General features: G+C 41.2%; 2 protein-coding genes and 1 long non-coding RNA gene across 3 annotated transcripts; 1 reads left to right on the top strand and 2 right to left on the bottom strand.

The window, feature by feature from the left end:
* Positions 1-6,799: 6,799 nt before the first annotated feature.
* On the bottom strand, positions 6,800-8,423 carry LOC133971456 (uncharacterized). The gene is made up of 4 exons (XR_009924380.1): positions 7,913-8,423; positions 7,749-7,827; positions 7,512-7,632; positions 6,800-7,429 (listed from the first exon to the last, which is right to left on the bottom strand). It is a non-coding gene; the product is annotated as an uncharacterized LOC133971456 (long non-coding RNA).
* An 11,839-nt stretch (positions 8,424-20,262) lies between these two features.
* On the bottom strand, positions 20,263-28,971 carry tp53rk (TP53 regulating kinase). Its single transcript, XM_062408962.1, has 2 exons — positions 28,708-28,971; positions 20,263-20,864 (listed from the first exon to the last, which is right to left on the bottom strand). The coding sequence occupies exons 1-2, from the start codon at positions 28,928-28,930 to the stop codon at positions 20,377-20,379; spliced, it is 711 nt and encodes a 236-aa protein (XP_062264946.1). The 5' UTR covers positions 28,931-28,971; the 3' UTR covers positions 20,263-20,376.
* Positions 28,972-51,210: 22,239 nt separating this feature from the next.
* Positions 51,211-71,077, top strand: LOC133971138 (carbonic anhydrase-like). The gene is made up of 7 exons (XM_062408377.1): positions 51,211-51,404; positions 54,882-55,079; positions 55,728-55,846; positions 56,464-56,556; positions 56,670-56,732; positions 56,882-57,037; positions 69,544-71,077. The coding sequence occupies exons 1-7, from the start codon at positions 51,371-51,373 to the stop codon at positions 69,661-69,663; spliced, it is 783 nt and encodes a 260-aa protein (XP_062264361.1). The 5' UTR covers positions 51,211-51,370; the 3' UTR covers positions 69,664-71,077.
* Positions 71,078-72,089: the final 1,012 nt, after the last annotated feature.

Here is a 72,089-nt window from a genome sequence, read left to right as displayed (position 1 = left end):
AATGAATGTTTTTAATGGAGCTATTTCACATTAAAAGTATTGCATTATAATTTAATACATTATGTATTATGTGCAATACTTTGATTGTTTTTAAGTAATGAAATCAGGTCTGTACCTGGAGTCAGTGTTCAGTCTGGTTGGATTCAAGTTGTGTGTCAAGTTGGACCTTCTAGAGGAACATGAAACCAATACACAGATATGTAAAGTCATACATGGGCCAGGTTAAGTAATTAACAGACTTTTAAATGGTAAAAATAAAATATTAGTTCAAAGTTAATCAGAGCATAATCATTTCAGATTAGGAAATAGGTAGTGCATATAAGCCCACAACTCTGTATGACACTGTCTGTTCTAGTAAAGTTACAAGGCTATGACTTACTCATATTTAACAAAAGAATTCAGTGAAGTCTGTCTGAGATTAACGAGTTAAATACTGAAGGTGGGAGACACGGTTATTTTTCACTGTAACACGTGACAGGACATCAACACCGTGACTCTGAATAAAGAGCCTTAAAAGACGTAGTGCTCCTTTGAACAGCTGCTCTTACAATGTGTAGCAAGTGCTAAATCTCCATTAGTATAATAGTAACAAAAATCACCCTTTACATAATTGAACATATATTTTCCATGTGAACCCCTTTAACACAGTTCAATTCAGGAGCAAAATATAATTTATACAGAATTTATTAGAGCTAGTATTAGTAAACAGATCAAACAAATGCAGTACAACACATCACACATCCACAGTGTCTCTTTTGCTTATCATCACAGTCAGTCAGAAGTGTCCGTTTAACTTACGTAGCAGTTGAGAGATGCTTCGTTGGAGCTAGCAGGAGCTAGCTCATAGCCAGTGCTGCTGTTGAGAGTGGCAGAGTTCACACAGGAAAAGACACAACGGGAGAGGGGAAAAAAGCTTTGAGTGCGTCCCACACTCTAACCTGCTGAGCGAACAACGTCCACAGTGACTCCGCCGCCGTCCTCTCATCCAGACTCGCCAACCGTTCTCCGGTTCTTCGTGATACACAGCTCCGCAGCTTGTGACGACGTAACTTTTTTCAGAGTCTCATGAGGCGTTCACTTGCAGCTGTGTTAAATGCAGCTTCGTTTGTCATGGCGAGTTGAAGAAGTCTGCTGCAAAGCTATGAATAATCCGCATGATGAAAACGCACAGCAATGTTATGCCTACATTATCAATATATTGAGACCCATGTGACACAGTTTGACATGGTTTAGCAAAGTGAATGAGGAGAAATACATCCAAGTGTGAGACGTAACAAACCGAAAGCGGTCTCATGCTGCGTTCATGGTAACTCTGTTAAAATGGGTTTCATTGGTCATGGTGAGCTGATGAACTTTGATGCCACGCCATTAACAATCTGCATGATGAAAAGTCACAATAATGTTATGCCTACATTATCAATATCTTGAGACCAATTTGACACAGTTTGACATGGTTTAGTAAAGTGGCTGGAGGGAAATACATCAAAGAGTAAGATGACCAAAACAAGACATTTCCTGATGCCACCAGGGGGCGCTTTCCTTTTAAGTCATGATTTCTAGGTAGATGTCTTCCGGTCGCGACTCTTGTCTTATATGTGTAGTTTGGAGTCGATTGGACAAAATATGTCTAAGTTACAGAAGCTCGCTTATATTGGCGTTTAGTCGAACTTTGAGACCTCACCACGGTCACACGGTATGATGAAAAGTTTAAATATTGATAACTTTAGATCTTCATCTTGTTTTGTAGAGTCTCATCTAATTTTTAAGTTGATCTGATGAAAGCTCTCTGGGAAGTACATAAAAACATAACACGTACCAAAAACAAGACATTTCCTGTTGCCACCAGGGGGCGCTGTGATTGTAAGTCACAATTTCTGCACCGATGTCTTCTGGTGGCGACTCTTGTCGTATGTGTCTAGTTTGGACTCAATTGGACAAAATATGTCTGAAATATGGAAGCTTGTGTTTTGATGGCGTTTCATCAAACTTTAACGCCACACCACGGTCAGACGGTTTTGCTAAAACGTAATCCTTCAATAACTTTAGATCTCCAATTTGTTGTGATGACGATCGACAAGTACATCAAAGAAAAAATATGGAATATGACCAAAATGGCCACTAAAGTCAAACTGGCGGGCTTCCTGTTGCGTTATTCATAATGCACTGATGGACTTTTTTGTGCATCTAGTCATGATACACAATAATCTTTGTTTTTTTTGAGGATCGGTGAATGCTAAATGAGGGGCTTTTCCGTAGGTGGCGCTCTTGAGCCATTTTGCCACGCCCTTTTCAAAATACTCCAGAATACGTAATTTTACGCCGCCTTCGAATTTGCTGCAAACTCCTACAACTTTTTGAGCACATTAAAGCCCTCAAAAAGCCAATGAGTTTAAACAGAGAAAAATAATAATAATAATAATAATCATTTCAATTTCAATAGGGCCTCCCACCGATTTCGGTGCTCGGGCCCTAATAATCATTTCAATTTCAATAGGGCCTCCCACCGATTTCGGTGCTCGGGCCCTAATAATAATAATCATTTCAATTTCAATAGGGCCTCCCACCGATTTCGGTGCTCGGGCCCTAATAATAATCATTTTTTAATTTCAATAGGGCCTCCCACCGATTTCGGTGCTTGGGCCCTAATAATACAAATCCTTACAAATTCAATAGGGCCTCTCACCATTCGGTGCTCGGGCCCTAAATATGTGGACGGACACTGCACTAGTTAGCTCAGTCATACAACGCAGTGCGGTAATTCTAGTGTAGTTTTTCTAATAAACGGGTTATCTATTTTTACAATCTACAAAAAGAATGTTACACAAATAAATTGGCATTAAAGTTGGCATCTTGCTGTCTCGCCAGTCTGACGATGCAATGAACTGAACTGAACTGTGTATGACCTGAAAACTGTCAGACCCTTTAGCCAGTTATTTACTCTCCAAGAACTGAATGTATGTCTGCTTATCTCCAAAGGAAACGTATGTAAATCAGTTGTCTGTGTTTAGATTCCTCCCTCAACCTGCGCCTACAGAACCAGTCTGAATTGGTTCTGAGAGATTATTATTACATTACATTACATTTAGCTGAAGCTTTTATCCAAAGCGACTTACAATAAGTGCATTAAACCCCGAGGGTAAAGACCCAGGACGACAAGAATCAAGAAAGTACAATTTCTTTAAAATAAAGCAAAACTACAAAGTATAAAGTCTTAATTTCAAAAAGTTGTTATATATATATATATATTTTTTTTTTTTCTATTTCAAGGTATAGTCGGAAGAGGTGTGTTAGTTTTCGGCAGAAGATGTGTAAACTTTCAGATGTCCGGATGTCGATGGGGAGCTCATTTCACCATTTAGAGATAGCCTTAGTCACTAGGCGAAAAGCAGAATTAGAGTCATGGGAAATCTTATGGAAGTTACCTGATCCCCTGCAGTTATTGCCTATTTATTTATTTATAAACGTACGGTGGAGAGGGGGTCTGGCGAACAAAGGGGGAGAGCAGCGGGTGTCGCGGAGCCATGAAGCGAAGGTGTTATCTAATTACCATACTGAGCCCATAGATATATATAAAGACTAGATGTCTATGGGCTCAGTCTAAGAGTGTCATCACAGGCGGCCATCTTGCCACAGGCAAGCTTTCTGGAAGGATCTGTGGTACCTGAGGTAGGGTCAGTTATCTGCACAAACACTCTTATCTTGCGGATTCTTGACGGATTTACAAATGGTTTGGTTTCTTACAAACGTTATTAATGTGGTTATAATTATGGATGCTTGAACATGTTGAAATCGCAGCTTTTCTCTCTGAAAAACGACTTAATCGTGCAGCTTAGTTGTGTACCACGGCTAGGCACATGATTTAGCTGCGGTTTCACATGATTTCAAATCGGGTTGTTTTTTAAAAAACATCTTGCATTATGATTTCTACAAGAAATTGCTGACTTCATTGCCAGTGTACAAATCCAGCTCTTTCCCGGCTGCAACTGACCCCCACCTGTCTTTGACTCTTATCCCCACCACTCAATTCTGTGTTACATTTACACACACTACAGTATATTGCATATTGCACATCCTCATTCTGTTCTGTTTTGCATTTATATCTTGTATTTCTTTTATTTTGTTTGTTTTATGTATAGTTATTTCTTTCTTATGTGAAGTACTTATTGTGTTTTTGTAGTACTTATTGTGTTTTTAAGTTTTATGTTTTTTTGTTAAATGTATGCACCTTTTTACCAAAGAAAAATTCCAGGTAGGTGTAAACCTACTGGGCAATAAATCCTTTCTGATTCTGATTCTGAAGATGCCAGACTTTTATGCCGCCTACGGATGCTCCAATCGCCGATGTCTCGAAACGAGAACCCGTGGGATCACCTTTCACCTGTAGGATATTACAATATTATGATTTATTTTCAGGATAATCGTTAGTTACTCATTTGAAGTATGTACAGGAACAGCAGGGCTATGACATAATAGTATTGCTAGATTGTTTGGACACCTTTTTATTGTTTTTAGTGTGGTTCTTATTCTTAATTTACATACATACATACATACAAAAATGAAAATGCGGAATGAAAATGTTGACAATAATTTATATATCTGGGTACATTTCTCACTTTTTTAAGGTTTCCCAAAACCAGAGAGAGGCGGAGGACGTGGGAGGTTGCCCTAAGAAGGGACGGTTTTGCTGCTTCTGACAGGTCTGCAGTGAGCACTTCAAGAGTGAGGACATTGACAGGACGGGGCAGACTGTCCGGTTTAAAGATGGTGTTGTGCCAACCATATTCAACTTTCCAGCTCATCTTCAAAGGGTGTGTGTATCATTGACCAACAGTAATTGAAGATGTATAAGATTGATTTATCAATATAAATATATGATTAAATGTCACATTTTAGTTTTTTGTTTCTATAAGTTATATAATGTGTTGTTTATTACAACACATTTGAGACACTCAAAACTTCTTTACTGTTTATTTAGACGGTAGCATCAAGAAGCACAACCACTTTTAGAAGGGCTGATGACTATGGGGTGCCATTTGTAAAGCAGCTCACGCTGAAAATAACAGCAACATTTTGTCACATTTAGCATCAAACCATGTTTAAAAAACTGGTGTGAATTTTTGAGTCACTTTTTAGCACATTTACAACAATATTTGTCAACTTAGAGATATTTTAAATATTTACATCCAAATGTTAAATCTAAATGCTAAATGCTAAATTTAAATCTAAATCTAAATCTAAATGTTAAATCTAAATTTAAATGTTAAAGCTAAATTGAAATGTTAAATTTAAAATTAAATCTAAATGTTAAATCTAAATCTAAATGTTAAATCTGAATATAAATCTAAATGTTAAATCCAAATGATAAATCTAAATCTAAATCTAAATGTTAAATCTAAAAATTTCGGGTGAAACTAAATATTTAAACATGGTTTGATGCTAAATGTGACAAAATGCTGCTGTTATTTTCAGCGTGAGCTACTTTACAATCGGCACCCCATAGATGACAACCTGCCAATGGACTTGATGCCTGATGTTGTGAGTATTTGCATGTGTTATGTCACAAACTAATGAGAGCATCATATGGCGTGTTATATTAAATCCTTTATCTTGGTGGTACCCAGAAAGGTATATGATGGTATTAGTAGTCTAATAGCCCAATATTATTTGAGGTGGTACTCAGTGTAAAAAGTTTGAAAACCACTGGCTATCTCAATTTCTCTGTCACTCATACATTGGAATGAATAAACATACGTGAACATTAAAACTACACCCAGGGGTAGACAACTTTTACATTTTTGTCCAGAGCCACAAAAAGTATTTTTGTCTTGTAAGTGGAGGAGCCTATACAAATGTCTTAAAAGTATGCTATTGTGTTTTCTGTTGGAGAATTTGAGAACCTAAAAATGTATTCAGGCTCATGGAATTGAAAAGTGAAGATTGAATTGTTGAAAAAGTAAGTTATTCATTTCCTTATTCCTATTATTTATATATTTGTATATTTTGCCAAAACAACAGGGAGCCACTGGAGAGAGGAGATTGGAGTGCAAGCGACAGGCCACTGACCACTTGTATGCCTAACTTGAAGAAGCCTCAGCGAGAGTGAGGAAACTGCAGCGGGAGAAGAGTAATGCCTTGAGGAGAGAAAATAGGGCCAAGAACAACATGCAGGCTCTTCTGAAGGAACTTAAGGAGAAAAATCTCATCAACGAAGAGCTGAAAGACAAGCTTGAATGCTACTCAGGTCAAATAAAAATATTACATTGAATATTTTGTGTATTTTATGTTCTTTGTTGACTTCCTAGTTACTATTAAAAGGAGACCTACTGAATCACTGTTGCTAATTGATTTCAGATCTTCCGGTTCATCTACTGTCGAGGCAGGGAGTAGAGTACACCAAGGCCCAGAGAGATTTTGGCCTTACGCTCCATCTGCATGGTCCAAAGGCATATCACTACCTGAGAGATACTCTGCATATTCACCTGCCACATCCCAGTTCATTACAAAGGTATTCTTCATGATGTCTAATTTTACACTGAATAACATAAAGCACTACAGACAATATAGGGATGCTTGAGTTAGTGGTTAAATTGCTACATGGTTAAATGTCTACTTTTTAATTATGCAAGGTGGCTGAGCTCTCTTGATGCCAGACCTGGTCTCAATAAAATGATGTTGAACATGCTGGAAGCTGGAAGACCCCTGCAAGCCCTTGAAGACCCATTTCCCACATCCAGTAACCCATGACAATGTTTTTGTTATGATGGACGCTTGCCACATACTGAAGCTGACAGGCAATATGTTGCAGGTAAATGCTCTTTATTTCCTATCTTCTCTGGTTGACTGTTTTTATACATTTTGATACATTTTGTGAGTATTTACATAATTGTGCAGACTATCGTGCTTTACAGTTGATGTGTGCATGATTCTGCAGGCATACAGCCCAATTAGAAGCATAACTGGCAGTATCCGCGGAGCGGAGGTGTTATCTAATTAGCATATGACTCAGGGCGAAGCCGCTGCTGAGCCTCTCTCGATTCCCCAATAGAGGAAACAAACGCGGAAAGTCACTTGTGATCGGCTGGTAGAAGTGTTGCCATTGGTCACCCTAGGTCATTGCAGCACACATGTGGGGAACATGAACGAGGTATATGTTGAGTCAAAGCTTTATTTACATACATCACAAATATTGTACAAACACAACTAGCCTAGCCAGTGAAAAGCTAATCAGGTGAAGCTTGGGTCATATGTTCTTTGTGGGACTCTGTCCGAATCTGCCCCAGTGTGTTGACATCTGTGGTGTGTAGACGTCTGTGGTGTGTAGCTGTGAGATCCAGTGTAGTCTCTAGTCTTATTTGAAGTGTGGCACACAGGTCGGTGAGCTCCTGGCTGTGGAAGGATGGATCCATGTCATCTGTCCCGCTTCAATCAGCTGTAAACACAATTAGCACAGTTCAATGACAGCATACACCTACATATGTATCTGAAAAATGATTTAATGAATCTAACCTTACCCTCTTTCTTCTCTGCCGACTCCTGAACTCCTCAATGCTAATGCAAGGTCTGCATGGATGAACTGGAATCTCCTTCATATACTGGCTCATAGTGGGTCTTAGTAAGTCATAGTACAGGCAGCTGGAAAACAACATGAGTAACATGAGTTTGTTATTAATAAACGGAAATACTCTCGCTGCATCACCGTTTGAAGAGCCACAGCAAAATTCCTTAAAAAATCCTGAACAGATACTTACGTACAATGGCGTCGTTAGCCCGCACTGCAAAAGTGGACTTTCAGCGAGTCTCGGCATAATGTGCAGTGACTGTGTCAGGCTGTGAAAACACAATGATGAAAAAGATCAGATAAAGTAAAGCTGGAGGATGTATTTTAAACAGCACAGCACATCTTTAGTCATACCCTTGCTCCGCCGGCCATTTTCATCAGAACTGTGAAGAGACATAGAGCTTCCTACAAAAATAAAAAAAACGAGAAAAGTTAAGTTTATGAAAAAACAAACCGAAAACAAACTGTTTGATTTAATTAGTTAATACCTATTTAAACATGCACTAGCTTAGCTAAAGCACTCGATGCTTTATTCTACTTTTAGCAACTGTCGAGCTAATCCCACAGTGGTTCACACGTGTTTCAAATCTGAGAGTTAGTTTAGCAGTTAGCAATAGCTTCGCCTCACCTTAATTCAGGGACTGTGCGCCTGTCTTCTCCGCCTCGACTCCTCCACACCGGGCCCGTGGCTTTGCTTTCCCACGCACTCATCTTCTCCTCCAGGGAACCAGTGTCGTGTCGACTTCAGCAAGTTATTTATCCCGAAAACAGAGTCTCTCGCACGAAACACGATCCTCTCATGACTGCGGCAGACAGACTCTGCATTCACGAGGCTGTGATTGGACAATCCCATCAGGTGATGAAGCAAACGACTGACGTTACTTCTTCAGGCTTCACAACTGTCCTTTTCATCTTAAAGCAGCGGTTGAAACAGCTTTAAAATTAAAACTTTATATGGGATGAGTATGTCACTGAGGACCCGTTTATTCTTTCTGGTTTTAAGCAGAGGTGTAAAAAGTACTGCAATAGTGTACTCAAGTAAAAGTTTACTTTGATGACAATTTACTTAAGTACAAGTAAAAGTACCCATCTAAAAATCTACTCAAGTAAAAGTAAAAAGTAGTTAATTTAAAATGTACTTTAAGTAAAAGTTACTTAGTTACTTCCAACAACTTGATGGGGCCCGATCCTATACAGTGCAGAAATAAATAAATTATACAAATATAGGTGCAATGACATGAAACATGTCAACACAACATTTAAGAAGTTTGGGGAGGACATGTCAAGACATGAACCACATGACAGCTAAAATGCAGCTGTCCCATTGCATATTTAAACTTTTGGTTAAACTTTGGTCCACCTTTTTAAACATAATGGAATTCACTTTCTGTAGCAGACCAGCAGGTAGTTCCATGAATTTTAACTTGTGCCAGAGGGTTGATCCTACCAGGCTGTCGATAATAAGAACTCTTCCTCTGTATGACATTTAAGGTTAAGCCAACCTCCCCTTCACCCTCTTAAACCACTCCCTCCCAGCTCTTCTATACCATGTCATCTTCCCCTAAATGAACCCCAAGCTACTTTAGGCCTCCCCCTCCTCCAGCTTAACCCTCCTGGCAGCTGAGGGAGACCTGCAGACCAACTGCTAGGACTTCGATTGTTCCCAAGTTCACCTGAGCAGGTGAACTTTAAAGGTTTCAACACTTTCCCCTAACCGGTTTGCATCTTATTTTCTATTTTTTTAATAAAGAAAAAACATAATATCTCCATAAGCAGACAATTTTAAATGTATTTAAACCTGGTAAAAAAACTGCCTTCATTAAAAGAGCGAATATGGTGTAAAATTGGTTCGATTCAAAGTGCGTAGAGCATACCGTACATCGAGTAGCCCTTTATTATACCTTGAGTCACTTTAAAAGGTTAACACAAACCACAATTCATTTTCAGTATACTCTTAATAGCTACGTACATTACTTTAATCTTGGAAATAAGTTCAGGGCTGAGGCCGAACCTTTGTAATACTTTCCAACGGTAATGGTGCTCAACCGGGTCAAATCCCTTTTCCGGGTCAAAAGAAACCAGACCAGTATCGAAGCTCAATGAAGAGATCAGTGACGAATTGTCAAAAATGGACCTGCCGGGCACAGTAGGTTTGGGACTGATGAATGATCTTGTCCATCACATTTTCAGCCTGTTAGCCAGGACCATTGAAAGCAGTTTGTAAACTGCCAGTTCTTTATGTCTTTGAGGTCCCCCTTTTTGGGCAACAGGGTCTGAATTGCTCTCCTGCACCTCAGTGAAAACCTCTAAAACATCCTCTCCCATTTCAGGCCATAAGGTTTTGAAAAATTATTGTGGATGTCTATCAGTTTCAGGAGTCTTTCCCCCCTGCATGCTCTGCAGTGTTATGTACACCTCCTCTGAAGTCAGAGGACCCTCCAGTTCTTTGATGGTGTCCTCTGAGACTCTGTATAATCCGTTACAGAAGGAGAAGAAGGACCCCTTCTCCTCCTGGTCTGCCAGTGCGGCTTTTGGGGTTTGAGGTCTTTAATGCAGCCTCGATTTCCTGTTGACTCTGCAGAATTCTCCAGTTCCACTATTCCCATCTCTAGATACCTCATAGATTTGGTGATAAAACATAGCCTGGATGCCAGACGAACTTAGCCCCGCCCACAACATTTGAGGTCGGGAAGTACGGTGTGGAGTCGCTCCGTTGGGGAGAAATTATGCCCGACCGGGCCAATCAGATTGTCAGGGCGGGCTTTATACGATGATGGACAGATGATCAACGGTAAGGTTATCAACCACGTCATCAAAGTGCCCTTGGGTTGAATTCGTTTTCAACAAACATGCCTGCCGCTGGAGAGCTGAGATGTGTAGATGCTGCCATTGAGTCTGTTTTAGAAGACATCGACAGCGCATTCATTTTGAAAGAGGAACAGAGAACGTGGAGGCGACGCCAAAGCACCGCACTAATCCCTATCGCGAGTGCTTGGCTGTTCACACCGGACACTGAAGCGATGCTGAACATTCTGACTAGAATTGTGAGTCTGACAACATCAGGCTAGATAAAACAAGAAACATTACGATTTTACTGTCATGGCAAATTCTACATCCCACTCTACCAGCGAGGAACGAGGAACAAGACACAAATTCTCTTACACTATTGTCGCACTTTAATGCTAAGAGCATGATGGATACAACAACGGTTAGTTCGTAATATGCACACTGATGGGAAACAGTTCTTTGTCTTTATACATTAGGCTCAGCCACTTTGGTTGGGGTTGTTACAAAGTAAAAGGTTGGGATCTTCTGATGACATGAAAACAACAATGCCTAGTTAAAGCAATCAGGCCATGATTCACTCAGTAGTACAGGATACAGCTTGATCAAGGTTACATTGTATGAGATCATCGACATCATTATATGGTGGAATCAAGACTTGGATTTGGTAGAGGTAAATTTACATAGCAGTAACAATGGCTTTAGTGCATTGTTTGTGTATCAGACCAATGATTTGTGCATCAGAAATAGCAATCAAAAACATGACAATTCTACCAATAAGTGTGTGAAAGAAGGATGTACCCATGGATGACAGGGGGCCAAACACCTTCGTAAAAGGGTCCCACCCATGCACATCATGCAGATTTCGTTTCCCTTGTGCAATATTCTGTTTTAGCTTAGTTATCTCTGTGTCATTATTAGAAATATACGAACAACATTCAGTATGAATAACTTGACATACATCACCCTGAGAGGCCAGCAAAAGGTCTAAGGCCAATCTGCTTTAAGTTGCTACACGTGCTACAAGGTCTAAGCGCCTTGATGTAGCTGTTATGGTGGCTGTAGAAAGATTCATGTGATGTTCTAACACTGTGGATAGTGACTGAATCTCTTCTACGGACGTAAACACCCCATATGAGGGTATTAGGAGTCCCAGTACACATTGGTTAGTTGTTATTGTGCCTGTGACCCTGCGTTGGAGTGATGATGGGTCTGCTACAGATACTTCCCTTATTAGGGGAACTCAAAATATTAGATAACAATGACTGTGGGATTCTCTTGGTAAGCAGCTGTAAGCCTGGTCCCCACAGACTAAATACACCTTCTCTAGCAATGCAGACTGTCTTTTAAAAGAAACCGTCTTTGTTTGATTACAATAAGTAATATATGCTTTAATTTTGTGGCTAGGATCCTGTACAAAGACAGAAACATTTGACATACGAAGCACTCGCAGAGGAGGCCAGTTGCGGAATGAGAATTTAGCTTTGAACAATTAGGTAAATTAAATCCTAAGAACATTATTTGGGTTTGAGTTTTCCAAGGGGCTATCCACACTCCTGCTATGATGCCATAAGTATATTCTGGATTACTTACTGGCCAGCATTCTGTCTCAGTGCAGCTAGCAGGCAGAGCTAAGAATTCTACCTGATGTTGGAGCATTGCATGCACAATGGTCTCGAACATGGATATTTTTCACAGTACTGCAGTGTGGTGAAATAATGCTTAAAAAGTGATACCATAGAATGGTGTGCCTTAAGGCATTTAATAAATTTGGGTCTCAAAATAAAATATAAAACATTCATATTTAAAATATTAATATTAAATCATAACTCTAGTTGGTTAAAGTTATCTCGGGGGACCACCCTTCAAAGGAAGGGAAAAGATAGCCAATTTATTGATTGAGATCAGTCTCATTCAGATCTAGTTCAATTAGAAATGTCAATATGTACTATTAAAATAACTATCGAATGCCCATTTTACCACAGTTGATATGGTTCCTTGGGGTCTTAATGAAATGTCTGTAACATACTTTTTTCAAAATAACACAAGGATCATTTAAAATAGATAGACCTGTTTTGAGTGCCCCCCCCCCCCCTCACACACAAGGGGGGACACCCTGGTAAACAACGAAGCAGAGAGGATCAAAAACCATTGTGCCAAAATGATGTGAAGCCGCCTGTGTGATATCAAACCCAGCGGATGAGCTACTTGTGTCCTTCGCCTCTTCATTCCAGCTCAGCCCGCTAGATGTGGAGGTTTCAATGAACACACACGGAGCCTTGCGCCAAAAGCAGCCGACGCCTCACTCATCTGCCCCCAGAGCAGACGTAGCTCTAGCTAACACACCAAGCACATTCACGGTGAAGACACGTTAATAAAAACAACAGTAACGCCAGGTAAAAAAAATATATATAAATTTATATATATATATATATATATATATATATGACATAGGGGAACCACAAAAAATCGCGGGAGTTGTTTTTTTCCAGAGTTTTTGGACACGGTTGACATGCCACATACCCAAAATAACATGTGGAAGCACTACAAAATTGGAATTTTCATAATATGCAGCATTAATGAAAGAACATTTGTGAAAGAAAAACATTTATTATGAATATAATAAAGTGTAAAAAAAAAAAATTACTAAACAAACGTACCTACTAAACAAAGATGTGTATGTGAATGTGGGTGTCTTTGTAAATCAGGGTGTTCTTAAAATGGTGGCTTGCCACAGTTCACACCTTGATTAACATGCTTTCAAAATGGTCGCTGACCCCCTTTAGATAGCAGCCCCCCCATCACTAGGTGAAGTGATATGCGTGTGCCTATGTAGATGCTAAATCAGAGAGTGAGAGTCAGAGATATGCAAAGAAAGCATTTGAAGTAGGGGTGTAACGATTCATTTTAACAACGATTCGATTCGAATCATGATTTATGGTTGCCGATTCGATTCAAGGACGATCGAATCGATCGATTCAGTGACTTGAAATCGATTCAGTAACTTTACTGGACAGTGCAGGCAAAGTTTCCGATATCTTTGTTGTTTCTTGTAATGAAATCAGGTTTAAATTAATTATGGATATTATAAACAAGTAAACAACACTTAATGGCAAATGTATTAACCTTTTATTGAATCAAGTGCAACCATTTACAATGTAAACATTACACAATAAAATGCAACCACCTGCTACTTCTGCTGTTGTTTTCAACATAAAAATAATACAGTATCATAAATAAAGTGCAACCAACATTTCTTAAGTTTGAATTAACAGTAGTTTTACCTTCTACTTCTGCTGTTGTTTTCAACATAAAAAGAGTACCATAATAAAGTGCAACCATCTTCTTTTCGGGTTAAATGAGCAGTGGTTGAACCTGCTACTAATCCAATGTGCAGTTTCCAAGTATCGATACAAATCGATTATGTACCATTTCAATCGATTTTTAATCGATATATGTCGTCCGGAATGCCGATTTGCTGAGCACAGATCGATTCAGTTGGATCGCAGGAATATAAATCGATTAATCGATTTAGTGGATGAATCGTTACACCCCTACTTTGAAGCGCATTACAAACTAACCTTACTTTTGACTCATTTATAACCCAAAAATATCACACACAAATCAAACACATAGACATCACACAGAATCGAAATAAACAGATTTGCCTAGTCTAGCATAATTATTAAGCCCAGATTATGTTACCGATCCGAGGAAAAGGGAAAAGGAAGTTGCTTTGCAGTTAGCAGTTCGTCCTTCCGGTTGATCGTAAAGTCTTCTGGCTTTGTGTGGTCTCTGCCTTAGCGGTTCTGTGGAGCTGTGCTCTCAGATGCTGGTTCGAAGTGCTTACCTGCAGGACATCGAGTCGCTGCTAGGAGTTTGTAGAGCTTGATTTGAGAGGCAGCTTCCTTGATGAGATGAACTGGGTGCTGCACCTTTGCACTCCAATCGTAGATGGGAAGAGGCGGGTTGAGCTGGAGAAATCAGGTTTCTCCCTCTGCGATGCAGGAAGAAAGGCCGGCAGCTTCACTTCTTGCAAGAGTTGTGGAAAGAGAGAGAAGTGGGGCAGACCTGTGCTTATATTGGCCTGGTGACCTCACAGGTCATTGGGCAAGAGTGACCAATAGGAGTTGACTCTTGTGGTTTTTTCACACCTCTGTGTGAAGTTGTCTGGACCAAAAGGACCTCCTGCATCCTGGGAGACTGAGTTCCTTGCATTTCTCAAGAACAAAGAGAACATGTTGCATCCTGGGAGACTGAGTTTGGGAGGCTTGCTCCAGAACCAAAAGAACATACGGCATCAGGCTTTGTCTACATGTAGGCGGAAAAGAAGGCCTGTGGTTTCACAGAAACACTTTCCCAACAGAAGTTTTTAACTCACTTGGTCTGTGCGCTCTGTTAAATTCTAATAAGATAAAATAAATGATGTCCATTTAGCCCTGGCCTTCCAGGGCCTTTTCTTTCTTTTTTTCTTTTTTTGCTATTTCTTTTTGCTATTTCTTCCTTGGTCTGCAACATATGCTGGTTGTTGCTATGTTTTTTACACCTCAGCAGTGGCGTTTCTACATTAGGGGCACGTGGGGCACTGCCCCACCAGATCCAGATGGCGCTGTTGTGCAGAAAGCTCAATACATCTGTACTTTGTGGCAAAATATATTATATTTTATTTTATATGCAAAGTAGTATGAATGTGTGTGTAAATAAACGTGACTCACAAGCATTATAGTCTTGTTTTGGAGTCATTTGATTCGTGTGTGTTTCTGTCTGTGTGCTTGCTCTGTGAAATGCTTCTCTCTTGCCATCCGTCTCTGCTCTGGGGGAAACGGCCCAAGCTTAAGACCGTCGCCATGGAAACCCCAATGAGCGTGATCCACTCAGGCCGAAGTTAACATTGGGAGATGGGCGGAGTTGGGGCACTTTCAGATGTAGAATGCATTAGCCAAATCAACAATTAAAAGGAAAAAAAAACACATGCTTTCTGGTGGAGCTAGAGTAACTTGTATATAATTCTCTCTTTTATTATGGTTCTATTTATTTAATATGCATTCTTACTGGTGAGTGTGCACATGGAATGATGAGTCAGGTTTTTACCAGGTTTTAAAATGCTAGTGTTATCCCTGCTACTGCTTCTGGTTTGAGTGGATGTTGTGCTTGACATAAACAGTATGGGGTCTTTGTTGTCACATTTGGAGGTTCAGTTTTAACTAGTGCTGTCAAACGATTAAAATATTTAATCGCGATTAATCGCATTTACGTCATAGTTAACTCAAAAATAATCGCAATTAATCGCACATTTTTATCTATTCTAAATGTCCCTTCATACATTTTTTTTCCCATGATTTCTTTTCCGTTTGAATGCTCTTATCAACATGGTCAAGTGGATTGGCTTGCTTTATGCCAGGGGTGTCCAAACTACGGCCCGCGGGCCATCTGCGGCCCGCCATCGATTTAAAATTGGCCCGCTTCAAAAATAATAAAAACAAAAATAAAATAAAATAATAAAAATTTAAAAAAATAATTAAGATAATAAAATTTAAATCTAACCCTAACCCTTTGTAGTTTTGCTCAAGTTTTGAAGAAATTGTACTTTCTTGATTCTTGTTGTTCTTGGTTTGTACCCTTGAATGCACTTATTGGATAAAAGCATCAGCTAAATGAAATGTAATATGATGGACTATGGCCCACAGTATTGCAGCTGTCCCTCAGAACGCCGTCTCCTTGCAATTTTGCAAGTCAACATTTACTTTTTTATATCCCCATCTGTTTTGGTAACAGTCAGTGGTGTGGAATATGATTATTTAATTTTGGTGCCTGATGCCCAATGGGTGAAAATATATATACCACCTAATTCTGGAAGATCATTTTTGCATTATGACCCAAGAATAAACCAGAAATGTGATATTTTGCCTGCTACCTGTAGAATCATTTCAGGTAAAACTTCAAATTATCTTGCTTTTTGTTATGTTAAACAATTCTTTGCAATGTTTGTAAGTGTATGTGGTGTTGGGGGTGGTTCACCTGAATTTGGAGTCTCCTCCGCCTCTGCCGCAAGCAATGCGGCGTGGCATGGAGGCAATCAGCCTGTGGCATTGCTTAGGGTTTATGGATGCCCAGGATGCTTCAACAGCGGCCTATAGCTCATTTGCATTGTTGGGTCTGGTGTCTTTCAGCTTCTTCTTCATAATACCCCACAAATTCTCTATGGGGTTCAGGTCAGGGGAATTGGCAGGCCAATCGAGGACAGTAATGCCATGGTCAGTACACCAGTTACTGGTGGTTTTGGCACTGTGGGCAGGTGCCAGATCATGCTGGAAAATGAAATTCTCATCTCCATAGAGCTTTTCAGCAGACGGAAGCATGTAGTGCTCTAAAATCTCTTGGTACACAGCTGCATTTACTCTGGACTTGATGAAACACAGTGGACCAACACCAGCAGCTGACATGGCTCCCCAAACCATCACTGACTGTGGGAACTTCACACTGGATTTCAAGCAACTTGGATTTTGCTCCTCTCCAGCCTTTCTCCAGACTCTGGCGCCTTGACTTCCAAATGAAATACAACACTTGCTTTCGTCTGAAAAGAGGACTTTGGACCACTCTGCAACTGTCCAGTGCTTCTTTTCCATAGCCCAAGTCAGACGCTTCTTCCGTTGTCTTGAGTTCAGAAGTGGCTTGACCATGGGAATACGGCTATTGTAGCCCATTTCCCGGACATGTCTGTGAATAGTGGCTTTTGATACCTGGACTCGAGCTTCAGTCCACTGTCTTTGAAGCTCCCCCAAATTCTGGAAGCGACCCTTCTTCACAATGCTGTTAAGGCTGCGGCCATCTCTCTTGGTTGTGCAGCGTTTCCTGCCACATTTCCCCCTTCCAACAGACTTTTTGTGGATGTGCTTTGAAACTGCACTGTGTGAACAGCTTGCTCTTTGAGAAATTTATTTTTGTGTCTTACCCTCCTGATGGAGGGTGTCAATGATGGTCCTCTGGACAGCAGTCAGATCAGCAGTCTTCCCCATACTTGTGATTTAGTTTACTGAACCAAGCTGAGTGTTTTTCAAGGCTCAGGAAACCCTTGCAGGTGTTTCGAGTTAATTAGACGATTCAAGTGATTAGTTGAATACCCTACTAGTATACTTTTTCATGATATTCTAATATTTAGAGATAGGATATATGAGTTTTCTTAAGCTGTAAGCCATAATCAGCAATATTAAAATAATAAAAGGCTTGCAATATTTCAGTTGATTTGTAATGAATCCAGAATGCATGACATCTTTGTTTTTTTTAAATTGCATTACAGAAAATAAAGAACTTTATCACAATATTCAAATTTTCTGAGACAGTCCTGTACATCACTGCATCGGCGTCTGCTCTTGGATTAAGCAATTCAATTTGGAGATTTTGGACATTTTTAGGGCATGCTCTTGTTCTTGTGGATATGGGAATGAGGCTGTCAGACCCTTTACTGTCTTGTGCCGAGAATGGTTGCAGCGGCCTCACCCTGATTCTGGTGATATTGGGGTGGAGCAGATGCCATGCCTGATGTGGTGCCTCCTGTTGTGGCGACTGTCCTTGGATCTCTCGGTATGAAATAGCAGGCTGTTGGTTCAGCTGACTTTGATGTGCGGCTGAGACAGGGAGGAGATCCAGTTATTTCTGTGAAAATGAGAGCTGAGGACATTGACTAGTTTCCCTCCCCTCCCTTTGCCCTTCTGCTCACGACTTTGTTGCCCGTATCTTTTTTCAGATTCAATCCTCCACATTATAAATGCTATCCAATTTATTTTGTTTAAAGGAGTCATCACCATGTACCTCACACATAATTTTTGCACATCCCATTAGATCAGACACTTCAGTAAAAGGTTTGCTATTCTTGACATGCATGACATTCATTGACATTATTCATTATTTCGTTTATCAAGGGGTTGCCACTGTGACGGCCTCCTGCCTGTGGATGTGTGTATGCGTGTATGGTGGCCTCTGCTTTGTCAACCTGCAGGTGATGAGCTGGTGGGCGTGGCCAATTCCCAAACCTGTGTTAAGCTGGTCCTTCCTCCTGCCTCGGTCTCTTCCTGACATCGCCTGGCTCCGGAGGGAGAGCGGTGTGCCGCTCCGCCGCAGCCCCTCGTTTTCTATTGTGTTCTCTTGGTTTGCTTTGCCGTCATTTTGGTCCCTTGTGTTAGGGAAATAAATTATCCTTTTGTTACTTTTACCTGCGCAGTTCCTTTTATTTGTCCGACCATGAGCCGGGTCGTGACACCACCCTTAAGTTATGTTACTGTACCTCAACGTCACCCAGTGGTCCTCAATACTGTATCCTCCTTGAAATTTTTTTTAGATTTCTAAAACATTTAATTTCAATTCATTATAACAAATGTTCTTCTTCAATATCACTAGGTAGAGCCGGGTTTACAACGGACGCCGAAGATCAGCTCCGCGCAGCATATTCTCAAGCTTGCAGGCATCTGGCTGTTCATGCGGGACACGCATTTCTCAGCGCAGGTCAGGCCACTATTCTGCTTTCTCCGCTTGTTGTTGTACGTAACCCGTTCAATGAACTGATTTGGTGGTAAATGATGAGGGTACGGCACATCGCAGCCATGTGAACCGCATAAAGGTTTAACAGGGGGGTGAATACAAGGCGCCTGGCTCTCCTTGGCGCTGCGCGGTGATTCGGAAATGAAATGAAATGGTCAATTCGATTTTTTGGGAGGAAAATTCATCGTTTAGATTAATCGACTAATTGGTAAAATAGTCATAAGTGGCAGCCCTAGTCACCGCATTATTTATATTTACATGAATCAGACCAATTACCGATTGATTATTGCACTTGACAATAATGACGTCACTGAAAAAGATGGCAGATGGCAGTGAGTTACTGCGCAGGTCTTCCCAATCTTTACTGTGATTTCAACAAATTTTCAGCAAAGCCTTACAGCATGAACCTATTTTGATCAGGTAAATGCAGTGGGTAACAAATTACATTTTACAGTAGACTATCCACTATATAAAAAATACCAATATTTTAAGCATTGTCACATCACAAATTCCTCCCAATATTATTGAAGAAACAATTGCAGAATCACAGACTGAAGGAGCAGAAATTTTATATTGCTACCGCTTGTAAGATACTCATTATTACCTCACGATTCAAACTGAATGTTGAAATAACTGACATTTTTAATCCATTTGGCACAGGAATTATTATTCAAACCATATTATATTTCTTCGAGCACATTATCCAGTGGTCTGGGCGCAATCAACAAAGTTGTGCATTAATACTTTGTATGTGCCTTGACCATGCACTGATCACAAAATCCCGCTCAACAACATTGTGAGGAATGTTTGATGTCACTTCAGATGAGTAATATCTCAACAAAGACAAATAAGAACTCAAAAACCAAACTTTCTGAAGGTCTCGAGGAAAAAGCAAAATTTGGTAACATTTTTTGTAATTTAACTTTGACTGATATATTGTTATAATTAATGCTGTTTTTCTAAAGTTGCATTCATGACAACAGCAACATCTGTGTCTCCAATTTGGGGGCTCTGCGTCTTGAGTCAAGCTTGACTGGGCTTTGAATTACCTTTGCATAGGTTTTGTGCAGCAGCAGTAGTGTGGCTCAGAGATCTGCAGACCGAGTCCTTCAGGCAGCCTTCATATGCCAAAACTAGATTACTGCAGGCCACTTTTACAGTTTCAGAAAGAAAGCTAGATACAGTTTTACCACATGCCAACTACACAGCCCATTCAAACAGGCATGTTTAGAATGGCCAATGCTTTAGTTACTTGTAATATTGTACATGATGAAGGTGATGGGTTTCCCACTGAAGGAAAAGTAGTCTCTTGTGTAAGTGATACTTTAGTCTGATCTGCCTATATTACATCTTCTTTTGTTAAGCCCATTATGACAACAGAAAACTGGTTTTCCATGAAATACTTTATTTTTTGTTATTACTACACAAACAACTGTTTTATGCACAATAACAGCTTTATATTTTTAGCATGTTTTCAGAAATATAATTTCCAGAGAGACTTATCCCACCATTGACCTCTTTCTCCCTCTCAGCCGGACCTCATCAAGCTTTTTAATGACTGCTGATGACTTCTTAGAAGATGCTGTGTAGCTCTTTAACAGCACCTTGAACAGAGCCTCTGTGTTGGGGTGGGTACTGAGGAAAGCCTTTTCCAACACATACAAGTCCACCCCCTTATCCTCTGGCAGAGAAGAGATGTAGCTCAAACCGAAGTCAATAAGGACCAGGTCTGACTCTTTGTCTTCCTGGCCGCGCCTCAGAAGCATGTTGGATGTGGTCAAGTCTCCATGGATGACGTCCTCGTCATGCATTTTTGCCAGGATCTGACCCACTCGCTGAGCCAGCTGCTCAAGTTCACGGTCCTCACAGGAATCAGACTGCTGAGTGAATGCAATGTGGTCACGCACAGTCAAGGAACCCAGGATTTCCTCCAAGAAAATACAGTGGAAGGTGTGGTCCACAAAGTAGACTACAGGGGCAGATATACCTGAGGGGAAGAGAAGGAAAGTGTTTATTTAAAAAGTATAGCTTGAAAGCTACAAAAGTTAATAAACTGTAAACTGTGTTTTCAGTTTTTTCCCCCCTTTTTCTTTTCACAGGATATAGCTGGGATCATCCTTTGTGGTAGCCGGACGTTGTCATACTCACAATTCTAGTCAGAATGTGAGTCTGATGGGGCGCCCTTAGCTCAGTTGGTAGGGCGTCCCCCCCATGGGCCTAGGCCAGCAGCGGACCCGGGTTCGATTCCAGCCCGCGGTCGTTCTCTGCATGTCACTCCCCTCTCTGCCCCATTTCAACTCTGTCTCTCTACACTATCAATAAAAGCATAAAAATACCAAAAAATAAATCTTTAAAAAAAAAAAGAATGTGAGTCTGATACCGCTCCATGAGCTGTGATTATGGGGCGTGTTTCAACCAAACCAGAAAAAAAAATGCCTCTTCGCTCAAATGGATAGACCTACAACCAATCAGTGCAACGTAGTATGTGACGTATGTAAAGCGACGCATAGCTGTTGTTCACAGAGCATGCTGGAAGAAGTAGAAGAAGAAGATCAGTAAAAACGATTTTTTGCCAGTGTTGTAAAAATAATTACATGGATACATGGACATCTTACCAACACGATCAGCATTTTTGAGAGAAACAGTAAACGTTTCTCCCCCCCCCCCCCCTTCCCCAAACAAGACGCAGAGTTTCTCTACTGATGTCACACGGCTCTTTATTGTTCACTTCATCGTAGCCGTAAATACACCGTAAAACTGGATTGACATTAGGTACACGATATTTTAATCCATAAAACCAAACACAAACGTTAAAATACAATAAACAAACAAATCACCACGAGACGAGTCTGATGCGTTAACGTGACATAGCGACTCCTGTTCCGCACTACCTGCAGCAAAGTAAATGGGACCAGCTTCCTTACCTCGTTCCGCTGGCGAGGGGTGTTAAACTATAGTTTTTGAGAAATGCCGCACAGCGGGCGTCTGGTCGTTGTACGGCGGGTGTCTTGTTGCACTGGTCCGCAAGCAAGGGATCTGGTGTGTCTATTAACATGGTCCGCTCCTTAAACTGCAGGTAGTTATGCGAGGGGAGTCGCTACGCGGCAGGCATGTTGGTTGAAAACCAATTCAACCCAAGCGTACTTTGATGACGTGGTTGATTACGTTACTGTTGATCATCTGTCCATCATCGTATAAAGCCCGCCCTGACAATCTGATTGGGCCGGTCGATTTCGAGCCGGGCATAATTTCTCCCCAACGGAGTGACTCCAGACCGAACTTCCCTACCTCAAATGTTGTGGGCGGGGCTAAGTTCGTCTTGCATCCAGGCTACCTTTGTTGTGCAACTGTTGATAAATCAGATGAAGTCTTATACTGTTATTATCTAACAAATGACACAGGCACATAGGGTTCATCTGTGTCAAATCATCACACTTGTTGCACCGAACTTGCCTGGAGTGAGGCTGCTCAAAACATATGTATGACTAAGTATTTAGGGGTAATTTGGAGGCAGAAGGGGGTCAGCAACTCATTAACCTAATTTACACTACCTCCACATTTCTTAGAGAGGGGCCATAAAATCGACATTCCACTCTGAACTGAAAACCAGCTAATTAAATGTATTGTTTGAAGCAATGTCAGAATCATGTTCACAGTGACTAATCCTTGATGCCTTTAGCACATCCATCAGCCCTGCTAAAATGCGATATGGAAAAATCTTATGATAATTTTTGGAATAATAAAAATCAAATCAGCACCACTGCACTGAGTCGCATTACTCTGTGCATGATAGCATTCAATGAACATATGAATGAATCTGTTTACATATGATAAAAGTGAGCGTGAACCCCACTCACGTTTGCCGTCACTGATGATTATTATTATATATCATTGCTCTATAAAATGTATATGATATACTATATAATACAAGTGTAAAATTTAGTTTTTATTGCATTACAAAACATAGCTCGCCTTCCTACGGATATAGCCATGTTGCACCGCCATACTACTACATTTACTTCCTGACAGAGTGCTAATATGTGATTATTTAATGGTCAGTTTGATTGTACAACGTAATGGTCTTGACTTGAACATTAAACTTGTTTTCGATCATATGACTATTATGCTACGCAAAATCTGACTTATGCGCTGACTTATCCTTTACATACACCTAACAAGCACAAAATAAAGTTCTGATTTGCTGACAGTGGACAGTCAGTATAATGGCCAAAACTACCAGAAGGGCCAATGTAAGGTTATTGTCCATAAAAGCTAACCTAACTTTTAAATCTCCGGCTGGGGCAGAACGTTTTTTCTCGCATGTAACGGTGGCTTTTACTTTCAAACAACAGCATGGCCTAAAGCAGGGGTCACCAACCTTTTTAAAACTGAGAGCTACTTCAAAAAGGTACTGAGTAGTATGAAGGGCAACTTGCTTGATACAAACTTCCTGAATAACAAAGTTGCACAGATCCACTTTTAATAATAATAAAAATATATGTGAAGAGACTGTCTGATCACGTCAATCTTAATTATACCTTGCAATAATTATTAACAATGATTTCCACAACAATGATGGTAGGAAACAAATGAATTAAACATGAAACATTTATTTCAGTTAATTTAGCATTTTTTTTCAAAACTACACCTGTTATCTTTTTTTTTTTTTACAAATTATCACTTAACTGTCATATCTTCAAATCATGTCTCGTTTGTACTAACCACTACCATTGCAACATTTTTAAACAAATCATGAACTCTGTCCCATGTTTACACAAATGATCAGTTATGTAAGATTAAAAAAATCAACTCTTTCACCTTTTTAAAGTAATCCTTTTACATTAGTTCTAATCACCGAATCTGCAGCATTTTTACCAAATCATAACATCTGTTTTTGAACAAATTATTTTTCGCATTTTGGTGCAACATTTGACTTTAATCTTGTCATTTAAAAGTGAAAAAACGTCATCTCTTTCTTTGTCTTTAGATGTCTGTTAACAGTAATGGGCAGTATTTCTATTACTTGTATTTGAAATACGTATTTCAATTACTTTTGAGTATTTTGTAATTTGTGGACACCAGTAAAGACCTGCTTTCTGTTCAGCAGTACCCACTTATCAAGCTCCTTTTTGTTCGATTTAACACAACTAGGGCTGCCGCGATTAGTCAACGTCATCGATGACGTTGACGCTGAAAATGCCTCGACATCAATATTTTAAATCGAAGCATCTTTTTTTTGTTTAATGAATTTACCTTTTCGATTTCTAAAACGTTTAATTTCTATTAATAATATATTAGCTATTCTCAAGAGCGCTGGCGGCTGGCTGTTCACATGAGTCACGCATTTCTCAGCACCTGTCAGCCCGTGATTCTGCTTTCTCCGCTTGTTGTTGTATGTAACCCATTCAATGTACTGTTTTGGGAGTAAATGATGATGGTCTTCATAGCCCCCCCTCTCTTTCCCTCTGTCCATCTGCTTGTTTGCTTGTAGCGGATGGGCAGATAGGGATATTTAAGTATGTGATAGGGAAAATTAGGGAAATCAAAACTTCAGGACAACAAAAGGGGAATACAAAGTATAGGATGCATATTTGATCATTTATATCATAAAACATGTCATTAATATCGTTTAAACATTAACATTTTTCAGTGTGTTTCCTGGCGCGATACGCTCGCGGCGAGCAGAAAAAAATAGACCGTGGTATCGTTCAATGTTATTCACAACAGTTGATTAAGATGTAGGTTTAGCTAATAGGAAGCCCCTATTTTGGTATGTTAAAAAAAAAGGTACATTCATTGCCTCATCCTATTGGTCCATAGACCAATAGGATGAGGCAATGAATGTGGGGGGCGGGGTCAGACACGGAAGTGAGGACCCGAATAAAGATGTCAACATTAGCACACAGTCTGTCTCACGCACATTATTAAGCGAACTCGACAGAGTCAACGGCAAAACCATCTGTGCAGGGCGTGAGGCGCATCGCAGCCCATGTGAACCGCACAAAGGTTTAACAGGGGGGTGGATAGGAGGCGCCTGGCTTTCCATGGCGCTGTGCGGCACAGTGCTTCAGAAATTAAATGAACGGGGACAATTTGATTTTTTTGGAGGAAAATTTATCATTTAGATCAGTGGTTCTCAAAATGGCCGACTGGGGGGGCGCGGACACTCTCCAGGGGGGGCGCGGACAATCTCCAGGGGGGGCGCAATGTCACAGACAAAAAGAAAGACCGACCACCTGTCACTGGTTATTGAAAGCTCCCTCAGTGGCGAAATGCTAGTGGCTGGACAGTCACAAACAAATCAAATACTGTTTCGTTCCTGATCCACCAATCAAAAGAGGAGTGTTATCATTTGAACACGAGTTTCTCGTACGCTTCCGACTATAAAAGTAACTGCAGGCATGGTCAGCCCTCACTGAGACGACACCCTGCAGAGTTTGTGCGATTTCTCTTGTTTCCTCTATAATTCAGATATGCATTACTTTATAAACAGTCTTTTTAAAGATTCACTCCTTCCTTAGTAATACCTTCCTGCACTTGCAGCAGGCCTATACGTAGCCTAATCTAAGGAGTAATTTGCTCCACAGTCTTTTTTAGAAAGCTCATAGCCCCAAGAGCTAGCCTTCTAGATAGCTAACTTCTTCCAACTGCAGCTAGCCCTTTTCTCCTTAACACCAACCTTTTGGTCCCAAGAACCAAAACGGAAGGTTTATTATGTCATAAAGATGTCAGTGTGAACCTGTATGAGACACTTAATATAGAACTATGTGGCCTACCATGCCACTGGCCAATGTAAGAGAGAAGTAAGTAGGCTACCAAGCCACTGGTCAAGATACAGTAAAAGAGAAGTCAGTAGGCTACTCACTTGTTAAGTTACTTGTTCACTTTTGCATTGATTTACTATTAACCTTTTATTTGTATTCATTTTTCTGTGCAAAACTTGATTAGACTAGAGTAATTTATTAAGGCTCTTTAACTGTGTATAACTAATTCTATATTTTGCTTTTATAGTATACAGAGGCCTAATGTGTGATGCTGTTCTTATGTGATGAATATTTTCTTGTTGATAAAAATCCAAAGTTTATGGGCTGTTAAGTCCCATTAATAAAAATATATAAATACATAATCAATCAAGTTGTCTTTTAATAGCTTTGCTTAGTTAAACTGACATTCTGTGACTGTTCTTCCTTTTTGTGGGGTTCACAAGATATTGGGGAACATTATATAGCCCAAAAATGAATGCTCTGCGAATGTGAGAAAAAGGAAAATCCAGAAAAAGTATTTCCTATATTTTTAATGCAAAATACATGTATTGTATTTTGTTACATTTTCTGGCCACAGTATTTTGTATTTTATTTTAATACATTTATTTGAGGGGTATTTTGTATCCAAATACATTTTGATGTATTTTTGCCCATCTCCGTCTGTTCGTGGGAAGCCTGGCATTGCATCCTGTTCACCGATGTACTATGCACCAATCTGCTGTATAATTTGACACATCAACTCTGAGTGGGTCTTGTAGATGTGCATCCGCTTGTCTCAGCATAGAGCAGTGGTTCTCAAACTTTTTCTGTCATGTACCACTTTGGAGCTAGATTATTCTACATGGTCTGCTGCTGCCCTCCCTGCTTTTCCACTCTCGCTGTTTTTTTCACTGTCGGTCACCACACACACAGCTCACATCCTTCACTTTACTGTTGCTTGAGAGTGAGAGCCAGTCAGCTGGGCCGCTGAATGCTTTGGGGGGAGGACTGAATTGCGCATGCGTCTCTTTAGAAAAAAATGCCAAATAATCGTTTCAACTCGATTATAGTAGTTTGGAGATCGTTTGACCCCATTATCGTAATCACAATTAAATTTCGATTAATCGAGCAGCCCTATCTCATACGGTCAGCTGCCAGAGTTTTCAGACCTAAAATACACACTGATCTCTCCTCATGTCCTCCTTCATTCACTGTGAACCCAAGAGCAAGAAAGGCTTCATCCAACTTTCTTTTCCACTTGTTTTTTGAACACTGTATCTTGTTTGTCACTGACCGGCTGCTTCACAGGAACGAGCTCTGATCTCACTGTGTGTCTCTCTGAGTTAATTAGTGCGGGCGGAGCCCCGGGGCCAGTGTGTGCGTGTGCTGTCTGGGGACACACACACACATTTCCCGCTCCTGGTAATTTCATGCTGGCCTTTTACGATGATTATTTAACAAATTAACGTGAACGTGAGTTTACTGTTCGCGAAAAATATGGGCAACATGCACAACACTGTACAGGGAGCCGCCGGTTGCCGACCCCTTGCTACGCGGATGTCAAAACATTAGTGCCGCCTCACATTTCCCCCTCTGCCCCCTACCAGTTGGGCGCGCCACACAATTTGAAAATAAATGCTAGAGTGACATGGCGGTTTGACATTTTTTTATTTCAAATCTCTTGGTTGTGTTAAGAACACTAATGAATGGTAAACACACTGCAACTGAAATGGATAGACATTACTCTGGAAGATAGACTAGGAATTGTGTGGCCACTCTATTCAGCGTAGAAAGAATCATCACTGTTGGCGATTAGAAACATAAAACTATCTCGGTACTAAAATTTATTTTTTATGGTAGGACACTTTACACTATATTTTTCCGTCAACCTTAAATTCACTGCCTTATTTTGAAGCAAATCAATGCCAATTTAAGACAATCTGTGACATTGATTTGTTGATTTTAATGTAATACTTTTTAGAGAGCCGCGAAAACCCTGAGGAGGTTCTTATGAAAGGTTTATAGGACATTTGCTAACAGAAATTACATTAAATGGAGGATAAAACTCACTAATAATACTACAAAAAACAAAGGGAATGATCAAAGACATTGGCAGAGAGGCGGAAACGCTATCCCACAGATAAATACAGTGCATCAATTGGCAGAGCATATTTCAATTAGGGGCTATTCGGGGTTCAGTCTTGACCAAGGACACTTTGGCCTGCAGATGGAAAAGACTCAGATCATACAGCTGACCTTCTGGTTAGAGAATGATGACATAAAAAGATGATGGCATTATCTCCAGGCTGAAGATCTCCATAAATATAAATTTCTGGCTTGTTGTTGATTGCTGGTTTACACACATATATATTTTAACAGATAGATCCATATTTTCATCTATTCATGCCCAAGATTGTGGTTGTGATTGTTGAGACATCCTCAATTTATTTATTTTATTATATGGATTGAACTCTGGACGTTGAGACTTTCTATTTTTTGGTTATTTTTGTTTGCGTTATTTTATGTGAAGTCAGGTCCAACGTGTTCTTTAGTGTTCTTCTCTTAACTGCTCCTAATTTTTTTTAGCCTAACAACAATAACAGGTTTACATGTCAAAATATCTATGTTACTTACTATCCCAGTATTCATATAGGTAAATGTTGATGGTGTCTCTGGCATCTTACAGTCAGTGACAGACGTGCGCTGTAGAGCTAACAATACAGTAACGTTACCAAGTCAGTAAACACGTGAATGCAGTATGAACATCAATTGCGCGTTGTACTTGTCGTGTTGCTTTTATGCAAAGCATGTAGAATATGGTAAAAAAAATAGTTTTATAAACAAAAACCTGCAAGGCCACCGTAGCTATCTTCTCGCACGGAAGTGGAGGGGCTGAGGCGAGGTTCCACACTCTACCTTAAAGTAAGAACCTATACCGTCAAACCTCGAATGAAAAGCATTACATTTCATCAGCCGACATATGACCGCAGTCGGGTGAATGCACGGCCCGCATTTCCAAACTAAGGACAGTCGTGTTCATGTTATGTAAAAAGTTGGACAAAATATTGAGGATGCTTTCAAACGTACCTCCCCTCCGGCAACGCAGTATGGAGCGGACCTCTTGCACCGTCCTGCGGTGAGTCAACTTATCGTCCAGTCCTGGGTGTCTGTAGCGTTTTGCAAACCTTTCTTTCACTATCACAGACCTTCCAAGGAATTGTGCCCGGTACACTCGGGCCTCCGCTCCTTGTTTTAATAACTCTGCTTTTCTGAGTAACTCATGAATCACCCCACTTCTCTCCTTCGCCATGTCGCTGTCGTCATTCTCTTCTCCTGGTGTTTATTGGCAGTTGGCAAACAATATTATATCTGCATTAGCGCCACCTTCTGGGCTGGAGTGTGGAGCAAAATGAAATGATTTTTCTATCAAAACTTGTTTCTCTTGAGTAGTTCATTAGAATAGTATGTATAGTCCTTTGTGTTTTTCCTAACACATTTTTTTTTCAGTGTTTGCAGAGTAGAATTTGGTGCTTGTTTATTTTTGGGTTAGGGTGGATGGATTTATCATTTAATCATGTATGACCAATTCTCAGACGGGTAATGACTTTGTCTCCTCTGTTCCACTCACCAGTGTCTACAATTTTTTTTAATTATGTACAAATGTCTTTCTGTGTCATTTAAATCCCATTATTCTTGCCATATTTTGTGACTGTATTCGTAAATATTTTTATTTAATTTCTGCTTTGCTTAATGGTACCTGTATGTGGATTGACGATCCCTTTAATGACACATTTTCCAATATATCTGCCTTCTTATTGCTTTCCCCTCACTTCCAGGTGAGCAGCAACCAAAGGAAGGATATATTCAACCCTCTCTGATGTACTCCAAGGAGCACAAGACAAATTTCCTTGACAATATCTTGTCTGCATGAGGATTTGATTAACTTAATACTGGCAATTGCTGACATGTTATTGGATGCAAAGATAATCTCAAGGGCATGGTCACTTTCCTCTTCTTGAGCTCTACCATTCCCTTTACACCCGAAATAAAAAAAAAATCTGGATTTATAATGCTCCAAGCACTCCTTTAATACAGCTTTTGTATGGTGTGAATTATTCACCCAATATGCCAACATACACTGGACTCAAGATTCAAGATTCAAGATTTTTATTTGTCAAATGCACAACAATAACATTAAGCAGTCGTTGGCAGTGAAATGCTTGAGTCTCAGGCTCTCTTCTAACAATATTCAAGTAATTTCACAATATACAATAAAATAAGATAGAAATTGTATAAAATAGAATAAAATAGAATATCAAAATTGGAAATAATGTATATATATATGAATATATATAAACAGCTGAGGAGAAAATAAAAGAACAGAAGTGCAAATGTGCAAATATGTCACGGTGCTAGTTTGGCGGAGTTATTGCAGTTCAGAGGAGTTTAAAAGTCTTATGGCCTGGGGGATGAAACTGTCTCTGAGCCTGGTGGTGCGGGCCCGGATGCTGCGGTACCGTCGGCCAGATGGCAGCAGGCAAAAATGTTTATGGATGGGGTGAAAGGGGTCTTTAATAATCCGGCTGATCTTCTTCCTGCACCGCTGGGTGTAGAGGTCCTCTATGGATGGTAGCGCTGTCCTGGTGATGTGCTGGGCAGACTTCACCACCCTCTGTAAAGCCTTAGGTATAGGGCGGTGCAGCTGCCATACCAGGCGGTGATGCAGCCAGTCAGGATGCTCTCTATGGTGCATCTGTAGAAGTTGCAGAGAATCCTGGAGTCCATGTGGAGCTTCCGCAGCCTGCGGAGGAAGAAGAGCCGCTGTCTGGCCGTCTTTCTGATGGAGACTGTGTGATGGGTCCAGGTCAGGTCATCAGTGATATAGACCCCGAGGAACTTGAAGCTGCTGACTCGCTCCACTGTGCCAGAATATCCAGAATATTCCGTGACCACTCTAACTAAGGAATTTAACACTTCTTTTTTTTTCCTGATTCTAGACATAGAACAGAGTCCATCGTCCCATGCCCTTTTCTAAATCCACTTTCATATCCAGAGGCTATGTTATTACTCTTTAGATGATTTTTTTCAACCTCTCCATAACCATCTGTTCCATGGTGTTCCCAACCTGTGACATTAGTGTTATCGTTCTAGAACTTGATAAGGCATTGGAACTATAACTGATTGCTTACAACCTGTATGAATTATGATGAATTATGTATCCCATATCTTATTAAACAATCTTAACACTACTTTAAGTGTGCTATCATTCATATTATCTAACATCCTGCAAAATACTGTATTTCATCTTTACCTGGACAAGTTTAATGTGCATTAAGAATGGCTCTCTTCAATTCAAATATACTAAATTGGTAGATCCAAGTCGTCCCCTACTACAATTTTATATGTAGCTCCTAGTTTTTGTGCTAGACCAGGGGTTCTTAAACTTTTGCAAGCTGGGCCCCCCCAAGCTAGTTAGGGGTAGTTTCGGTTGCCGGACTTTTACGAATCAGAAACTTGTCCATAGTTGTGTTTGTTTGCTGATCGGTGTGTGTGCAAGTGTGTCAGTCCAAACACGAGTACGTGAATCCAACAAGAGGCAGGCAGCGGCAGAGTCTGTTATCCGTAAATCCAGCAGGGAGCAGACAGCGGCAGAGTTCGTAATAGTTTCGGTCCAAGGTCAGTACACGGGCAGGCAGTCGCTCAAAGTGCAGAGTATCCGGCAGGGAAAAGGCAGAGACGTAACTTGTTAAGCAGGCAGTGATCGATAACAGGAGAGCTATCAGAAGTAAATGCTGGAACGCTAAAGCCTGAAACATGCTTCTGCGTTTTCACGGGCCCGTAAGCGCAAGAGCCCTTCCGGGTCCCTTACATGCTTATGTATCCCTCCTTACGTGCTGACGGGTGTCGACCCCCTTTTCTAAAATTTACGGCAAAGCTCCGCAAGCTCACTCAGTCCGCAAGGCTGTGATTGGTCTGCTCTACATCCCTTCTGGAGCTGCATTTCCGGTTTCGTGCCCCATAATACCGGCAGAAATCACGGAAGATTTAGAAGAACGAATATGGACCAAATAGAAGAGCACTTGGCAGAAGATATCCGATAGTATGATCACTTGTATAACCTGTCACTGACTGGCGGATTTGTCCGCCAGAAAAAGGCTACGAGGAGCCGCAGTGGCTATGTAAATAAACAATCGACAAAGAAGAAAGAAGGCGTCTCTAAGGTCGTCTTCGACAAAAAGCATTACTCCGCCTAGTGTTCTGGCGCGGAATGGCTTTGTAAGACGCGCAACGGTTGGGGAAGCATGAATGAAAACGAGTCTTGCGCCACAGCAGCGTGAAAAGACGCAGACGCAGTCGCAGAAGCATGTTTCAGGCTTAAGAACATGAAGAAACAAAGAAGAACTGGCAACGCAGAAACAGATTTACTGTGATCAACTGAAAACGTGATTATTTAAAGTCACATCTGCATTTTAAGAGCAGCTGTTAAACTATGTGTCTGTCTAATCGGTTTACTATGTTGCAATCATTTTACTTGCTGTTTTATAGGCAACATCTTTGTGTCGCGCTGAACTAAAGCATGTGAATTGTATTTGAAATAGGATTTCTGCTCCCTGCTGGCACTCAAAATGCAGCCAATAGTATATCTTACTGGTCTTTATAGGACTACTGCTTATAATAATCAGCAACCAATATTTTTTTGATGTTGACATGACGTCATACAAAATTGCCCCACCATAAATTCCTGGCTAAAATCGCCACTCGCGCCACAGCTTCTTGATCAGAGCTGAAGCTGCATTCGGTTTATACCGAGCTTCAGTTTCTGTGTCCGCCTCCAGTCTGACCTGCTCTCATGTTTTGTTTTAATATTTCATCAACTAAAATATTCGTCATATCCTATTACGTCTACGGCCCGGCCCTTTTCCCTGCAGGTCACTAATCTATAGTGTCCTACCCCCCACAATCTTGGCTTACCTGTATGCTTCATATGAGGAATTAGCAAACAAAAAAAAGTAATGTTTAAAGACATTTCCAAAGCAAGCACACAGCATCTGCTGAAAAGTTGCAAGCTGGAGATGAGCAAAACCAGCATAGTTCTGTGTTTCATTTATTTCAAGTAGGCCTACACATGTATTTTGTTCTCCTCTTCATAAGAGTTTTGTGTTTTCCTTTTTTGTAGCAGGTAAAAATAGCAGTTAAATGTCATCAGTTTTTTTTTATTGTTGTTCTATAATTTAATAAATGCAACAAACTATAGTCTTTATATATATATTGTATAACTATATATATTTAACTTTATAACCTGTGTTATCAAATATGTTTTGAGGCTCCAGACAGATTTAAATGGCTCTTTCGATGGTAAAGGTTGCCTACCCCTGGACTAGGTGGAGACTATGCAACCAGGCCACACGCCATGAATGGGAGGGGAAAAAAACATGTAAAGGCTGGTGCATGGTTCTTTTCACGCAGTTGTGTCAATGGACTCGTTTAAATTTATTGTTCTCCAAGGGTTTCGCGTGTTGCAAAGCAGTTCACCGCCAGAACACTAGGTGGAGTAACGTTTTTGTCGAAGACCTTTGTGTGCGGCAGTTGTCGTCGCCTGTTAATTAACATTGCCACTGCTGCTCCTCATAGCCTTTTCCTGGCGGCAAAATTTGTCCCTGATCTTCCTCCACAGCTTTGTACACTCGTCGACCTGCAAACCGACGTTAGCTAAGATCTCTTTCTAGGAATTGCAGGCCATCTGCGCGTCCTTGTATTCCCTCAATGAGGGGTTATACAAGTGGTCATACTTTTGGATCTCTTCTGCCAAGCGCTCTTCTATTTGGCATATTTGTTCTTCTAAATCTTCCTTGGTTTCTGACGGTATTATGGGGCATGAAACCGGAAATGGGACTCCGGAAAGTAGGTAGTTAGCAGACCAATCACAGACCTCCGGTCTGCGTGAGGCTTGCGTAACCATTCGCGGCCTCAACAGTTCTGCAGTGTTTGGTTAACAGAGCTAACAGCTAAAAGAGTTAACAGAGCTAAACACACAGCAGGACTTAGAGTCTCTGTTCAGAGGATCATAAAACGTTAAACATTGAACTGCAGTTTAATGTGACACTACAACATATTTACAGTAAATAAATTACACTTAGATGTAAAATTAATTTGAGTTTGGAGTTGCAGACACTCCATTTTGTACTGAATTACTTTGATAACAAACATTTTATGTAGCTGTTATTGATTACAGAGTGCCTCACATAAACCAAATATAAAACATAACAGTTTTATAGATAACTTCTCAGTATTGTTTCAAACCAACTTTTTTTGAATGGAGCAAAAATCTATATAACTAGGCCTGCAAGCAGCACCTGCGGGCCCTCGCATTTGTGCAGGTCATTCAATTAAATAATATTGATATATATGATGTAAGTAAGTAGTAAGTGTATTTGTATGTAAGTGACAAGTCATCTGACCTTTTACTTGTACTGTCTTCTTTTGCTCTCTCACTCAGTCCTTCCCCTCCTACTCACAAAGCCGGTAACCACCTGGACTATATTTTCACCAGAAACTGCTCAACATCTAACCTCACTGTAACCCCACTTCATGTCTCCGACCACTTCTTCATCTCTTACTCTCTCCTACTATCTCAAACCGACAACCCTGCCACATCCACGGAGTCTGCACCTGTCCGTCGCAACATTCGTTCCCTCTCTCCTGCCTCTCTAGCCTCCTCTGTTTTATCAGCCCTCCCTTCCACTGCATCCTAACTCTGCCACAGACATTCTCCTTTCTGCTCTGTCTTCCTCTCTTGACTCTCTCTATCCTCTTACGTCACGACAGGTCCGCAAGTCCTCCCAAGCTCCTTGGTTGTCTGACTCGGTGCGTGCCGTCAGAGCCACTATGCCAGCATCAGAAAGGAAATGGCGGAAATCCAAACACCTGGTCGACCTGCTCGCTTATCAGTCTCTTCTCTCCTCTTTTTCTGCCTCTATTTCTGCAGCCGAAAGCAATTTTTACCAAACTGCAATTCAATCGTCATTTTCTAACCCCAAAAAACTCTTCTCCATCTTTTCCAACCTCCTCGACCCCCCCAGTCCCCCTCCTCCTTCCTCCCTTCTACCAAGCCACTTTGTCAACTACTTTACAGAAAAGATAGATGACATACGCTCTTCATTTTCGGATCCTCCTTCTATAACCACACTTCCATCAACTTCATCTTCATCACCTTCGCTTTCCTCTTTCATCCCCCTGTCTCCCAATCAAGTTCTGACCTTGATAACCTCCGCCCGCCTGACCACCTGCCCCCTTGACCCCATCCCTTCTCACATTCTCCAGTCTATTGCCCCTGACCTTCTTCCTTTTCTTACCCATCTTATCAACACTTCCCTGTCAACTGGCTGTTTCCCTAATTCTCTGAAGGAGGCAAGAATAAATCCTCTCCTGAAGAAACCCACCCTTGACCCTTCTGAAGTAAATAACTACAGACCTGACTCTCTTCTTCTCTTTGTTTCCAAAACTCTTTAATCAACTCTCCTCCTATCTTAACCAAAATAATCTTCTTGACCCTCACCAGTCTGGTTTCAAGGCAGGTTACTCAACTGAGACTGCCCTCCTTGCTGTCTCTGAGCAGCTTCACACTGCTAGAGCAGCCTCTCTCTCCTCTGTCCTCATCCTTCTAGACCTCTCTGCTGCATTTGACACAGTGAACCACCAGATCCTTATTTCCTCCCTTCAGGACCTGGGTGTGTCAGGCTCTGCTCTCTCCCTGCTCTCTTCCTACCTCAATGAACGCACTTATAGGGTAACTTGGAGAGGATCTGTGTCTGAACCTTGTCCCCTCACTACTGGGGTCCCTCAAGGTTCAGTCCTTGGTCTTCTCCTCTTCACTTTGTACGCCAACTCTCTTGGCTCTGTCATTCACTCACATGGCTTTTCCTACCATAGCTATGCTGATGACACCCAACTAATTTTGTCTTTTCCCCGATCTGAAACACAGGTAGCAGCACGAATCTCTGCCTGTCTGACTGACATCTCTCAATACGGCGCCCGCTGGGGAAACCCTCCTTTCGCACGGGGGGGCCCCCTCCAGCGGCTTCTAACAAAGTGAGTGTTGGCAAAACTGGTTGTCATTTGTATGTTGAGGCGGCGGTGTTGTTGACGGCAGCTGCTGAATGAAACTAATAAAGTAACTTAGTTACTTTTAAAATCAAGTAATCTGTAAAGGCGACACCAGGGGCGTTTCTAGGATTAAAAAGAAAGGGGGGGCTTAGCCCTTAAGAATTCTGAATGGTTGCGCGCTCAGCGCGCGCCATTTTTTTTGGGGTCATTTCGGGCTGCGGACATCCATTGTTTCAGACAGCTCATAGATTGGTTCAATCAGAAAGAGTGTGCTTTTTCTCTGTATCTTTGCCTGCTTTTATTCAGTATAAGATAACAGAAGAGAATGAATTTCAGGGTCATTGTGAAATTGGCAACACAAATATGAGCTTTTCTCAAATAGAGAGAAATAATTTTCCTGCTTGTAAAGGAAAGACGGATATACTAGTTTTCATATCCGCGTCACTCCCAAATCCTAATTCTTAAAAGGACCACACACAATGGATGGAGAATGAACCTGCCAGTGTCAACTTCTGAGTTGTTTATTTGTTGTATTATGAACAGAAGGGAATAAGATACACAATACACAAAAATACATTCAAATTATTTCAAAAATAGAATCCAATGTACAGGAGATTTTAGAAAAACGTAATCATGTTTCCATGGCCATAGTCATAGCATTGAGAAAGCATGAATGATTAATGCATTCCATTCCCGTTCTGAGGAAGTGAGGTCATCGGGACATTGACAGGGACGGGGGTGGTTTGGAAGCACACGTTAATGACTATATTTAGTGGGAGGAAGCGTCAAAGAATGCCTTCTGTTTTTAAGTGTGGCAAATCGGTCTATCAGTCTGTTGTGACTCAGTCCACCTAGTATGTCACTTTCTATTGACATGGCTGCAAGACCGTGAAGCCTTTTGTGCCCCATTGTTTTCCGTAGCCAGGAGTGCAGCCGACGCAGTGCACTAAAGGATCTTTCACAAGAGCAGCTGCTCACAGGCACTGTTAAGGCAACTTGAATGATTGCCTTCAGAGAGGGAAACATGTCTGAATCTAGGAGGTTGTGCACAGCTAACATATCTTGGGGTGGACATCCAGCCTCTGTTTTGCGGGCAAGGAAGTTTCTGGCCACCAGAACCTCCTCTGTTTTAAGATCAATGCTGTAGTGCTTGGCAAGCTCATCCAAGTGTGTTTCACTCATGAAGTTCTCAGATTTAGGGCTGCATGCCTGGATGCCTTTTAGTAGGCCTGCATCTACACTAGAAAACCGTAGTTCAAGCTCACTAACCATCCTGTCCACACAGGGGAAAAGCAACTCTGCTTTCAAGGTTTGTGAGCTGATCAACTCTGTGCCTGAACCAAAAGTTGTCTCCAACACAAAATCCTCCATTTTTCTCTGTTTATGCCTTTTCTTAGCATCTGGTTCTGGGATACTGTGGGTGTGGCACAGGGCCTTGGTTCTCTCGTACAGCTCTGTGGCAAATACATCTGTGCGTTTGCCCCTCAGTGTGTCACATACGGCTTGTTTGCTGATAAAAGCTTCTGCCAGGTCTAAAGTCTCTTTCTGAAGGAACTTGTGCAGTCCTTCAGTTACAGACAGAAGTGTCTGGAACATCAGTAGTGAATAGACTGTTGAGAACTTGTAGAGCTGTGCTTTGAGACCAACAGCTATGGGGATCCAATGGCAGAGAGACACTCAAAAATGGCACGTAATGTCTCAAGAATTGCATTGATTGATCGCAGCTGGCATGCCCAGCGAGTGTTTGAAAGTTGTACAAGCTCAACTGCTGTCAAGCCAAGCTTGGACTGAGCCTCTTGGAACTTGTGATGATTGACTAGGGAGGTGCTGAAAAAAGAATACACACACTCCAACAAGTTGAACAGTTCCACAGCCTTTGAAACAGCCCTGCAAGTATGGCACAACACTAGGTTTAGCTCATGAGCATAACAGTGCACATATATAGCCTCAGGATGGAGCCTTCTAAAATGTACTTGCACACCTCCAGTGGACCCACTCATAACAGCTGCACCATCATATGTCTGTGCTACACACTTAAGCTCTGCAAAACCATAGTTCTGGATCTGCTGCTGCAGCTCGTTTGCAATGGACTGGGCATCGAATGACATTATCTCTGTAAGTGCCAGAAAACATTCCTTCACTGCCCCCTCTGACACGTACCTAACACAAACAGCCAGCTGCTCTGACCGTGCATCCCTTGCCTCATCTGCCATAATGGCATACATTTTGGACTTTGTCATCTCAGATACAATGACACTGGTAACTTCTTGAGCACAACACTCAATCATCTCATTCTGAGATGTTGGCGAGCTATAAGTAGCATTTGAGGGAGGGTTATATTTTTGAAGGAAAGGATCAAACTCCTTCAAAAGTTCCATGCAAGCAAGAAAGTTGCCTCTGTTTGTGCTGTCTTGGCCTTCATCACTGCCACGAAAAGGGAGTCCCTGGCGCCCTAACATGGAGGTGACTGCAACAATTCGCCTGAGATACTCCCTTCTTTCTAGTATCTCACTTGCATGTGCAGATGCTATCATCTGTGCAATGTTTCCCTGTCGGCTAGTTGCCTGGTAGCTTTGCCATGCAACAACACTGTCCCTATGTGTTTGTGCCATCATGTGCTTGCCAAAGATAAACAATGCTTTCTTCCAGTTCTTGCAACCACTACTGACCAAAGCATCATGTTTGATGTTTTTGCCAAAAGATCTACATGCAAGCAGCAAGCTGCATTATGGTTGACTGAATATTCCAACCAACTGTGCTTCTCAAACCAGCTGTGGTGAAATGACCTGTTCTGAGCACCAAAACTGTCCTGTGGGTAGCTCTTCAGCTTAACCTGTCTTGGCCCTGTGTCTTTTTCACCTAAATCATTAGTTGTTGATGCAGCTGCTTGGTCTGTCTCTTCCTGTCTCTGACTTGAACAGCTTCCCTTTTCTGCCTCAGGCTCTCCTTCTACATGAACCTTTAAGAAAAGTTCAAACATTGAAACATTAATTGATCGAAATCCTGAAGCCAATTGTATGACATGAACATTTCATGAAATAGTCTAGTTTAGCCTATCCCTTGGAGTAGAATGGGCCTGAAAACAAATGCCTATACATTTCTACCACAGTAAATGAAAATAAAAAATCTCCGCTCATTTCCTTCTAGACCTGTAGACCACTAACCTCCATCACACCGGCTCCTTCAGCCCTGTCAGTCTCCTGCTTCTCTCTCTCATCTGACTGGGCGGAGCTGTCACCTCTGCTAAAGAATCTTCTTATATCCATCTGGTCAATGAATTCGACCATATACCATATACGCAGAAACACACGTTGATGGCTCAAATATCATGGAATTGGAATTAATTTGGCGGTGTACCCATGTTGTGCCCTGCATTCTGGTGGTTTTTGGGGCCCAAAGTCGTTGATAGGGGCGGCCTACTGGAGATGGACAACATTGATTACATTCTGTGAGGCAAAGACATTTTTATTACAATGGTATTCAACTAATTCTTAACTGAAACCTAACCTCTATTGTTAATAATTGTATTCTTAAGAGCAGTTAATGATTTATGTTCAGCAAAAAATGACACAATATTAGTTAGGGAGAAATATTTGTCATTATTCAAAGCCTCCCACCACAGATTCCATCAAACAAAAAAGTGCTTAAACATTAGCCTTTTTAAGCAGTACAATGGACCCTCTTCCACCAAATAAAATTTGTCTGGAACCGCAAAACATATTTGATAACAAAGAACGACAATAAAGAAAACAGTTTTTTTATTTTATTATCAAATTTGATTGCTATTTTAACCTGTTACAACAAAGAAAAACACGAAACGCTTATGAAGAGGAAGAGAAAATACACAGGCAAGTGTCGGCCTACTTTGAAATAAATTAAACACAGAATTTGTAGGGCTATTTAATTCCTCCCCATATTTGTGGAAAATGTATGAAATAAGAAGAACACTATTTTGAAATAAATTAAAACATATAGCTGCAGCATAATAGCTTAAAAATATATATTTTAGTTGCTGAAATATGAAAACAAAAAGCGAGAGCAGGTCAGACTGCAGGTGAACACAGGAACTGAAGCTCGGTAGAAACCAACTGCAGCCTCTGCTCTGATCAAGAAGCTGAGGCGCTGATCTCTGATCAGCTGAGACCAGAGAAACTCTGTGTTTTCACTGTTTCCACTGATAAGAAGCAGCCGGTCACTAAGCGGCTGCTTCACTGTCTCTCTGAGCGAGTGAGCGGGGAGGGGGGCGGAGCCTCGGGACTGGTGCGGTATCTGGGAGCACACACACACAGAGCAACACACACACTGACTGACCCCGCTCCTGGTACTTCATGACGGCCTGATACAATGATGTTTTAAGAAACCATCATCGTATTTTTTTTTTGGCGTTACAAATAAACTGAAAAGTGAAATTGAACTATATTTAGAAAATAATGATAATGAGGAAGTGACCCCACCCATTCTTTGGGATGCATTAAAAGCAGTGTTGAGGGGCAAAATAATAGCTATCTCCTCATATGAGAAGAAAATTAGGGAGCAAAAATTAAAAAAAATAGAAGAGGACTTGAAAAGTATACAGAAAGAGCATGCAAAGTCTCTCAAAGATGACAACAAATGTAAGATTATAAAATTAAAAAAGAAATAGATGAAATAAATACTCAGGAAATTCAAAAAAAGCTCCGTTTTACAAAGCAGCAATACTATGAGTCAGGTGGGAAATCACTGAAACTTTTATCCTATAGGTTAAGAAAACAACAAGCAGACAGAACTATATATAAAATAAGAAACTCTATAACGAATGTAATAGAAACTAGCCAGGAGAAAATACAACAATGCTCCCGAGAATACTATAAAAAATTATATTCCCAACCACAGACAAGCAACGACAACCAAATCGATGCCTTCTTGTCCCAGGTAAACCTTCCAAAGATCACTGATGAAAAAAATGGAAAATTAACATCTAAAATAACAAAAGAAGAAATTAATTTGGCAATCAGGAGGATGAAAGGGGGGAAGTCTCCAGGGAAAGATGGTTCTCCCACAGAATGGTACAAAACAATGCAAGATCAACTAATTCCAACACTATTAAAAACTGTTGTGCAATAGTAGGAGTAGAATTGACGTTGGCTAATTATTAATAATCATGAAATATGATTATTAAAATAACAATTATTTCTTAAAAATAATCAAAAATGATAAAGCTATTAATTAAGAACAGTAACACATTTAATTAGAAATGATACGGTTATCCATTAATAATAGTTAAAATAATTAATGAAAACAATAAAATTGTCAATTAAGAATAATACAAATCTGTAATCATTGCTTATTGTTGCGGGGCACCACCCTGGTTACAGGGACCAACGAGTCCATCTATAAAATATCAGTCTCATAATGACAAATTTCAGATCAATAATCTCAATATTTAATATTAATAATTATTTAATTAACAGTGAATGCTTCTAAGTTCGAGCACAGGCAATCATAATCCAGCTGCAATCACATACATATGCACAAATAATCACAGACTACAGATACTTTAATTACAAAAGCATTTATTAAAAAGGGGAAATAAAGTTATATTGTTATTCAATGATTCATCATTTTAACAAACTCCGATATTTCAAAGATAAACACAGCAGCAGCACTTATCACAATTCAGAAAATACATGTAAAACCGGCGGTCTACCTATGTATGTCTGTCTCGGTATGTGTGTGTGTCTGTGTCAAAGTGTCTCTCTGTGTGTGTGTGTCTATGTGTGTGCATGTGAAATACAGTTAGTGTTATTTAATGATTCATCATTTTAACAAACTCCCATATTTCAAAGATAACAACAGCAGCCGCTTATCACAATTTAGAAAACACATGTATTCATCTATGTGTATCTGTGTGTGTGTATCTGTCTGTGTCTATCAATGTGTCTCTGTGTCTGTGTGTGAGAGAGCGAGAGAGAGAAAAAAGAAGGGGGCGTGGCGATGATGCAGTCACGTCACAACCAAGATGGCGGCCGATCATGATTCGTGGAATCAAGGCCTAAAAACTCGCAAAATGGCGGATTGACTACAAAACAAGATGGCGGAGCCGTGAATTTAGAGCCAGAATGGGAGGAGAGGGAGAGAGGAGGCGTGGCAATAATAGACTCAAAATGGTGGTTTAACTTGCGTTCTTCAAAATGGAGTCTATGTTAATGACACCATGTGGCCGGAGCTCACACTGGTGGTCGTCAAATGAATTACACAAAGGGATTTTCAGACAAAGGGAATTCTTTGTCTCTACTTTGGCGTTCGGCCGCATGGCTTCCAGATGTGTCCAGCCTCTCTGAATATAGATTTAATTATGTTACATGAACTGTATTCTAAATACAGATCGGATGTGTGTATAGGTCGGTTTAGAAGGAGAGAGAGAGAATACAAGGAGAGAGCAAAGCTCTCTAAAAGCACCGTCAGAGACAAGTTACATTTACTTTACCACTCAGCACCCAAGTGGCGTTGTGTGCTGAGGTTTGACCGGTAAAGTATCTTTAAAGTTGTTCAAACGGTCACAATGAGCTGGAGACGCTGCTCACGGCGCTTAAAAACTATGGCACAAGGCCGTAACCGGAAACCGGAAGTGGCGAATCGCCGCTAAAACACTAGAGACTCGGCGGTCTCATACAAAACAAATACATTCAAGTATTAAACAATACGCTACGTATTAGATTAACATCTGCCCAGACAATAAAGCCTCTTACTGTGACCTTCACGGTGTTGCATGCGCGTGTCGCGCGGATATTTCGGAAGTCCAGTGAATAATCGTGGCCGCTCAAGCTCTGTTGCGCTGGTTCCTCTGTCGCAGCGGCGTCGGCTGGGCCGAATAGGAGCGGATTCGTCTTGCTCCTCAACGGGATGAACATCGTCCTTCTTCTTCAGGGATGTGGAGGTCGTGCTCCTCAGCGGAATGAATCTCGCGCTTCTGCAGGGGACGGCTGTGGAAGCCGTTTGTAGATCGTTGGGAAAAGAAAGTAAAGTCCGTGGGGAAAGTGAAACAGTCTGAGATTGTTCCGCGTGCAATTTCCTGTTTGGTCTTTTCAAGTTAAAACAGCAAAAGTCCTTTTGAAAATAAAACGTCGACTGAGATAAAGGACAATGAAAGGAATGAAAGAAAATAACTCTGGTTGCCCCCTTTAGCAACTAAATCAGCTGGGAGGCCCCGAAGGGGCCTGGTGATGTCTTCAGAGCAGGGTAAAATGTCTGATAAACTAAAAGTTAAGGTTGCCCCCTTTAGCAACTAAATCATCTGGAAAGACCCGGAGGGGTCTGTTGACGTCAGAGCAGGGAAAAATGGCAGCGATTATTGATGTCTCAGTGGTTTTGTTCTACCTGAGAGGTCCTGCCTCCTTGAGGTGCTGGTCATGGGATGATGCTGGCTTTTAGCCAATTGAGTGTCAGAGGTCAAAGGAGAGTGGGAGCGGCCAGGAGCAGAGCAGGGGTTTCTGGGGAGACCCCAGGGATTAAGTTAACACCAGAAGATACAATCTCCGTGCTGGATCTTAGAGGGAGACTTTAGCTGGCTTCATCTTGGCTCAAAGGCCACGCTTTTACGACCCATTGTGTGTGGATCCCACCACATGGTTAGTTCTGTAGGGACTCTTGCCCAACAAAACATTCAACTGGGTTTTGGAAAACAAAAACATCCCCCCGTCATGGAGGGAGTCTGTGATTTCGACCATACCTAAAGAGGGGAAAGACAAATTGGAATGTGGGAATTATCGTCCTGTAAGTCTTTTAAACAACGACTATAAACTATTCACCTCCATATTATCTAAACGAACAGAATTGATACTACCTGTACTAATACATGAGGACCAGACTGGCTTTGTCAGAACAATAAAGACCCAAGATAACATCAGGAAAACACTGCACGTTATGAGACAAGTCACACAACAAAGACTGGAGACATTGATATTAAGTTTGGATGCAGAGAAAGCATTTGACTCAGTGAGGTGGTCTTTTTTATATAAAGTACTTTCAAAATTTGGCTTTCATACAACTATAATTGACACGTTTGCAGCACTATATGGCAGACCAACTGCTAGAGTCAAAATCAATGGAGACTTGGGTGTCTCATTACCTAGGGACTTCACAAGGTTATATAACATCAACTACGACCCGTTAAATTCAAAGATAAAAACTGATGTACAAAGATGGAACGCTATTCCCTTCTTGTGTTTAAGCTCCCGGATAGAATCAATCAGGATGAATATTCTCCCATGGATGCTGTATCTTTTTCAATGTCTACCAGTTAGAATACCATCTAAGCAATTCTTAGAATGGGACAGATTAATAGCAAGGTATCTGTGGCAAGGGAAAAAGGCCAGAATTAAATTCAAAACACTGCAATTAAGAAAAGAAAAGGGTGGGATGGGCCTTCCCTGCTTACAGGAATATACTTCTATGCAGCCCAATTAAGGCCGCTAGTCTGCCTGTGTTCACCATCATACACTGCAGCATGGAAGGAAATAGAAGGAACGATGGTAAAGGGTATCCCAATAACAGCTCTACTAAATGATAACAAACTACAAGGAGAACAGGAGATCCCAGAAGGCTCTATAACAGACAGCTTCCTGAAGTCCTGGCAAGAAATAGACAAAATTTGCAGATTAAATAACACATCTAAAATTATGAGGTGGTGTGCCTATGACTCAGACTTTACACCAAACAAAATCGATGGCAGATTTAAGATATGGATTACAAAAGGTTTAACTTCCTATTATTCATTTGTCCACAAGGGGGTATTTCAGAGTTTTGAAACCCTACAGAAGGATCACGGTCTGGGGAAAGATGATTTTTTGAGGTACCTGCAAGTGAGACATTACTTTAACAAAAATTTTAAAGAGGCATTAGGAAAAGATGAGCCAGGGTTCATGGAGGTATTTTTAGCATTGACTAAATCTACAACATGCAATAAAATTATCTCCAAATTATACAACGCTATACAATTATCCAAACAAGAGAATACAGACTACATAAAGAGGAAATGGGAAAAGGACAAAGGGGTAAAGATCTCACAGGAGAGCTGGGAGAAAATATGTAAACTACAGTGGCTCTCGACCGGGTCAAATACATGGCGGGAGTTCTGCTGGAAAAATATAACAAGATTTTTTATCACACCCATACAAAAACGACACCAAGGCAGCGGAGACGCCTGTTGGAAGCTCTGTGGATCTAATGGAGCCAACCAGTTCCATATTTTCTGGGACTGCCAAGCAATGAGGTCTTACTGGAAAGAGATCCATAAACATATTAACAATGTATTTAATGTGAACATCCCATTAAAATGTGAAACTTTGTTCTTGGGCAATATATTGTTTAAAAGACAAAAAACTGCTCGCTATACTGTTGGCATCTAGTAAGAAATGTGTCATGGGGAAATGGTTAAAAGTGGACCCTCCCACCATTGATGAATGGATTGAAATTGTGTATGAGATTTATGTTATGGAAAAGATCTCTTTTTCCCTCAAGGTCGAGAAAGACATTTTCTATAAGACTGGACCAAATGGACTGAGTATGTAAAACCAGTTAGATCTGACTTTATTTGAATATACTTATGTTTTGTGTGATCCTCCTTTTTTTTATGTAATGTGCGCTCCCCGGTTGTGTTTTCTTTTCCTTTGTTATTGTTCCTACATGGAGTAATTTAGGTCCATAAACCAAAACCCAAGAAAGGCAGTATGAACAAAATCACCCAAACTTACAACATCTATCCTTTCTTATGTCCTTGACAGACTAAAGCTGTATTTATATGTTTAATGTATGTGATGGAATTTTCTAAATAAAAAGAGAATTTCAAAAAAAAGATCAGGGGAACCCGCAGGATGGTCCAAAAGAGTGATGTTATTCTCCTGGAAAAAAGTCTTGGTCAGACGGGCATTGTGAATTGGAGTGTTGTCCTGCTGAAAAACCCAGTCGTTACCACACAGACGAGGGCCCTCAGTCATGAGGGATGCCCACTGCAACATCTCCACATAGCCAGCTGCTGTTTGACGCCCCTGCACAACCTGGAGCTCCATTGTTCCATTGAAGGAAAAAGCACCCCAGATCATGATGGCGCCCCCTCCACTGTGCCGCGTAGAAAACATCTCAGGTGGCATCTCCTTGTCATGCCAGTAACGTTGGAAGCCATCAGGACCATCAAGGTTAAATTTTTTCTCGTCAGAGAGTAAAACTTTCTTCCACCTTTGAATGTCCCATGTTTGGTGCTCCCTTGCAAAGTCTAAACGGGCAATTTTGTGGCGTTGAAGGAGACGTGGCCTTTGAAGACGTTTCTTGTTTTTGAAGCCCTTCCTTCGCAGATGCCGTCTGATGGTTATTGGGCTGCAGTCAGCACCAGTAATGGCCTTAATTTGGGAAGAGGATCGTCCCGTGTCTTGACGGACAGCCATTCGGATCCTCCGGCTCAGCGCCGGTGAGATTTTTTTGGGCCTACCACTTTATTTTTTTGTTCCATAACCCTGAGGATCTTTTAAGAAATGCAAAATGACTGTCTTACTGCGTCCAACCTCAGCAGCAATGGCTCGTTGTGAGAGGCCTTATTTATGCAGTTCAACAATCCTACCACGTTCAAAGACGGTGAGCTTTTTTGTCTTTGCCATCAAGAGATCTTCACAGTGTGATTACTTGACAGGAAATTACACAATTACACACAGATTTTGGCTTTTAAAGGCTGTGGTCTTAAACTTTTGATCAACTGATGAACAGCCTATTTGAGTTAAATTGTTGTTTTCAATAAATTGCCTGCTCACAACTTTTGGTCTCTTGTTCCCATTTCTTCCTTTTGGATTTTGAAGCTCTACTTTGAACCTTCCTTAGATCCAACAGTGCAAAATGCAAATTCATGCAATTTTTTAACTGGTCTTAAGATTTTGATCAGGAGTGTACCTTGGTGTCAGCTTTTGAGACTCAGTCTGGAGGGGTAGATCACGGGATGATAACCAGACCATCTGTCCCGGCTGGTAGTCCGGAGCCGGGTTGCGGTGCAGGTCAGCCACTCGCTGATTGCGGGCGGCTGTGGGGACGAGGGCTGAGCGGGCCTCGTGCCAGACCCGACGAGCACAAGATGTTCCTCCACAGATGGCACTGCCACGTCAGTCTCCTGAGAAGGGAACAGGGGAGGTTGGAACCCATTAGCTGCCATTAAAGGTGACATACCTGTGGCGGAGCAGACCAGGGAATTGTGAGCATTTTCAATCCAGGCAAGGTGTGTGGCCCAGGAAGCAGGATGTCGAGCAGTGACACAACGCAGGGCCGCCCCCAGATCCTGGTTTGCCCGTTCCGTCTGACCGTTGGACTGAGGATGGTACCCCGACAAAAGGCTGGCTGACGCCCCCAACACCTGGCAGAACGCCCTCCACGTTCTGCCGTAGAACTGCGGACCCCTGTCAGAGACGATATCCATGGGGATGCCATGAAGGCGGAAGACGTGGGTAACCAGCAGGTTGGCGGCCCCCTGGACCACACCCTCGATCTCCCACCCAGCTGCTCCAACCACACAGGCGGACGGCAGGATGGTGCTTTCAGCAGCGTCCTCCACCGGGAGAGCAAACTGACGTGACAGTGCGTCCGGTTTGATGTTCTTGGACCCTGGTCTATAGGTGAGTGTGAACTGAAACTGCCCCAGGAACAAAGCCCACTGGGCCTGGCGTGAGTTGAGCCTCCTAGCAGACCGGAGGTAGGAGAGGTTCTTGTGATCAGACCATACTATAAACGGATGAGTGGATCCCTCAAGGAGCGCCGCCACTCCTGCAGAGCCAGGACGACCGCCAACAGCTCTCTGCTGTAGAGAGCTGGCGGGAGAAAAAAGCACACAGGTGCTGCTTCTGGTCAGCAACGGAGGAGCGTTGCGAAAGCACGGCCCCTCCACTATAAATTGAAAAGAGGGGTCAGGGTGAATTAGCACAGGAGCAGATGAAAATAACAATTTCAATTTAGCAAATGCAGCCTCGGCCACTGGGGACCACACAAAAGGAATCTTAACGGAAGTTAGCTGCGTGAGAGGTGTGGCAACTCTGCTATATTTCCGAATAAACCGGCGGTAGAAATTGGCAAACCCAAGAAACCTCTGCAGTTGCTCCTTGATGTGGGAGTGGGCCAGTCAGCAACTGCCATAACCTTGGCAGGGTCGGTCTTGATCTGCCCCTTCTCCACAATGAATCCCAAAAAACTAACAAAAGACACATGAAACTCGCACTTCTCCGCTTTAACATATAAACGATTCTCCAGGAGTCTCTTCAGAACTAAACTAACCTGTTGCACATGCTCCTAGAGATTGAAAAATAAAAAAAATTAAAATATGTTCTAAATAAACAAACACAAAACAGTTTAACATGTCCCCTAGCACGTCATTAATCAGATTCTGAAAAATCGCAGGAGCATTTGTGAGCCCAAAGGGGTGACAGTAATGTCATTGAGGCCCCGAAAGTCAATACAGGGGCGCAGCGACTTATCCTTCTTCTCTACGAAAAAAAACCCCGCCCCCAACGGAGAAGACGATGGTCGAATTAGTCCCGTAGCCAAGGAGTCAGTAATTTATGTCTCCATGTCCACTCTCTCCGACTTAGACAAATTGTATAGCTTACTAGAGGGATAGGGGGAGTCTGGAATTAAATCGATGGAGCAGTTGTAGGGTCTGTGAGGGGGGAGAGCTAGAGCGCGGTCCTTGCTAAACACCTCCCTGAGGTGATGATAAACCGAGGGCACAGAGCTGACGTCCACTGGCTTGGGAGGTGACGGTGTGGAAGATACTGTTGAGGGAATGGCCGAATGTAAACAATGAGATTGACAGAAAAGACTCCAGTTGAGAATGGAGACAGTGGCCCAGTTTATGTGCGGGTTATGCAGTTTTAACTCTCCCTGCGCCGCTCGTGGAGATGAGAATCTAAACGAATAGCTAAAGAAATTAACTCGTCATGCAAAATCGTCCCTCAACTCCTCTCTCAATCCCCGGAGGAAAACCCTCTGCAGCGCTCTCTCATCCCACCCGCTCTCGATCGCTAGAATCAGGAAGTTAACAGAGTGCTTAGTTACAGAGTCTTCTCCCTGCCGTAGTGACAGGAGCCGGCTACTCGCCTCTTTGCTGCGCAACGGGTGATCATCACCTTAAGGAACTTCTCGGTGAAGGAGGAAAAGGAAAAACAAACCGGGAAGTTATTATAAGAGAGCGCTACAGCCCAAGCCGTAGACCAATTGAAATTCAAGGTAGTTTATATCTCCATCTTGTTGAGATGACACTCACCTTGATTTGAAGTTGATCCGATGAAAGCTCCACGACAAGTGCGTCAAAGTAAAAATTTGGAATATGGCCAAAATGGCCACTAAATTCAAAATGGCCACTAAATGGCGGGCTTCCTGTTCCTGTAGTTTTAAAATCTGATTGCATGTTTCTCGTCAGATAATGTGGTTTCCTGTCATCAGAAAGTCAAAGACATCTTCCACAACATGAAATGATCATAATCTACAAAGTTATTTTACACTGAAAACATAGTTGAGGAAATACTACATTATCTTTTTTACTTTATTAAATTTCCATTATTGCTATCCCTATTATTTAGGGTTAAATATACATATACTTCTAAATGTCCAGTAACTACAGGAAACACAGTTCTGTCTCGTGCAGGGACGTGTACTGATTTCTATCACGGTGGCTCCACAGCAACAGAAACCTATTAAAGTACAAGCAGCCTCAAAGTTAGGGTGTGAGGTTCATGTGAAGAAGGAAACTGACCCAGGAAACAGAAGTGCACGAACACCTCCCTCTCTCATGTTGATAAGAGATGTGTTCCACTGATTCTCCACCTGTCTTGAAGTGTGTTTGAGTAGCGCTGCTGGACGGGACCATGGGACACGCTTTTCTCCGTGTGCTGTCCTTATTCTGTGAGTATCAGTAATGTCGTGGCAATTTCTACAATCCCACTACCAACGAGGAAACGAGACACAAATTTCTCTTACAGTATTCTCACCTTTAATGTTCGAGCATGGTGCATACCACAGAGTTCAGTTTGTAATATGCACCCAGATATCCCTGTCCCTGGTATCCAATGCTGTTGGCTATGAGCGTTTGGGTAGCGATTTGACTATCGCTTGTTGCGATACCCTGCTTCAAACACACAGACGCACGCGCACACGTGCACATGCACAGCCCACCACACATCAGCACCCGCACGAAGGGCAATAGAAAAGCAAACAGCCCATGCAGATGTATTTGTAACACCCGCTCCAAGTTGCGCGCCGGTGTGACGTAGGACCCCTGGGATGCCCGCGTTTGGGAGTCTCTTCGGCCTGGGTGTCTGAAACCCAAGGGGCTCGTGTTGAGGGCCGTCTCTCCGATCGGCGTCCCCCGTGATCCTGAGACTCGCGAAGCCGGGCCTGTCCGGCTCCCCACGTCGTGTACTCGAGCCTGTTGTTGCTCGGTGAACGTTAAAAAAATATAATTAGGATGCAGTGGCAAAGCGTTTGATTTTTTTGGTAATCTCCGCACACCACGCTCCAAGTTGCGCGCCGGTGTGAAGTAGGACCCCTGGGATGCCCGTGTTGGGGAGTCTCTTTGGCCTGGGTCTCCGATCGGCGTCCCCTGTGACCCTGAGACTCACGAAGCCGGGCATGTCCAGCTCCCCGCTCTGGGGAGTCTCTGGTGTGTCGTGGGCCATGTCGCTTGTCAGTCGGGGACCCCGTGACCCTTAGACACTGGACCGGCCCGGCTGCCAGTGTCGCATACTCGAGCCTGTACTTGCTCGGTGATGCGAAGAAGTAGAACAAGAAGAACAAGACAAATGAGAGGAAGAAGGAACCTCATTTTTATTATTTTTTATAGCTGCACGACACACACGAAAATGTGAGACGGCTTAACGTGTCTTGTCGTTCGGTGTCTCCCCGACCCTGAGAGTCACTTGTAGGGCCGCCCGCGTTGCATACTCGAGCCTGTTCTTGCTCAGTGATGTGAAGAAGAAGAAGAAGAAGAAGAAGAAGAAGAAGAAGAAGAAGAAGACTCTTGCTCAGTAATAATAATAAATAAAAAGAAATTCATTTTTATTTTTATTTTTTTATAGCTGCACACGACACATGCAAATACATTTGGCCTCGACACCCATGTGAGTGCCTCCAATTAGTTGGAATGTTGGCTGGGACATAGGAGCCTCAGTGCAGTCGCACCACTTCTCTGGTGTCGCAGGCAATATTAACAGTATTTGTGACATTGCAGAAGAGGAGTTATCATGTATATCTTGGGGTGCATATGTTCTTCTCTTAAGAGGAGAACAAAATAGGCTTGTTTAGTGTATAAATAAATTAACATAAACAAGTAGGGCCAAAATAATGTTCACATTTTGGGATAACAACCCCCACACCCCAACCACACCCAAATGCTCTGGGCTCAGCCCCGGATGTTTTACTGTGCAGCTGATGCCCCTGGTTGCACTGCTCTCCTGATACAGCTGAAAACCCATCAAGCCAAGCCCACTGCTATGAGGACCAAGAGAGCCTCTATAAAGGCCAGCAGCAGATTTTTACTGGGTTTCTGTCAGTTTCTGTCTCGACCGGATCACCACAGTCCGCCATCGGCCTGACATTGATTAATCATTCTGTTTTATTGTGAGGATAAAGTACAACAGTAGCAGCCATGTCTCATGTATGGGGATACAGTGCAACTAATGGTGAGAATCTCACAGCATTCATCTGTTTTTGTTGTAGCCTTCTTGATGTTTAGGTGTCTGTGTAATATGTAGAAAAATTGGTTCCACACTCTGAACCCAGTTTCTTAGTTGAATATGTGTGTATTCTGCAGTCACTAATCTGGTATTAACTACGACTTATTCTGAGATCTGTTTTACACATTAGATCAACAAATTATATATTTTAGTGTTCTTCATGTCAAAAACAAAAATTCTGCCTGAGTTTGGTAATCTGGGATACTTGTAGTAGGCTTTAAAAAATGCAGAATTCCAGTTATTATATGCATGCCAAGATCAATATTACCAATTTTTTTAAAGCATTATGAAAAATTCATAAGCAATTTTATTTTACTCATGCGAATGTCATTAATCAATAATAACATGTAAAAAAAATGCTGTTTCATAAAATAAGCCTAGCCTAAATAAAATAGACTAAAATTAATTAAAACATATTATTAAAGGTACATCACATTTTTAATCAATCAATTAAAATGCACTCAACGGCAAGAAACAATAACAGTTTATAATTAATTAGATAGTTTCAGCGAGGCTTTATTTTCTCTGTCCTCGAGAGCTCACTAATTATGTGCTAGTTATCAGTTTAAACAGGCAGCGACAGACTGTTGCTGCTAGTCTTTAGTTGATCTTTTTTACTACTTCAGAAAATCCCATTTACTTAAATGACTGTCCCATATTATGCTATAAGCATGCTGTAACTTGTAGTAAAGTCCTGTTGACTAGATTTAGTTAGAACATGAAATAACAGACTGGAGTTAATGGTCCCAGATAACCCAAAATTCACCCTTTTTGTAGTCTTGATGATTACTCGTAGTGATTAACACTAGTTTGCCATTCACCCATTCACACACATTTGTACAGTGCATCTATTTGCAGAATTTTCTCTATGAGGAGGAATTTCTGGGTTCATGCGGAATGGGAAATGGCATTGGCTGCAGTTCAGGTAGTGATAACCCTGTATATTTCACACACACACTCACGTATAACACATTTTTGGAATGTGGACTATGGTTCTATCCAACAAGATTAACAGTGAGTAGAACTGGCAAAATGGTTCATGTAGAAACTTTACTATGAATTGATTATCAATTCTAATAATATGACTGATGTGTCATGAAAAGGATCTGAGAATTGGTTGTTATAAAATAAGGTCCAAAGCAAAACTAAGGACTACCCGCATCTGTGCCCAAAGCATAATAAGGATCCCAAGTACTCTACTCGATTAACAATTAAAAAATACATTAGCCCATTAATACTTAATTTGTGTGAGTTTTCTTGCATTATGGTATTGCTTTTGAGCTGATTATATAAATATGAAACTCCTTTGCAAGAAAAATAAATCATTACTATTAAAGGATAATCCTTTTCAATCTGTTGCATCACACGTTTTTGATTGGCAAATGTAGGTGATAGCAAGGTAATGTGAGACACCCCCTGTATCTAGGCAACAGTACACATTTGTGGTCATGTGACCATTATGTTTTCAAGCCCCTCCCATCCCCCCCTTGCCATGAAGGAGAAGTTGGTGCTGGTGCTGTGGTATTATGTTATATGTGTTTTTTCCGAAAAATTAGTTTTTTGCATGTAAAAGTAAATTTTCTTGCTTTGAACTTAATCAGCTGTTGTGTCAAAACAAATTGATTCAGGTAGAAAAACATATCATACATGTTGATGAACTTCCAACATATAAAACGTTGTGATTGATGCTAGCTGAAGATTAGCTTGAATTGCTAAGAGATGTTTTTTCTAAAATGTTGGCTGTGGGGTAAAGTGAGACAAATGCTGTGGGGTAAGGTGAGACATGAAGCTAAGTTAAGTTAAGTCTTAAACATATTTTAGTGTAATATTACATTACATATGTTTTATTTTTAATGTCATGAACATTGTAAAAAAGCCATCATGCCAAGAAACTACACCAGAAAGACAACCTTGGGCCAAACACCCCTCGCAGAGATGGAGAGTGCAGCCGCTGAGGTCATGCAAGGAAAGAAGTCCTTAAGAAAAGCTGGAAGGGAAAGAAATATTGACAAGACAACCCTCAAAAGATTCATAAAGAAAAAAGAGAAGCGAAGTAAAATCAGTAGCCTGGGGTGCAGTAGCTGAGGCAAAGAGAATATTCACAGACGAGATGGAGGATGAGCTTGCCAAACACTTAAAGTGGAAAAAGTATGTTAAGTGACACATAGTTGTTGTCAACAGAAGTCAACTGCATGCACGCTGGAAGAAGTAGAAGAAGAAGATCAGTAAAAACGATTTTTGCCAGTGTCATAAAAAGAATTGAAGGATACACGGAGAACTTACCAACACGATCAGCATTTTTGAAAGAAACAGTAACGCCGGGTTCACATTTTGAAGAACTTCACGCGGAGGCGACGCCAAAACGCCGCGCCACGCTAATCCCTAGCACGCCGGCGCTTGGTTGTTCACACCAGACGCTGAAGCGATGCTGAAGCGCTGGGCAGCGCTAATAATATCACCCGTTGACCCAGTAGTATAAAAGCATATACTTACTTGTTGCTCAAACACTAAGCAACAGCGTCCCAACATTTGTCTGTTTTGGTGTTACATGTTCCGAGGATCATACAACTCACTGTACGTCTCCACTTCAATTATTAATTTAATGTCATCCATTTTGAAGAACTTCTCCGCTGTTCGCTCCGTTAAATGTCGGGTATCGAGGGTAAATTACGTATTCTCCACTCAAAAATATGTGGAGCTGTTATTTAAGGCTTGGCGCTGCGCTTACGCATCGCTTTGGCGTTGCTTCAGTGTCCGGTGTGAACCCGGCGTAAAGGTGAATGCACGTACAAACAACTTCTCTGTTTAGGATTACAACACATCAAACAAATCATATTGCATTTGTCGGTCATGTAAGAACTTAATAACATGGTTGGAACGCGACATTCCCGTGTTTAAAAAATGGACAGATGACGAAGGAGACCAGGCTGAAGAAGCATGTTCATCTCAGGCATCAGAGAAACAAGACCGTGGGCCCAAGCGCTCTTTGGTGACGTGGTTGATTACGTTACTGTTGATCATCTGTCCATCGTCGTATAAAGCCCGCCCTGACAATTGATTGGTCCGAACAGCTTCTGTTTGGACCAATCAAATTGTAGTTAGTACATAGTTTCTCCCCAACAGAGCGATGCCAGACCAAACTTCCCGACCTCAAATGTTGTGGGCCGGGCTAAGTTTGTCTGGCATCCAGGCTAACTTTACCCCTTATCTGGGTTAAAGTGAGACACAAGACCACATTTGGTAAAAAACAATCATATTTTCACTGCCCTTTGTCTTGAAGACATTCTGATCATTTACATTGCTAGGAAACATCCAGAATTAATAGAAAATGTGTAAATTTTACTGATATATCATTTTAGCTTGCCTATAGGGGAGAAAATTGAAAAAAAAAAATCACATTACCCCGCTCTCCCCTACTTGTAGGACCTGACAAATGGGTAAAAGATTTTCCTGTGGCCAACGGGCCCAGACAGTCTCCTATCAACATTTTACCCAAACAGGCCCAATATGACTCTTCTTTGACGGCCCTGGAACTCAACTATGACCCCTTCAATGCCAAAGGTATTCTCAACAACGGTCACTCCTTCCAGGTGGACTTTGTGGATGACTTAGACAGCTCAAGTAAGCACAACTCAGAATATTTTTATGCATGTATTCATCCACTGTATTAATCTTAGTTTTCTTGTAGTTAAATCATTTTATAGTTTAATATATCTATACATATTTCCATTTAACTATATCTAGCAGTCTTTTTTATGCTCAGCGCTTGCTGTATGAACTGTAGCAGATAAGAGTGTCAGTTAGGATGTCATGACTAATCACCTTTGTTTCATTATCTTGAGGTCACCAGGACATTTGCACTGCCTCACGCTGCTGTACTGAGACCGTTTATTTAAAAATCATTCAGCAGCACAAATCCTCTAAATAAAGTACATTCATTATTATTTATGAAAGAAAATGTACATTGTGCACTGTCACATTTTTTTTGGTCCAAACTTCAAATTAAACCTATAGAATCAGTGATGCTCTCTAGTAATAAACAGAAGAAAATCCTGTTTTTGAATAACCATCATGGTAGGACATACAAAGAATGGGCTTAAACATCTGTTTAGTATTGCACTTAAATACATCATAAACAAATATAATCAGTAGAGTCATGACTTATTATTACAGCATTTTTTGATAATGTGCAGGTTAATATTGACTTACTTAGATATTTATATAAAAAATATGTATATTCTAAAAAGGCTGTTGTTTCTTCCTGACCAGCCTTGAATGGAGGCCCCATTTCAGGAACGTACCGTCTGAGACAGTTTCATTTTCACTGGGGAGCCAGTGATGACAGAGGCTGTGAACACACTGTCAATGGGATCAACTTTCCCTGTGAGGTACTGAAGCTACTGGAGCTTTTTGAGTGACCTGAACAAAAATGTAATGATGTTTACAACAACTTCATGCAGGGGTCCACGGAATGAGGTTAACGGTGGCACTGTTTTGTCATTGTCAAGAGGCTGTGGTAAAAAGGAAAAATAAGCAAATCTATTATTAAGTCACAGAATCACAGGGATAGAAAGGTGACTGAGATGCAGGGAAACAGCTACCATTAAAGACATTAGACACTCAAGTAAATAATGGATGATTTTTCTGATAATTTGAGAGTTCACCTTTTACACTGACAGATTGCATCAGGCACTTAATTAGTTGACAGTAGTATTTTCAGTTCCAATTTAATTCAAATGTGACTTTTAGACTAACGAGCAAATGATAAATGAGTCAGTATGCCCTCACTATAATTGAATTCCTTTCATTGTGAAAAGCCTGTTAACACTAAGTGCCATTGGACATAACACAGGTTCAAAAACACCCCCTTACATATTAATCAAATATGCAGGTGCTTAAACAATAGTGATATTGTGTGTAAAGATATCTGCCTAAATGGAAATGAGCTGTCTCTGTAGACCCTGTCTGAATAATTAAGTCTAACTTTGCTTATTTTTCTAATGAGCTTCACCTGGTGCACTGGAACACAAAGTATCCAAGCTTCGGAGAGGCAGTCAGCCAGCCTGATGGACTTGCTGTAGTTGGAGTCTTTCTCAAGGTTATTCACCAATAACCATCACCAATAACTAACCATCAGTCTGTCAAAAGAGTACTACAATAGTATTAATGAAGTGTGTTTGTGTGTGTGTTTGTTTGGCTGTGGTCCTTTAGATTGGTGCTGCCAACCCCAGACTTCAAAAAGTTTTGGATGCTTTGGATGTCATTAAGACAAAGGTAACAATTCCCCAATTCAATTAACATATTTGTTGAATTTAGATGTGTTTACAGGTGGTAAGAAGAGGATAAACTTGATTCTCTTGGTCATTTATTTTTGTTCTCCTACTCATTCCCTCTCTTCTGCCCCTCTTCCCCAACCCTTGCAGGGAAAGCAGACTACTTTTGCTAACTTTGACCCAAAGACACTTCTACCAGTTTCTCTGGATTATTGGACCTACGAGGGATCTCTGACCACACCCCCCCTGTTGGAGAGTGTCACCTGGATCGTCCTCAGGGAGCCAATCAGTGTCAGCTCTGCACAAGTAATTAATTAACTTGCTTCACATTCTCCCTTCACACACGTAAAATCTAAATCAGAAAGAAAAAAAAAACATTGTCAAAGAAAGATCCTGCACAGACAATTGAGACACTCATCCAGTACATAACTGAACTGAGAGTAGGGCAACTGTATCTTCCTGTGAGTTAGAGAACCGATAAATATGGCAGCGGTCAATATCAGAAATATTTTGTCACTGCTAATTATTGGTGATATTCATAACTGAGGTTGTACTTGGCTTTAACATCAAACAGTTCATTTAAAAAAGTTTCTATGGTGACGGTTAGGAAAAGAAGAATGTTTAATCTAAAAAAAAAAACATTCAGGTACACAATATCCGGGTACGATTTGAACAGCTAATGTATGTGTATGATTATGCATGCTTAAAATCAATCAATACATTTGTTTTTGTATAGCCCATATTCACAAATCACAATTTGTTTCCTAGGGCTTTAACAAGGTGCTGGCTTTTGCAATTAAAAAAAATGACAATCAATGCCTTTAATAGAGTGAAACAAATGCTAGAACAGGGAAGTGTTTTGAGTAACGTGAAAAATAACATGCTTGACTGAAAAAAGACAACGCATTACATGCAAGATTAAAAGTAAATCTAGGTTTGAACATTCTGAAGGTCTAACATACAAGATCATGGTTTTGTCCTGGGTGGGTCTGATCCTTGAGTATCTTGTGTTTCACTAAGATAACACCCTTTATCTCCAGGGGCAGATTTTATTTACATGACTACCAAGATCACACCCTCAATGGGTGGGTAATGAGATTTAACTTCAGTTTACCCTCCCAAAATAAAATGTCACTATATGCGACTGTCTAAGAGGAGTGACAGAGAATTGCCAGCACTACTAACTGAGCCTACTGAGGGAATTCAAATCCAAGCTCACTAGCTGGCTAAAGGCATAATGGCTCCCAGATGAGTGGTTATTTACACCACAATGCTGTCATATTACACACAGACACACATCTGTACTTCTATCCTCTTTTGAGTGTGTGTGTGTACTATTGTTTCCAGTAAGCTGTTTTAGTCGGCAGACACTTTACAGCTTAATTTACAGTTACATTTTTCTATATAGAGTATGAGACTTGTTTCAGTGTCCGGAAGGCTGTGTTTTGTACCAACATGTGCAATTGAGAGATAGTCACTACAGCAGGAGGGTGTGACATTGCTGCCCTGCATAGCTCTGTTCTGAAGATAAAGTGGAGCTCAACTACTGTTAGGTCCATAAATATTTGGACATTGACACAATTTTCACCATTTTGGCTCTGTACACCACCACAATGGATTTTGAATGAAACAATCAAGATGTGCTTTAAGGGCAGACTTTCAGCTGAAATTTGAGGGTATTAACATCCAAATCAAGTGAACGGTGTAGGAATTACAACCCATTTTATATGTGGCTACCCCCTTTTTAAGGGACCAAAAGTAATTGAACAATTGGCTGCTCAGCTGTTCCATGGCCAGGTGTGTGTTATTTCCTCGTTATTTCATTGTCAAGGAGCAAATAAAAGGTCTAGAATTAATTTCAAGTGAGATATTTGTGTTTGGAATCTGTTGCTCTCAACTCTAATTATGAAGTCCAAAGAGCTGTCACTATCAGTGAAGCAAGCCATAATAAGGCTGAATAACCAAAACAAACCTATCAGAGAGATATCAGAAACATTGGGGGTGGCCAAATCAACAGTTTGGTACATTTATAAAAAGAAAAAAATGCACAAGTGAGCTCAGCAACACCAAAAGACCCGGAAGACCACGGAAAACAACTTTGGTGGATGAGAGAAGAATTATTTCCCTGGTGAAGAAAAACCCCTTCACAACAGTTGGCCAGATCAAGAACACTCTTCAGGAGGTAGGTGTATCTGTGTCAAAGACAACAATCAAGAGAAGACTTCACCAAAGTAAATACAGAGGGTTCACCACAAAATGTAAACCATTGGTGAGCCTCAAAAACAGGAAGACCAGATTGGAGTTTAACAGGGTAAAAATACGTAGAAACCTCAGAGAGAGCCACATGTGAGGGATCCCTCTCCCAGGACGGACAGAAGTGCAGGAAAACATCATCAAGACGTGCAGGAAAACATCATCAAGATTAAAGATTAAAGTCTCTAGCAGCATTTGATGAGGGTAAGCATCCCGAAGGACAACCCCAACATGACATGCCAAGCAGTCCCGCTGCAATCACAGTCCATGGTCAGCAACCAGCAGGACCACGATCCCCCACCCAGACCAGAACGCCACTCCAGTCCTCAGTCACCGTCCACCGCCACCCACCACGAGCCGCCGCCGCGGTCCTGGTCCAATGCCCGTACCCGATGCCAACGCGACGCAGGGTCCGCCACCACCACCACGATCAGCCCACATGACACAGAATCCGCCACACAGGGTTCGCCACCACCACCACGATCAGCCAACACGACACAGAATCCGTCACACTGGATCCACCACCGCGACCCTGTTGTTCAATAGTAGTAGTAGATTTGACGTTGGCTAATTATTAATAATCATGAAAAATGATTATTAAAATAACAATTATTTATTAAAAATAATAAAAAATTATAAAGCTATTAATTAAGAATAGTAAAATTATTAATTAGAAATTATATGGTTATCCATTAATAATAGTTAAATAATTAATGAAAACAATACAATTTTCAACTAAGAATAATAAAATCTGTAATCATTGCTTATCGTTGCGGGGCACCACCCTGTTTACAGGGACCAACGTGTCAATCTTTAAATATCAGTCTCAAGTGATATACGTTATATTAATAATCTCAATATTCAATATGAGTGATTATATAATAAACAATGAAGGGTTTTAAGTTCGAGCACAGGCTATAGTAATCCAGCTGTATTCACATACATATGCACAAATAATCACAGAAATACGAATACTTTAATTACAAAAGTATTTATTAAAAAGGGGAAATAAAGTTAATGTTATTTCAATGATTCTTCATTTAACAAACTCCAATATTTCCAGGATGGCAACAGCATCAGCAGCATTTATCAAAATTAAGACCACGCATGTGATACGGGGTATCTATGTGTGTGTGTGTGGTCATGTGTGTGTGTCTGCCTGTCTGTGTGTGTGCGAAAAAGAAAAGGGGGGAGTGGCTATGGCGTAATGACGAGTTCACGTGGTGACGTCGTCTAACCGGAATCAAGATGTTACGTTCAAGATGGAGGTGTTATGACCTCTGGGACGACATGAGGTCGAAGACAAGATGGCGGTCTTTCGCCAGTTACACAAAGGACTATTTCTAGACAAAGAGATTTCTTATCTCCTGGTTCTGGCGCCGAATGGCGTCGAGATATATTAAGGCTCTTCAAATCTAGATTTTTCTATGCCACATGAAATATGTAAGTGTGGGTCGGGATGTGTGTATAAGCAGGTTTAGGAGGGAAGAGAGAGAGAGAGAGAGAGAGAGGGAGAGAGAGAGAGGAAGATAAAGAGATCAGAAAAGCTCTCAAAAACATCATCAGAGACAAGGTTACAGAAACATTACCACTCTGCACTCAAGTTGGATTTGTGTACCGAACTTTTTATCGGCAAAGTCTCTGCAAACCCAGTCGGACGATAATAGTGCTGCCGGAGGTCTCATGGTTGCAACGGAGGTCAGCGCTGGGCCGAATAGAGCGATTTGTTCTTGGAGCGGAATTAACCTTCGTTCTTGACTGACGGAATTCTGCCTCGTCTCTTCTGCAGGGATGATCAGCTGTGGCGCAGCTGTGGATTGTGGAAAGAAAGTCTCTGAGCTAGGCCTGCGAGCGAGTTCCTGTGCGCGGCCTTTTCAAGTTAAAAACAAAAACAGTCTTTCAAAATAAGATTCAACTTAAGATAAAAGAAAAATGAAAGAAATAAAAGAAATAACTCTGGTTGCCCCCTTTAGCAACTAAATCATCTGAAGACCTGGAGGGGTCTGTTGACGTCTTCAGAGCAGGGTAAAATGGCGGAGATTATTGGGGTCTCAGTGGTTTTATTCTACCTGAGAGGTCCTGCCTCCTTGAGGTGTGGTCATGGGATGATGCTGGCTTCAAGCCAATTGAGTGTCAGAGCTGGACCTCAGTGGGTGGGGCTTGGAACTCAGCAGGGGTCCTAAAGGATCCCCAGGACATTTTCCACCACCAGGGGGAGACTCCTAGGCCTGCCGAGGTGTCTGCTTCCCCACTCAGAGGAGCACTTTATGACCCACTGGAATGTGAAAACTGGTAGAACTGGTTTCAGGCTGGCCCCCACGCCTCACTTCTACAACCCATTGTGTGGACCCCACCACATGGTTAGTTCAGTAGGGACTCTTGCCCAACAACCCCCTGTGAGTGATCAACAAACCTCAATCCATGATGCGGCCACAGAGGCCCTGGATCTGCGGGTGATAAAGCAAAGGGATTCCAGGGAAGGGGGATAGGGATGGAGAAGAGGAAGGAGAAGCTGGAAAAAGAAGCTCCGTGTGTCATGTGTCATAAAATAGAACAAGTAACATTCTGCCACACTAATTAGCTCTAACTATACGCTTTATCAAAAAGGAATGCTTTGAGCCTACTCTTAAACAAACAGATGGTGTCTGCCTCCCGAACTGAAAGTGGTAGTTTATTCCACAGCAGAGGAGCTTGATGGCTAAAAGCTCTGGCTCCTACTCTACTTTTAGAGACTTTAGGGAAGACAAGCAGGCCTAAATTCTGGGAGCGGAGTGCTCTAGTGGGTTTATAAGGTACTAACAGCTCTTTAAGGTAAAATGGCGCCATATTATGAAGGGCCTTGAAGGTGAGGAGGAGAATTTTAAATTCTATTCTGGATTTAACTGGAAACCAGTGTAGTGATGCTAACACAGGAGAAATGTGCTCTCTTTTCTTTGTTCTCGTCAGGACACGTGCTGCGGCATTTTGGACAAGCTGTAGAGTCTTTAACGACTTACTGCTGGAGCCTGATAATAATGAATTACAATAGTCCAGTCTCGATGTAACAAAGGCGTGGACTAGTTTTTCTGCATCTTTTTGTGAAAGGACATTACGCAAGTGGAAAAAAGCGGTCCTAGAAATTTGTTTTAAGTGACTATTAAAGGATAAATCAGGATCGAAGATCACTCCCAAGTTCCTGACTGTGTCATTGGAAGCAAGGGCAATGTCGTCTAGCGCAGCTATATCATTAGATAATGCATCTCTAAGGTGTTTGGGGCCAAGTATTATAACCTCTGTTTTGTCTGAGTTTAATAAGAGAAAATTGCGGGTTATCCAGGTTTTTATGTCCTTGAGACATGTTCGAAGTTTAGTTAATTGATTACTTTGTTCAGGTTTTATTGACAAATATAACTGGGTGTCATCCGCAAAGCAGTGGAAATTTACCGAGTGTGTCCTGATAATGTTTCCTAGTGGAAGCATATATAATGAGAATAAAACTGGGCCGAGCACAGAGCCCTGTGGAACACCATGGTTAACTTTGGTGCGCACAGATGACTCATCATTAATTTGCACAATTTGGGAGCGATCAGAAAAATACGATTTAAACCAGTTAAGGGCGGTTCCATTAATGTTAATTAACTGCTTGAGTCTTTGTAATAAAATTTGATGGTCAATTGTGTTGAATGCTGCACTGAGATCTAACAGAACGAGGACAGACACAAGTCCCTGATCCGAGGCCATTAAAAGGTCATTAGTGACTTTTGCCAAGGCTGTCTCTGTACTGTGATTTATCTCTAAACCCCGATTGAAAGTCTTCATATATATTATTTTCCTGGAGAAACTCACACAGCTGATTGGCAACAACTTTTTCTAAGATTTTAGAAATGAAGGGGAGATTAGATATTGGCCTGTAATTGGCTAAAACCTCTGGGTCTAGGGTTGGTTTTTTGAGTAGGGGTTTGATGACAGCTATTTTAAAAGACTGTGGTACATAACCTGATGATAATGACAGATTGATAATGTTAAGTAACAAACTATCAATTAGGGGCAGAATTTCTTTAAGTAATTTGGTAGGAATGGGATCTAAGATACAGGTTGTTGGTTTAGAACCTGAGATTAATTTGGTAAACTGATCACAGGTGATCAGAGAGAAGCTGTCTAAGTAATGGGTAGGATTCTCAGCCGTTTATGAGATTTCTGTTGTTGGGAGGGTATTAGTGCCAATTGAGGGCAGGAGATGGTTGATTTTATTTCTAATAGTTTGAATTTTAACATTAAAAAAGGTCATAAAGATATTGCTATTTAGGGATCGAGAAATACTGGGTTCGGTGAAGGTGTGACTCTCTGTCAGCCTGGCTGCAGTGCTGAAGAGAAACCTGGGGTTGTTTTTATTCTCTTCTATTAGTTTTGAATAGTAGGCGGCTCTTGCTTTGTGGAGAGCCTTTTTATATTCTTTAACACTATTCTTCCAGTCTATTAGATTTTCAACATTGTTGCTGGAGCGCCACTTCATTTCTAGTTTTCTTGATAATTGTTTTAACTCATTTGTCTGGGAATTATACCACGGAGCTAATTTACTATGTTTGACATTTTTCTTTTTTAGAGGCGCTATTGAGTCTAATGTTAATCGTAATGAGTCTGCAGAGCTATCGACGAGGTGGTCGATCTCAGTAGAGCTCAGGGTTTTAAGAATTTGTTGTTTAAATGTAACTGGGATTATTTCCCTAAATTTAGCTACAGCACTATCAGGTAGACATCTAGAAAATGTATGTTTTATTAGTGGCATATATTCAGTTATTGAAAAATCAAAGGCTATTAAATTATGGTCTGATAGAACTGGATTGCGCAGAAGTACTGTTAAATTTTCAATTCCGACACCGTACGATAATACAAGGTCAAGTGTGTGGTTACCACAATGAGTAGGTTTGTGCACACACTGACTGAAACCAATAGAGTCTAGTATTGAAATAAATGCTACGCTAAGGCAATCTTTATTATTATCAACATGAATATTAAAGTCACCAACAATAATAATTTTATCGGTCTTTAGGACTAAGTTTGATAAAAACTCAGGGAATTCCTATAAAAATTCAGTATAAGCCCTGGGAGCACGGTAAACTACGGCAAATATGATTGGCTGTTGGTGGTTCCTGGATTGGCGTGGAAGACTAAGAACCAGACATTCAAATGACTTGTAGCTGAGTTTAGGTTTAGGATTAATTGATAGACTGGAGTTAAAAATAGCAGCAACTCCACCTCCTCGCCCAATTTCTCTAGGAACCTGTGAATTAATATGACTGGGGGGAGTAGATTCATTTAGACTGACATATTCATCAGGATGCAGCCACGTCTCAGTGAGGGACAATAAATCTATGTTGTAATCAGAGACTATTTCATTAACTAAAAGAGCCTTTTTTTCCAGTGATCTAATGTTTAAAAGACCACATTTAAAAGTCTGGGTTTCCTGTATTGTTTCAGAGGTTGTTTTAATTTGTATTAAATTTTTGTGTGGAGTTCTCGCTCTGTTAATGTTAATTTCAATAATTTAATCGGACGGTGAACAGACACAATCTCTATGGGGTTTTGAGACTGATCCAGAGGGAGCGCAGAGAAGTGTTTAGCACTGCAGCTCTACTTCCTGGTCCCAACTATGGGTTGTCATGTTATAGACTTAGTAATATTCCTAGATAAGAGAGCTGCTCCATCCCAAGTGGGATGAACGCCGTCTCTCCTAACAAGACCAGGTTTTCTCAAAAAAGTTAACCAATTATCTATAAAGCCCACGCCGTTTACAGGACACCACCTCGACAGCCAGCTGTTAAAAGACAACATGCGGCTAAACATGTCATCACCTGTTGTATTAGGGAGCGGGCCAGAGAAAACTACTGTGTCTGACATCGTTTTAGCAAAAGCACACACCGACTCAACATTCAATTTAGTGACCTCCGACATACGAAGCCTGGAGTCGTTGCTGCCGACGTGAATTACGATTTTATTGTATTTACCTTTTTTAGTTTTAGCCATTAACTTAAGTTTAGATTTGATGTCGCCGGCTCTGGCCCCTGGGATACAATTAACTATAGTCGCTGGTGTCGCTAACCTGACGTTTCTCAGAACCGAGTCGCCAATAATCAGAGTTTGTTTATCAGCGGGTGCCTTGCTGAGAGGAGCGAACCTATTTGAAACGTGAGCTGGTGGCTCTTTAATCATGGGCTTTTTAAGTCTAGCACTATGCCCCCTCCGGGTCGTCACCCAGCTGCCCTGGGTACCCGGCTGCACGGGACTAGTCTGGGGACTGCTCGTTAAGGCTAAGCTACGTGGCTCCGCGGCTAGCGAGAGGTGGCTAACTACAGCTAACCGAGTTTCTAAGCTGCTGAGCCGAGCTTCTAAGTCGCTAAGCCGAGCCTCCATCGCTATCAACACACTACATTTATTACATGTACCACTACTGTTAAGGGAGGCAGAGGAGTAGGTAAACACTAGAAAATTCCTCCTTCCGAGAAATTTCGAAATGGGTGCCTTCTGCGTCCGGGTCGAAAAGAGACGTTTTGTTTTTAGGGGAAGAGAGACAGACTGTCTCAATTTGAGAGAGAGAGAGAGAGAAGGAGAGAGAGAGAGAGAGAGAGAGAGACTGGCTGCTTTAAGAGAGCGATAGACAGACCCAGAGAAGGAGAGACCCAGAGAGGGAGAATGGCTAGTATAAAAAAGAAAGAGAGAGAGACAGACTGGCTGCTTTAAGAGAGAGATAGTAAGACCCAGAGAGAGAGAGAGAGAGAGGGAGACTGGTTTAAGAGAGAGAGAGAGACTTGATCAGTAGGTGGCACCATCGCTAACACTGCATACACACTCATTGACCTCTTCAGGACAGGGCTCTGATCATGTGACGGGATTTTGGGGCAGATTGCTAAAACTTAATCTTCACACCAACCACTAGGTGGCGCTATCACTATCTCTGCATACGCACTTATATATCTGTTCAGGTCTGGAATCTAATGAAGGTTGTTCAATTTGGGACCGATTGCACAAACTTCATTTTCAGACCAACAACCAGGTGGCGCTATCACTAATAATGTGTATGCAGTAATAGTCCTGACTTGATCAGGTCAGGGCTCTGATCATGTGACAGAATTTTGGGGGCGATGCTAAAACTTAATTTTCACAACGACCACCAGGTGGCGCTATCACTATCACTTCATACACACTAATACAGGAATCTGATCAAGAGCCAATCACATTGCAGTACAACAGTTCCCCCCTGAAAGACAATGAAAATAAAAAAAAACTATTTAAGCCCCGCCCACACTGGGACCTCAACTGGCCACCTCTGGGTCACTGTGCCTCTGCTCTACTGACTGCAGCACCTACAGTGTTGATCAACACCCGTGAAGCATTCTATAAATACATCTGACTGTCCCCCCTCCCTCTGCATGTGTGAGTCCCTGATTACGCCAGCTGTGCGGGAATGAGAGGGAGACATCAGACCTCAGGAGAACGTCCCTAACAAAATCCTCTAATACAAAATCTATAACTCCTACCCGTGAAATGAAAACACCGTGAGAATCACAAGGCTTGGACGAACAAGTACATATCTATATTATTGTTTAGAACCAAAAAATGAGGCTGTAAGAGCATTTTAGAAACGTACTTCTCATTTCATAAATCTCCACCAAACAAATACTTGTAACTCAAAAACTATAAGTCCTATCTGGAAAATGAACACATTGACTTAAGATATCGTTGACAGTTGATTATTTAAAGAATTCAACAGTTCCCCCCTGAAAGACAAAGAAAAAAACTCAATGTTTGTATCTTACCCACATTGGTACTGGAACAAGCCATTTTGAGTAACTGTCCCTCTGCTCTTCTGAATGCACTACCTGCTGTGTTGATTAACACCTGTGAAGTCTAAAAATAGATCTGACTGTCCCCCCTCCCTCTGCGTGTGTGACTCGCTGATTACGCCAGGTGCGGCGTGAGAGAGGGAGACATCAGACCTCAGGAGAACGTCCCGAACAAAATGCTTTAATTCAAAAACTATAACTCCTATCCGAAAAATGAAAACACTGTGAGAATCACAAGGCTTGGATGAACAAGAAGATATCTATATTATTGTTTAGAGTCAAAAAATGAGGCTGTGTGAGCAGTTTATATACGTACTTCTCATTTCATGAATTCTCCTCCGAGACCTATCATTACTTTTAATGGATGGGACATTTTTTCACACTCTAGCACCGTCATCAAACAAATACTTGTTACTCAAAAACTATAGGTCCTATCTGGAAAATTTAAATATTTTGAGAATCACAAGAGTTGACACTACAACCAGATATATTTTTTATTCTGAGAAATGGAGCCATGGGAGCAATTTACGTTTTATTTTTCAGTTTTAATCTTTTCAGAAAAATCTTCAGAATTAACATGGGGCTCCAATGAGAGATCGATCCGGAAATAATTCCTCGATTTTTCGATGCGCATATAAGCACAGGTCCGAGAGATTTGAGAGTGACATGTCTGCGAAGGAAACAATCTCACCACCTCAAATATCTAAAAATCATGTCTGAGGACCTTCGTCTGGGGATTTGAGAGCAGTTTTAGTGCACCCGGGGTACCTCAAAACAGGTCATTTTCGCACTCTCGCTCTTTAGGGCGAGAGACCTTGAGTCCCATTCGTCGTTTTTGGTCGCGTTATCGCGATCTTTGAGCTAACTGTTGGACGAATTTCTTATAAAAGTAATAGCACACTATTCAACGTAATTCCGCAGGTTTATTTCCTGGGCTCGCGAATGTGCGTCAAAATTTGTGGGAGGAGAAGCATACCGAAATAAAGACGGAAGAAGATATAAGAATAATAAGCACCTAGGAATAGTAATATGACGCGTTGCGCCAGTTGCGCCCTGCAAAGCGTTGCCTAGTGGTGCCAGCCACTAGGCGGCACCCATAATTAGACACTCGGAGCAAAAGAGAGCAGTGGAGCAACAGGGAGAGAGCGACCACCACCAGTGGCAAGAAAACAGGAAATGACGCAGCACGCTTACCGTAGAAAAACTACAATGATGGTTTAAAAAATGAACGTGACGTCACATCAATCCGAAATTACTATGATGTATTGGATGTTTGTGTGTCTCCTGTGGCAGCAGTGTCCATCACTTTTAGCTGTCCTCTGGAAACACTTCCGTTGTCGTTTTCTGTATTTGTTGCGCGTTTCTGTATTTGCAGCGCTTTTCTGTATTTGCTGCGTATTTCTGTATTTGCTGCACATTTCTGTAGTTGTAGTGCGTTTCCCCTGGTTGCTGCGCATTTCTGTAATGTGTTGTGTGAAATTGATGAAGATGTTTTCTTACTTTGCTTGTGTTTTGTCCAGTTGCATGTGTTTTCTTAAGTGGCCCTGCGTTGAGCTCTCAGGGCCACCATATAAAACAGAGGTTCTAATACTTGGCACTAAATACCTTAGAGATACATTATCTAATGATATAGCTGCGCTAGACGACATTGCCCTTGCTTCCAATGAAACAGTACTTGGGAGTGATCTTCGATCCGGATTTATCCTTTAATTGTCATTTAAAACAATTTCTAGGACCACCTTCTTCCACTCGCGTAATATCTCAATATGTCCTTTCTCAGAAGATGCAGAAAAACTAGTCCATGCCTTTGTTACAACCAGAATTAATTATTGTAATTTATTATAATCAGGCTCCAGCAGTAAATCGTTAAAGACTCAGCAGCTTGTCCAAAATGCTGCGGCACGTGTCCTGACAATAACCAAGGAAAGAGACCACATTTCTCCTGTATTAGCTTTGCTACACAGGCTTTTGGTTAAATCTAGAATAGAATTTAAAATTATCCTCCTCACCTTCAAGGCCCTTTATAATATGGCACCATTATACTTCAAAGAGCTGAAAGTACCTTATCAACCCACTATAGAATCAGAATCAGAATAATTTTTAATTGCCAAGTATATTTTCACATACAGGAAATTGACTTGGTTTGGCTGGTGCATCGAACATAAAACAACAATTTATACAGTACAAAGAACAATATGTTTACATGTTTGACTTCTTCACCGGAGTCCCTTTGCCTTATCGTCTGCGGATCCAGGGCCACATTGTGGCTTATGATCAGTGGATCTCGTATCAGAAATCGTAATGGTGGATCCAGTATGGCGGATCCTGTATCGTGTTGGCATTTGATAGTGGACCACGATCGAGATGGCAGCTTATGGTGGATTCTAATGGCGGCAGTGGAAATGACTGTGGACTATAGTGGAATCCAATATTGATGGTGGATCATGATCGTGGTGGCTGCTGACCATAGACTAGGATGCAGCAGGACTGCTTGATATGTAGTTTTTCGCCTCAGAAACTTGACCATTACTGACAGTAATCCATGGATTCATGGACTTTCAGTTATGCTTCAAAATGTTTCTTCTTATCAATGCTGCACATACCCTGAGGTTTCTACGTTCTTTTCACCTTGTTAAACAGGCGTCAGCTAAATGACATGTAATGTAATAATGTAATGTAATGAGTCTTTGACTTTTAACAATCTTTCTGTCTTTTTCCTTTTCTCTCGTTTCTCATCAGATGGCCAAGTTCCGCAGCCTTCTCTTCACCGGGGAAGGTGAAGCTCCATTCTGCATGGAGGACAATTATAGACCCCCTCAGCCTCTGAAGGGCCGTCTGGTCCGCGCTTCCTTCAAATGAACCCAGCTTCATCAACACAGTTCCTTTACCCTTTTGCTTATTGGTCAATCCTTTCCTTAACCTTCTTTCTCCCATTTTATTGTTTTGCTACATGCAGGGTTTATTCAACCCTTAGTAGTCTTTAGGTATCAACTTGAAAAGTAGAGGAACAATATACCTAGATATACATGGACAACAGACATTACACAGATGTAAATAATGTTTACAAATTTTATTAAATGTGATTCTTATTCTTTGACAATATAGAGAACACACAAAATGTCCAACATTTAAAAATTACATTACATTTTCCAGTCTAACATGGTTAGCAGGGGACTACCAACAATGGGACGGGAATTCTGAACCTTGATCTACCCCTGTTGTCCTGTTATAAATCTTTTATTTTCTGGCCAGGCTTTAAGTAACAATCTATAGTGCCCATGTATGTGCGACAAGACATTCTTAGGCCAAATCCCATTTCACCCATTGGCCCTGCCCCTTCATTTTGCACGTTCACCCCCTCCTAACGGAGATTTTTCAGACCCTCACTTCTAACGGAGGGGTACCCAGAATGTAAATTGTGAGAGTCCCACAAATGTAGTATTTTCTCCATTAATAAGGATACAAAAATTACGAAAAACAATTGTAATATCTTAGTTTTATACTATTTTAATGTATTATGGTCAAAACCTTAGAAAAAAAGATAGCGATCGCTCTAGCATTACCATACTACTGTAGCATGCAAGCGATCTTTTATTGCAATGTCTACCGACCCAAAAACTCTGAAAAAAAATTATTCCCGCGATTTGTTATGGTTCCTCTATTTTAGAATTGCATGCTTGAGTGACTGCGAATGAGCTTCCTTATGCTTCCCTCATGACAAGCCAAATGGGAGTCTCTCTAACATGGCCTTTCCCCCTGTTCCCGCTCTTTCAGTTGCTGAGATTGTTAAAGCAAATGTTTCTATTGATGGCTCATTTTGACAGTTTGAGAAAAATTTATAACAACTGCAATGGCAGAATTACAGAAAAGATATTATTCATGGGGGCACTGCCAATCAACTGATACTTATGCAAGTGTTTTAAAACTCATATACAACAGACCTGTAATGGTGGAAAAATAAATATATTTAATATCCCACACTTAATATCCCATATATGAATTCTGCAATGATTCATTGTCATTTGGAGACATAGTCATCACTTGTCAGAGATAAGAGGAGGGATGAAGTAGGGGTAGGCGGCTGTGTCTTAGATAGGGGTTAACTTAATTTGTTTACACAAGCTAAAGTATCAGCATATTTCATTAAAATGGTATACATTGTCAACAATATGCAGCCTTGACAGCTGTCACAATACGAATGGAAACATATTTTGTTTTAATCTGTCATGGTATTTAAGGTGAAGAATGTATCAATTAAAACTCTTTAAATATACCGTTGTATTAATTTTTCCTTACGTTTTCACGAGCTCAACAGTGAGTTGTTTTTTTTTTTTTACCTCTTTAGTCACAAAAAGAGACAATATGCTCTGGTCCATTGTGTACATGAGTGCTGCCCCTACATTAATCACGTATCAGAAATATGTCAGCAGAGTACACAATAACTAAAAGTTATTGAGTAATCTTACAAACAATAACAGAGAGGTTAAAATACGAAAACTTGTACAACCATTCTTACGAACTGTAAGAACTACAAATGAGCCTGCATTTAGAGAGCAAAGTGATCTTTTGGGATAATAGGGTGCTATGAGTGTTTTATGATAGGGAATGTCATTCAGGGCTTTTTATGTGAGTTAAGCAAAGGCAGAATAATATTGTAACGGACACATAGTTCATGTTCTGGTTGATTGCTATGTGGTTGTTGTTTATGACTTACAGTATGTTCAGCTGAGTTTCAATGTTTGTTAATGAAGTACTGACATGTCCTGAGTGTCAGTGAACAGGTCAGGGTTGAGAACGTGACAGTTCTATGCCAATGGCTGTGGGATTGTGTGAGATCACAGGGTCTCATTGGCTGGGAGACAGGGTTTGTTGTCGGGATGGGGTTGAAGGAGGAACTAGAGTGTGGAGAGACAAGTGTTACATGTGATGAGGGTCGGAGCGATAGATAAGGAGAGTGTTACATGTTCTTTTTGCGTTGTTTACGGCTGAGAGTAACCTGTGTTACATTTTTGAATAAAGCTGTAAATAATGAGAGGAAATATTGTGTTGTTTCTAAATTGGGGACGTTACAATATGATCTGTTCTTCAATCGAAAGCTTTTCACAAGATTATCACCTTAAATATTTTAGATGAGTTAAAAGGCATTTGAACATGTATTTGTTACCAGATAACTCATAGCAGTAATGATTTCATAATCTTCTGTTGGGCAAGAGTCCCTACAGAACTAACCATGTGGTAGGATCTACACACAATGGGTCGTAAAAGCGTGGCCTTTGAGCCAAGAT

The sequence above is a fragment of the Platichthys flesus genome, chromosome 16, assembly GCF_949316205.1.
Source record: "Platichthys flesus chromosome 16, fPlaFle2.1, whole genome shotgun sequence".
NCBI classification, from domain to species: Eukaryota; Metazoa; Chordata; class Actinopteri; order Pleuronectiformes; family Pleuronectidae; genus Platichthys; species Platichthys flesus.
This window is presented reverse-complemented; position numbering and strand designations above follow the sequence as displayed.

Bases quoted from the DNA above. Each gene is read 5' to 3' on its own strand.
- tp53rk (XM_062408962.1), bottom strand. From the start codon at position 28,930: ATGGCGAAGGAGAGAAGTGGGGTGATTCATGAGTTACTCAGAAAAGCA. The intron at 20,865-28,707 runs GTACGTTTGAAA...TCTTCCCCTCAG, and splicing joins ACTGCGTTGCCGGAGGGGAG to GTATATCTGCCCCTGTAGTC.
- LOC133971138 (XM_062408377.1), top strand. From the start codon at position 51,371: ATGTCTCATGTATGGGGATACAGTGCAACTAATG. The intron at 55,080-55,727 runs GTAAGCACAACT...CTTCCTGACCAG, and splicing joins GGATGACTTAGACAGCTCAA to CCTTGAATGGAGGCCCCATT. The intron at 55,847-56,463 runs GTACTGAAGCTA...TTTTCTAATGAG, and splicing joins GGATCAACTTTCCCTGTGAG to CTTCACCTGGTGCACTGGAA.